General features: G+C 33.6%; 3 protein-coding genes across 4 annotated transcripts; 2 read left to right on the top strand and 1 right to left on the bottom strand.

The window, feature by feature from the left end:
* Positions 1-16,654: 16,654 nt before the first annotated feature.
* On the top strand, positions 16,655-17,857 carry LOC107918843 (structure-specific endonuclease subunit slx1). 2 transcript variants are annotated; one of them, XM_016848434.2, is made up of 3 exons: positions 16,655-16,899; positions 17,209-17,315; positions 17,470-17,857. In XM_016848434.2, exons 1-3 carry the CDS (start codon positions 16,757-16,759, stop codon positions 17,649-17,651), a joined length of 432 nt encoding a protein of 143 aa, XP_016703923.1. In that variant the 5' UTR covers positions 16,655-16,756; the 3' UTR covers positions 17,652-17,857. The 2 variants fall into 2 exon arrangements, with proteins under 2 accessions (XP_016703923.1, XP_016703918.1); XM_016848429.2 differs by having other exon boundaries at positions 16,655-16,974.
* A 6,575-nt stretch (positions 17,858-24,432) lies between these two features.
* LOC107916151 (acyl-CoA--sterol O-acyltransferase 1) lies at positions 24,433-25,655 on the top strand. Its single transcript, XM_016845309.2, has one exon. It carries the CDS (start codon positions 24,540-24,542, stop codon positions 25,599-25,601), a length of 1,062 nt encoding a protein of 353 aa, XP_016700798.1. The 5' UTR covers positions 24,433-24,539; the 3' UTR covers positions 25,602-25,655.
* A 1,857-nt stretch (positions 25,656-27,512) lies between these two features.
* Positions 27,513-36,356, bottom strand: LOC107916161 (protein transport protein SEC31 homolog B). The gene is made up of 21 exons (XM_016845316.2): positions 35,657-36,356; positions 34,554-34,608; positions 34,290-34,412; positions 33,889-33,985; positions 33,767-33,803; positions 33,549-33,654; positions 33,410-33,467; positions 32,865-32,962; positions 32,633-32,752; positions 32,280-32,322; positions 31,878-31,996; positions 31,649-31,776; positions 30,896-31,529; positions 30,622-30,807; positions 30,329-30,542; positions 29,907-29,989; positions 29,623-29,793; positions 29,063-29,191; positions 28,693-28,975; positions 27,999-28,237; positions 27,513-27,902 (listed from the first exon to the last, which is right to left on the bottom strand). The coding sequence occupies exons 1-21, from the start codon at positions 35,971-35,973 to the stop codon at positions 27,813-27,815; spliced, it is 3,330 nt and encodes a 1,109-aa protein (XP_016700805.2). The 5' UTR covers positions 35,974-36,356; the 3' UTR covers positions 27,513-27,812.
* Positions 36,357-68,895: the final 32,539 nt, after the last annotated feature.

Raw genomic sequence — 68,895 nt, 5'->3', positions numbered from 1 at the left:
CTACTTGGATTTTGATTCGCAGATTCGTGACACTCAAAACTATTTAATGAAAACAAGTTGAACTATAGAAGAGAAGGGGAAACAACTTTTGATTAGTGTAGGCAGTGTAAACGGAGGTGGAAATACAATAAAGATTTTAATAGCCTAGTAACTTAAATGAAAACTTTCGAATAGTTCATTGACCATTGTGTAACCTTTTGAAGTTGAGTAACCAAAATATAAACTTATTAATAATTTAGTAAGATTGGGTGTGGTTTACCCAGAGAATAATGATCTAATAGAGTGATGGAGTACATAACCTCCACGTCCCAACCTTTAAATAAGAGGATAATGCGCTTCAATCCAATCAAACCCACATCCTCTTGCACTGGTAACAATGTCGATGCCAACTAAGCTAAGACTCAATCGACTTGTTTTTTTTGGTGAAAAGGATAATCAATACAATAATTATATTAAACTACCAATATTTAATGGGTTTTCTGCAAACAACTTCATACCCTCATCCTTGTTAAAAGCTAATTTAGCGATGCGATCAGCTTTTATATTCTTTTCTCGAGGAGTATGCATCATTTCTTATTGTAGCATTGTCAACAATATCTGCTGAATATGTCTGATATGCGTTGAATTAGATGACCTTGAGAAAGCTACTTAAATGGCTTGAATAACCTCCACCCTATCCGTCCGAATCGACACTTTGTCCCAGTTCTTGATATTTAGTACCGTCAAACCATCTAGGATACCCCATAGTTCAGCATTTAATACAAAACAAAGTCCCAACCTCCTATTAAACCCAATGATCCATTTACCATGGTGATCCCTTAGAACTCCCTTACGCAGTAGCTTCCCATGAATCCACTTTGACTGCTCCATCAAAGTATAACCGAATCCAATTACCAGTAGAAGAGGATGATGCTTGTGAAGTTGTCCTCATCCTAGTATCTACCTTATATGTAGAATTACATTGCCAAGCCCAATTATACGAACACCTAATTGTTTCATTAAAACTCCACGACGATCATTGAAAGATGAAAAGCTTTCTATTCTTCCAAATGCACCAAATAATTAACCCAAAAAAACATAACCAGTTAATATCCCTAAAGGTGAAATTGTACTAATTTCCCAAATTATAAGAGAGCCATTCCTGCATATCTCTAGAAAAAATTAGTCCTGCTTGTCAACTGGAATAATTTGCGACCATAATCTTTTAACCGTTGAACAATCTCTAATGGCATAAAGAACATCCTCTAAGGTATGTCCACATAATAAACACCGCTCATCCTCCCCAATTCCACGCCTCACCCACTCTACCAGTGTGAGTAATCTTTGCTTAAGAACAAGCCAAATAAACATTCGTACCCTTTGTGGACCTGGATATTTCCACGCTAAGTTCTAACATTCTTGTTTTTTATTCCACAAACCTTCCCTAAGCATCGAATAAACACCCTTAATAGAGAATGACCTGGATCGAGACCTAGCCCAAGAAAGTATATCCTGACCGATAAAAGGATGTAGAGAAAGGATACTTACAATACATTTAATAACACCTTCAAAAAGCCAAACTTTGAGAAGATCCAAATTCAACCTACCTTCTTCAATAACCATGTCTTTGAGTTGACAACCCATATTAAGATTAACCTGAGTAGGGATTTGGTTAACTAGAATGCCGAGTTTTGGAATCCAGTTATCCTTCCAACAACGAACACTATTTCTATCATCCACAAACTAGACAATATTATCTTGTAGCAAGGGCCAAATTTTTTAAAGCGATCTCCAAAGGAAATAAAACTTTCTTCAAGATATGGCTTTGGGAATACCTTCTTTAAGCCTGTACTTACATGAGAACTTGGACCCACAAAGCACTAGTATTGTCCAAAATGTTAAACCCCAATTTTAACATAAAATAATTATTTTGTTATCTCATTGGACGAAAACTGAGACCATTATAGGCTTTTGGTTGACTAAAGATATCTTCTTACTCCCTCCTAATGATCCCCAAATAAACTATAGTACCAATCTTTCCATCTCCTCGTAAAGCTTTTAAAGAACAAGTAAGGATTACATAAAAAATTGGGTACCAAAATAAGAATTGATTGGGCAAGGGTAACTATACCGGCAAAGGACAAATTTCTCACATCCCATCTCTAAAGCTTGTTTTGAACATTATCAACAACAAACCTCAAGAAATTGTTAGTGACCCTTTCATGGAATAAAGGAATTCCCAGATACTTGCTTAGACATTGGACTTTACGGAGTCCAAGTATTTTACACAAATTACTTCCAGCCTCTTCACATCTCCTTTTAGAGAAGAAAACATTAGTTTTGTGGGCATTAATTTGATATCTAGAGTAGGTGCAGAAATTGTCTGGTAATGCCTTGATCAAACTAGCCTGTTTACTATCAACTTGACCAAAAATGACCAAGTTGTCAACAAAGAACAAATGTGAAAGCGCATGATCGGATCTCGACAAACGAATCGGGCGCCGTATACCAACACTAATGCTGGATCAAATGTAATGCCCAATTCATTCCATACACAATACAAAAATATAACGTGACAAATGTTAACCTTGTCTAACCCCTCTTGCAGGCCAAAATTTTAGAAATGGCACTCCATCCCATAAAATCAACATATTAGAAATTTTAATGGTTGGCATAATGACTTTACTAAGGAAAGTAAGAATACCTACAGCTTGGAGAGAAGCCTCGATGAAATCCCATCTTACCCAATCATAAGCTTTTTCCAAATCTATCTTAATAGTCATGCACCTTCTATTCTTCTGCTCGCTCCTCATGGAATGCACTACTTTTGGGCAATGATGATATTGTCAGTTATGTTCCTTATTGCAATAAACCTCACTCATTCTAGAGTGATAATTTTAGGGAAAACCACCTTAAAACAATTGGCTATGATCTTCATTACCAACTTGTAAAGAACAAAACACAAGCTTATTGGTTTGAACTGGATGATACTCTCTAGATTTGAAATCTTTGGTGACAAGACAATCAATGTATTATTCAACTCTTGATCAATTGCGTGTCCTGCAAATACTTTTTGCACCCATTCACATATAGCTCCACCAATAAATTCCTATTGATTCTTGAAGAATAATGCATGAAACCCATCGGAACCAGACACTTTTAAAGGAGCCATATCAACTAAAGCTTATTTAATATATTCTTTCGAAATATTCTTACCCAGAAACATAACATCACTGTGATCAAGAATCAGAAACTTACTAGGCGACAAATCAGACATTGGACTTGGATGTTCACCATAAAGCTTAAAAAAATTAATTGCCTCTGACTGTTGTTCCTCTGCATCATAAATCCATTCTCCCTTTTCATTCTTTAAGGTTGTAATCCGATTTTTCTTCCTTCTTTGGATTGTTCGAGAGTGATAAAACTTAGTATTACTGTCACTTAGATGCAACTAGTCACACCTAGCTTTTTGTTTCTATAGGAGCTCCTCGTGATAAAGGACAATTTCAAGCTTCTCATGAATTAGAGCTTCCTTTTGAACAAAATAATCTGACTCCGATCTTTCCAGTTCCTACTGAACTTAGACAATTTCTACATCAATTATTTTTTCGAAACCCAAGATGTCTATACACAGTTTTATTCCAGTGTTTGATATTTACCGTAAAACTAAGCAGAGACTCAACCTGTTATCATTAAAACACCAATTATCTTTGAAAAAATTTGAGAAGAAAGGATGGTCCACCCAACCAACCAATAATTTGAAAGAATGCCCTCTGGTTAAGTTAACCTCTGATCTAAGTGAAAAAAAGTGAAGGCCTGTGATCAAATTTTATCCGAGGAAGTTGAGTTACTAAGCAATAAGGGAAAGCCTTCACCATAATCATCATTTCCTATAGCCCTGTCAAGACGTTCCAAGATGCTTTTTATGCCATGTGAATGAAAGAGCCCTTAATCTTAAATCCTGCAACTCAGCCTCCTTTAGAAAGCTACCAAAAAACAGGCACCTCATCCATTCCAAACAACATCCTTTTTTGTCACTAGGATTAAGAATGGCATTGAAGTCGCTAATCGCAAGCCAATGAATATTGCTAAAAGGAATAATAAATTTTATACCCTCCCAGAGATACTTCATTTTCTACCTAATCGAGTTGCCATACACAAAAGCAACAATAACAGACTAAATAGAATTAACTTCTAGAACCCGAGCTAAAATAAACTGAGGGTGATTGCAATTAATTTCTACTTTCACTATCTTCTTCCAACCAATCCAGATGCCATATGAAAAACTAATCGCCTCAACGCAATAAGAATTTTAAAAATCCAATTTAGCTATAATAGTATCAGCCTTGCCACCACTAACCCTTGTCTTGAGAAGACTAATAATATCTGGCTTATGTTCCAAATTATATTCACATAGAATTTGTGAAATTTTAACACTAGCACAAACCTGGCAATTCTAAGAGAAAATTCGTAAATTCATAAACAAAACTAATAGAAAGTTACCAACCTTCACTACTTAGAACTCTTAGTTCCATCCATCGGCTTAACCTCTGAATTCATTACCCCCTTATTGGCATCCTTATTCAGTTGGGAACTTATTAGCCCAACAATAAAATTCATCAATTCAGATAATGAAGCTTTCGAAGTGCCGACAATTTTAAATCGCTCTCCTTATTCCTTTATGGCTCGATTAAGTTTCCTACCTCTTCTAGATGAGCCTCATTTATCACTCAATCCTCATCTTTTCCAAACATACTTGTCACCATTTCCCCTAACAGGAGCATAACTACCAGTTTAACATTCCACATTCACATTAGATTTTTCATTAAAAATAATCGCTAATTGCTTTCCAGGGTCTAACATGACATTATTCAACTCCATGACCGTTTCAACCATACCTTCGAAAGTAGGTTAAAGTGAGAAGTGGTTATTAAAGAGGGGATAGAAGAGAGCAATGGATCACAAGTTAATGTAGGCTTTAATGTGGGAGAAGCCTTCAAATTAACATCATCAAATGAGATGTTTTCACTCCCCCTAAATCCACTGTCCACCTGTAAACCAGACGACAAACTCCTCCTATGGCATTCGACATTGGGGCTGACAAAGTTGCTACCTTATTTTGTTTATTGCAAAATAGTGGAATTGTCGATGACAACCCAACACTTGGGTTTTCTGTAATTGGGCTTTCAATTGGTCTTTTGTCCATATTGTTAACTACAAACTCAGTAGCTCCCAGGTCCGTTAAAGCTTACCCACGTGCTTTAATAACAACTAGAGTTTGGGTCCTTTCTAATATCACGGGTCTTGCTTTAAAATTTTGATTTATTACCAGCCCAAAACTAGAACCCCCCATTTGACTCAAACCAAATCCCAAATCCCCTGCAATCTTTTTTTTATTATTTTCCCTTGATCACTACCACTTCCCTTGGACTTTCCATGCTCTCCACAATTTCCTTACTTTGTTGGCTTCCGAAATTAGTCAAAATGGAAAATTTGGAATATAACAGCCCGATTTTAGTTAAATCAAAATAGTGGTTTCAAAACCATAAATCCGAGGTTAGAAAATTATTTTAATATTATTTGTGGTATTTACAGCATGTGAATCTATGCGTGTGAAAGTTTCGTAAAGAAATTTTACTGTTTGAATGCTTAATTTGGTAAAAAAGGACTAAATCACGTAAAGCGTAAAAGTTATGTTCTATAAGCTAAAGGTGTCTAATAGCTATAGAACATTATAGTGAAGATCCTTAAGTGGTAAATAGGCCATTTATGAGTTAGTGGAGTGAAATGTGGTGTAATTACTAATGTTTTTAATGGTAAAATAGTAAATAAGTAAATTAATGATAAAATAAATAAAACCAAAGCTAACATTTTGTCCATCTTTTCTTCCTTGGCCAAATATTGAAGAAGAAAGACACCATTGATGAAAAATTAGGGTTCGGCACACACATAGCTTGATTAAGGTACGGTTTGAGCTTAGTTTTTGAAAATTTTTACGTTTCTAAGATCGTTGCTTCGTGTTCTAGCTAACCATGCCCTAATTTTTGAATTGGTTGATGAATTTTTTAGTTTCCATTGATGATATCTTGATGCTTTTGAATGTTTATGATGGAAAATGAATAATTGTTGATAGATTAATATGTTTTGTAAAGTGATTTTTGACAAAAATGTCAAATTGGGAAATATGCAAATTAAGTGGTTGAAATGTGAAATAAATGAAAGTTTGGGGCTGATAGAGGCACTATAGTAATTCTGCTAAGCTTGGGTTATATTGAATTGTGTGAATTTTGTGTATTTGTGAAATAGGGACTAAATTGAATAAATGTGAAACTTTAAGGGTTAAAGTGAAAAAATGTCCGAATAGGTTTTTTTGATGAAATTGAATGAATAGGTGATTAAATGAGTTAAATTTGAATTCATATAGATCAATAAAGAAAGAAATCAGATTTAGATCGGGAGAAATCAAAAGTTGACGAGTAGTTGATCCGATCCGTTCCTATCCGTACGAGGTAAGTTCATAAGTAAATAAATGTTTTTGAATTCAAATGCACATGTTTTATATATTTCCGAATTGATTTGTATATGGATATACATTTCTGAACTGATTTGTATATGGATATACATTGCTAAATTGATTTGTATATAGATACACATTGTCGAATTGATTTATATATGTATATATATATTGCCGAATTGATTTGCATATGTATATATATTACCGAATTGATTTGAGCATTGGATGGCTGGTTTCGTGCATGAATTGATTTAATTACGAAGTGGAAAGCTCCGAATGAACCTTAGGAAATGCATTGGATATTGATGTCATGATATTAGGACCTCCGAGGTGTGATTTCGTGTAAGATCATGTCTGGGAAATTGGCATCGAAGTGAGAAAATGTGTAAGACCATGTCTGAGACATTGGCATCGTATATGATTCGTATAAGACCTTGTCTGAGATAATGGCAACGATGTACGTTAACATGTAAGACCATATCCTGGATATGGCATTATACGGGCTTTATATGATTTCTATGTGTTCTTAACAATTCCGAATATGAATTTGAGCTAAATGGTTCAGGTATGTGTGAAGTTATATGTTCATGAAATATTAAGGTAAGTTTAGTACTTAATGTGATAATATGAATTTATATGAGTTAGTTAAATGTATATGTGTTTGAGATTTATTTGAATTCAACCTAGTTGAATTGAATTATAAATATCATTGAGATGATTTATTTGGTTATGACTTACTAAGCTTCCAAAACTTACTTTGTGCATCCTTCCATTGTTTTATAGATATATAAAGCTAGCTCGAGCTCGGGGATTGTCAGAGATTATCGTTAGGGATTATACATATGGCATGTATAGACTATGGCAAAATTTTGAATTGTATATAAAATTCCATGCGAAATGGCTTGTTAGAGATACTAATTATTATGTATATTCGGTCATGTTATAAGCTCTTTTGGGAATTAGGTTTCGAGGTATATATGTATGATAATTTTTGGTTATAAGATTCGGCTTGAGTAATGATTTAGTTGGTGGTTGTGTTTTGTTATAATGTAATATGATTCGATGTATGTTAGTTGGTTCAAAATTTGAATAGTAGAATGATTATGACTTGGTTAAATTTCAGAGTATGATTTGTATTGTGAAATTAGTTTGCACGGAAAAGATGTATGGTTTGTATAGGAGATATGATTAGTAGACATGAATTGTAATAAATGACTGTGTTAGACTGTGTTGTGTTAGGTAATGCCTCGTAACCCTAATCCGGTGACAGATACGGGTTAGGAGTGTTACATGGAACCTGGAGAATCAATCCCCAATATTGCAACTGTCATACTTTTAATGTCCCTTGAATTTTGCCTAGAAATTTTCTCCACTATCATCCACAACCCATATTCCAACCGGTTACCGTCGCTAGCCACCCCATTTGGGATAATCACTGTCTGTTTCTTTTTCTCTACCCGAGTCTTAGCCAACATAGGGCATATATCTTTGAGATGCTCATATTAACCACAAGTGAAGCAAATCATGGGCAATGACTCATACTCCACCCTTTGGAGTTTACCGTTAACAAATACTTGAAGGACAAAAGGCTTATCGAGATTCACATAAACAACCAATCGAGCAAAACGTCCCCTATTCCAGTTATCCGTATTGAAGTCAAAATTAACTACCTTACTGGTCAACCCACCAATTTCTTCAATGATCTTTCTCTTATAAAAAAACCTGGGAGTCCGGTAGCCTAAACCATGCCATTACCATGCTCGGGTAAGATTGTAAAGGATCAAAGTTTTTGGTCCAAGGCTAAACTATCAAATATTGGCCATAAATTAGCCAAGGGCCTTAAGATAGTACTTCTTGAAATTCTCGATGCATTGAAATTGAGCTTAGAAATACCCATTCTCAATATCCATAAGATGGAACGACTTCAGAGGCCTCTAGAAGCTACTAATCCGATTTTGTAAAGCTGCATAACCAATGCTTCTTCCTAATAATTTTAACACCACCGTTGCTTCCATCCCCTTGAAAAGAATTTGTTGGATTCTGTCTGAAAAGTCAATAGTTGGAATCCCATTGACGATTGATATGGTAACATCACCGTTCAAAAGAACTAAGTCTTCATCACCCCTCGTACCAGAATCCACTACTACTACCCGACAACCTATCCTTCCAAGAAAAAGGTGGGGTTGGATCCAAATCTACCAACATGTCCACGTCTCCATCTTTGATACCTTCTTAAAATGGACTTTCTTGGTAATACTATGAGCAGAACCCGTAGCACCACCACCACCATCCTCAATGTTCAAAAAGTTCACCATACAGTCGGGAGAAAACTAGCTTAGGAATTTACTTCGCCTTGTTATTTTTAAATATCAATTAAAATGCATGAATGTTTTTTAATTCTGAACTTGGAACTCGAGATTAAGTATCCATTGGCTTTTCAACTATACTTAAATTATCCAATTAGTTCTTAAGATTTTTTAGTCAAAATTATTATTTAGTTATTGATTTTCTTTTATTTTACTCAAAAAACGTAAAACATTCTATTAGAATATGATATGGTTTTATTGGTTGATATCATTTGCGAGTAATAAGAAACAAAATTGATAATTTATATTAAAAGAAACTTTAAAAAGCAATATGAAAATTGAGGCTAATTTACCAATTTATTAATAAAGCCTTCGTTAAATAACACAGCGAAAACGAAAAAAAATAATTGACAAGTATATAATATAAAATATATAGAAATATACGTATGTATGACAATAATTTATTATTAAGTTTACATATAACTAATTAATAAATTTAAATATATATATATATAAAGAAATATAGAATAATATTAGATTTTGTCACACCTATAATGTGGATGTTAAAACATTTTGTTTTAAAATTTATTCAATAATGAATATATAGGTGGAGTGGTAATGAACTTGTATTTTAATACTATTCAGTATTAAATGCATGTTTAATCTTTGTATTTGTAATTTTTAACTGATTTATTTAAAAATAATATAAAAGTATGAAAAAACAAAAGTGTAATGGTAGAAATATTAATTATAATTTAAAAGAAGCATAACTGAATTGGTGGTTCAGTTAAGAGTGACACCAACTCAATAAAATACTTAATATAGATATAATATTAAAAACGCAATCAAAATAGATGGTTTTTTTTTGAGAAAATATATAGGTTTTTTAATTAAATTAATTTTTTTTTAATTTTTAAAGCGAACTTGGTTCTCAAATTATAACTCACCCATCGTTTAGTTAACTACAAAATCTAAATATTGCCCTTACGGGCTTTTTCCTTGAAAAGAAAAAAAAATCTAAATATGATTTTTATATTTAAATTAAATTTTATAAATAATTTATATTAATTATTTTAAAATATTTAAAATTTATATTTCATATATCATAATATTAACAATGAATTATGATAAATTACTTTATTATATTTATACTATAATTTAAGTTGAATATCTGTCGATACCAAAATAATATTAACATAACATCATGGTGGTAGTAGTAGCATGTAAAAATAAGAATACTTTACTTTTTTTATTCAATTATAATTTATATCATAATTTAAGTTTATATATTTATATATGATAATACTAATAAAATTAAATATCATTAAAATATATATTTTTTGTTTTACAATATCATGTCTAAAATAAATATTTTATTTTCCCAAAAACATATTTTAATAATAAAATCAGTTTTGTTCAAAAATATTTCTTAAAATGAATCTTAACTCTATTAGCATCAAAATCACTCACATATGCCTTTGTTGGATGTAAAATAAAAAGAACAGTTTGTATTCTATGCAATCTCATTATGTCATAGTATCTATAATTTTACTACACAATCTAGAAGACGCCATTTTAATAATCGACCTTCCTATTGACAAGCATGTGTTATGGACCTGGACTTTAAACGAGAAAACTGTGTGATCTTAAGTGGAGAATTCGCTTTAAATTGCCTAAGTTAGCCTAAATCTTCGAAGTTGAGGACCCTAAAGAATTCAAGCTAGAAAGCTATTAAGCAAAACAAGTAAAAGAGAAAGAAAATTGTATAGTTACAGTTGCGTTTAGGTTTAAATGTTATCCTCAGTCATTTCAGAATTAAATTCTATAGTTATAGTTTAAATTTTAAACATTTCACATGAAATTCGAAAAGCGTTGAAATACTATAATCATATGATAATAATTACTTTAAATCTAATGGGGTGCATAAAACTTGACAGCGTTGACGCCACCACTAAACACAACACCTGCTCGAAGTATCCATTAAAAAACGTATTCTAAAAAATAACTTAAAATAATTATATTAATAAATAACATTAGAATTCACAAAAAATGAAAAAAAAAAACCTAATAAGATGCTGACAAGAAAGAACAAACGTGAAGTAAAAGGTTAAAAGCTTACAAATGACCAAAACTCCAACTGGGTTTTAATATATTTCTGATGAGAAAAAAAGATTTGGTAGCTGTGCATCTAACTCAATAAATGTCAACAATGGCAGATTCCTTGATTGCTCGCTCTTACAAAACGAGTAGCTACTTTTTCTAAAAAAAAGTTTCCATCAATAAAAGCTGTTTTTTGATAAATAAATATTAGGTATAATGATAAGATACATTACATTTAAACACTGAAGACGGTATTATTAAGAAAGATAATCACGAACCTCGAATAAGAATATAAAAGAAATTGTTGTTTAAATTTCAAATTTAAAATATTTAATTAACTGGATAAAATGAGTAGATATAGGGAAGATAGAAACTAAGAGAAAAAGATGGTCAACATTGACATCATTTTAATTCAGAAATGAAATTGTTTTGGAGGGTTCAAATAGAAATGGGATTAAGTAAAGAAGTAGCATAAGAGTCAATATCTTCGGTGATATTCATAATTGAAAAACTGATGGGTGTGCTTTGGCTTTGCCAGTGCCAGCACTAAGAGTCAATATCGTCGGACTCCACAACATTCATTATTTTTTAAGTAATGCAGCACATATCTTATGCTCTGAATTTGGCAAATGCCACAATTATATGGTGAACTCATTTGATTAGTCCCTAATTAAAATATTTGGTACCTAATACTTAATCTCATCTCTCTTGATGAGTAAATCCATTAAATTATTAAAAAAAGATTTATTATATGATTTTTTAAGTCGTAATTATAAATAGAAGATTCGATGAACAGTTTAGTTTTTGTTCGTTTGTTAAATCAAATAAATAAATATAAGCAAGATTTGGGATTTGTTTATTAAATGAATCGAACATGAACAAGGCATGTTGATTTTATTTATATTCATTTACAAATGCTTTTATGTTTATTTAAGGCTAGTTCAATAAATCATATAAAGTTAGCTTCTTGTTCGATTATTATTTAATTAATAATATTATTATTGATTGTGTGTTTATTTATTTATAGGGAAGGATTCATTTACATCGATAGTATTTTTTGTACAATTAATATTTTAATGATTTAAAAATATTAATCTTACAAAAATATACGAAAATAAAAATACATCGATGTAAATTTATGGACATGTTTACTAAATTTTTACAAACAAATTCATTTAAATGTTTATAAATAAGTTTCGTTTGATATAAATAAATGGGTACAACTACATATAATTTTATATAAATAAACAAAGAATAAATAGATATAAATATAAAAATAAGAAACGAATATGGACAGAAATACATTCATTCAGATTCACTCATTCACAACCCTACTAACTCTCTCACTTTCATAAAATTTTTAATTTTTTTCCCTTCAAATGGAAATCAATACAAGTGATGATTCACTGTGAAGCACTTTTGGTGGCATAATTTGACTAAAAAGGGGCCAAGGACTCATTCCTAGATGCGATTTAAGGCAGGCAAGGCAAGCAACTACAGCTAATCTCCCATTCTGTAAAGTAAGCCCCGCAATGGCAATTGGGCACATACCCACTGTTCCACTACTGGAGGTCCCATTTCCTTTATATATATATATAGCAACCAATTTGGGTTCTCGCTATCAAGGTCTAATTTTCCTTAAAAATAAGTGTGAGATATAGTGGAAAGATAGATTATACATTTAAGGGAGGTTCGTGTTTGAATTTTAGAAATGATATTATTGGGAGTGGTAATTGTGAAGTGAATATATTTGAGAGATCCTTCTATTATGGGGACATAATTAACTATTAAATGGATCAATTTAGTCCCTATATTATTTTTAAAAAAATCATATAAGGTCAAATTGAAATAGAATTAACATTTATTGTTTAAAAAATCATTTATTATTTAACAGAGTTAATATTTTTAAAGTTTTTATGATTTTACAAAAAATTTTTTTGTTTGGAATTGAACTGGCATTGAAAAAAATATTTTTTATACAATAAATGTTAACTCTTTCCAAATTAGACTCAATCAGTTCTTTTTAATAATATAGAGATTAAATTTAAATTGATTTGATTTAATAACAAATGGACTAATTTGATCTAAGATAGTAACCTCTTAAATACTTTAACCCTTTTATCAGGATACAACTGAAAGAGAAGTCATCTCACTCAAATTGTCTCACCACAATGCCATAAACTATGCTTCAAAAGACACCTTCCTATAGAAAAAAGAAAAATGGCTTGGCTTTCTTTGGTATAATTTTGAATTTCGTCATTCTATTTTATAAAAATTAAGAAATTAATTAATTCATCTATTTCAATTTATTAACACTTTACGAAAATTGTGAAGTCTATCTAATTATTGGTAGACATACATGAACTTGAACGACTGATTTCCATATCAATAATTTAACATAGAGATTTAATTGTGTTACCCCATTAGATTAATTTATTCTATTTTCGTAGGAATATCAAATTTTGACATAGTAAAATGGAGAGATTAATTTCTTAATTTTTTGTGAAAGGGTGAAATTTACAATTTAACCTTTTACTCCCCTTATTTTATTTTTTTATTTAATATCTATATGACCGAGTTCATAACCATTCCTCCCGTTTCAAAATTAGACTCATTCCTTTAATGACAAAACAAAATAATGTTCTAAATGGAAGATCTTTATGGTTGGTTTCTAAACGTATCATGCGTAGATAAAAGAACCGAAAAGAAACAAGAAGGAGAGAAACATAATGTACATAGAAATAGAGGTAATAGTTTCCCATAGTTAGGAAAGTGTCCCTCTCATACTCAAGACGGCCAACTGTGTGGATAAGGTCAAGAATGTATCATGCATGCGTGATTAACTAAATAAATAGTGTATATTATATAATAAAAATACATATAACCCTTAAACCTAGCCCTAATGACCCGTTCTCTTTTAATTCGGCCATAAGTTTCTTACTCATTCAAACCCATAATAGCCCGCTATGATCATGTGTCTCTTAAAAAATACATATATTAATATACTAGGAACTTAAACCTAGCCATAGTAGCCCTTTGAACACACACACACGTATACAAAATGAGTATTCAATCACAGTTTGTTTCAGATCATTTTAAATTCGGCCATAAATTTCTTACTCCTTCAAACCTACATAACTATTGTGTCATCAATACATATTTCAGTCTTTCTTTTGAGTTTTCATTGGTTTTACAATACTGTGAACTGCTTCCTGGGAGTTTTAAGTTGTTCACTGCAAACTAATTAATTAAATAGCAACTATATACTTCGTAGTAGTTAATTCATAAGCATGACAAGGTTACGGACTGCAATTAAACTATCACAAGAAAACAAAGAATTGAAAGAGACCATCTTCCTTAATTACACAGAAACAATATCTATTACCAAAGATTGGTCACCTTGATTAATTGCTATCGGACATCTTTGACGACAAATTCTAGTAAACTAATTTGACACTACCAAAGTCTCATAATGCCCGAAACTAGTTTTGGTGTTGCTTATCTTTCTATATATCGTGTTGGAGTCTAATCTTCTTTAATAACAGTTGTCGAGAGATTTGATCGCTGGCTTGCCTTTTGATAGTTTTCATGCATGCACCATAATGCAATTAGAAATATAATTGATCCATAAAGAAAAAAACTTACACCATAATTAATTACTTACCAACTACCATTAATGACTTATGTTTTCGAATTATTGACAGATTGGAGGTGATGTGATTAGGAGGTGGAAAAATATCTATAATTTTTTTTGATTGATTGATACGATCATATCATAGCATAACCTTTTCAGGTAAGGTTTCTTTTGCACTAGATTGCATAATGAATGAGATTTAAAATTGATGAATTATCAGCTTAGAAAAGCAATGAAATGATGAAATATAACAGTGAGCTCCATCCCTTTTAGCTTTAGTAGATTCAATGAATTCAATAAAATCATAATATTGCATTAATATAACCACAGTTGAAGTTGAAAGAAGTATACTGTTTCAAGTCATGCATAGGTTTTTTCTTTCGTTTTTGTTTGAGAGCCTTTGGAACTCATCAACCAGGACAAAACAAAAGCAGTCTCAGGGTTAGTGAAGGAAGACCAAAATAATAAATAAATACAAGGGAAGAGAAGCAAACAAACAGGTAACGCTAAGAAAGAATATAGTACAGCACTAACCTTTTTTTAAAGGAATTTACAATTATAGTATAATTACGAATCCCAGCTTTTTGCCTTAGCAGCAGTAGATATTCACTCTGAAAACCCATAATTTCGTTTGTAGTGACAATAATTTACTTTTATAAAAAATGTGTATTACGTAATCGATATTATTAGGACTTCATTGATATTATAAGAATTGTTTAATATTTCCGAAAAATCAATGAAGATATGCATATGAAGTTTCATGATTGATATATGATGGCTTTCTAATTCTATATGATTTGATTATGGCATGGGTAAAGATAGGTAGATTCTAATGATGGGATGAGATGATTATCAGAATGATTGATCTCTTAATATCATATCATGAAAACCATAAACCTTAACAAATACTTTTCCTTAATTAATTAGAATACATTATATATTAAACCAGTCCATCAAACTTAGGTGTCCCTGGAGAAAGATATTTAATGTTCTTTAATATTATTTCAACACCTCATAAATTGTCATTATAACTGTTGAAACCTAAGCATAAATGTGTTTCAGTACACTTAAATATTTGTCTTCCTGTATTGATAACAATGTCAAAATCAATTAAGCTAAGATTCAATCGACGGTTAAATTTCAATTTGAACCCCAAATTTACTAAAAGTTTGTTAAACTTTTAGTATTACATTCTAATATGAATCATAAGCCAGTGGCTCTTTCTATTGTGCAGGCAAGATTAGTTGGATTAGCTCACTTTTCTGTAGGTTATATACTTATGTGGCTTTTTTTGATTGCCTCTACATCGGGCAAATTTGGTTAATTCCTTATGTTATGTGTTGTATTTGCGATAATATCATCTCTTTCGATGGAGGAGGGGGTATGCCCACGTCTATTTCTACATCTAGGATTTGACTTGTATCATTGATAATTATAGGAATTGAACCATTATGGCAAAGAAAAGTTTGATTCATAGGGAGAAAAGGCAAAAATAGGGACAAAAATTTCATTTGATTCGTTAGTCCTCAAAAAAAGAAATAAGAAAAGTTTCGTCATTAAATGAGAAAGGAAAAATTCATGAAAAGTTACAATCCTCAACCCGAAATAGTGCACCAACACGTTTTCATCAACGTTACTTTTTGACTGGAAGACCGAGAGCTAACTATTGAGACTTTGGACTATTTGGACACATACTTTGTGAAATGGTTCACGCATGCTTGTTGCAGATCAAGTTGGTAAGGATTAAAATATTCCTTCTTTTTTCTATTTATTTCTATGATCAATGAACATAGATGGGCCCCTTTACCATTCCGTATAAATAGCCTATTCTATTTGTACATATATCGAAGAGGGGCGCATTCATCTTTGTTTGTCTATTAGTTTGGTTTTTTTTTTTCATTGCGGAATAGAGCAATTTGGTGGCTCGCAAGGCTCAAAACCTTGAGGTTATGGGTTCAAATCCTTCTTGAATTAGGCAGGCTATGGTTAATTCATAATAAACTGTATACGGCCCAAACAATTAAAAATGGGATCCATTTTATCCTTTTGGGCCTATGTTGAAACTAACTGAACCTGGAGTTTGATTGTAACTTCAATAATGGGTTTGCCAGAAAAATCACAGCCCTTAATTCAAAATGAATTCCAGAAGGGAAAAACTTTACCGTTGAATTAAAATCCCAAAATCCAACTACTCTTGGGATCGGATGATGAGTTGAGGTTGCGATGAGGCTGCTCACATCAACATTCCGATCTGTGAAACACCCAATTCCAATTCCAATCCCAGACCCTAAACCCAATATCGTAAAACCATCGTTGCCGTCAGAATCGAGTGCCGTTGCAAAATCAAAATCAGAACTAAAAGCCTGGTGCGTTTACCTAATTCTTTCCACCAATCCCCCCATTAAAACCTACGTTGGTGTCACCAACAATTTCTCTCGCCGGTACCATCCTCTTTCATATATCTTCTGTTTGAAACTGAAATCCTTATTTGTGTCATTTGTTTTGGGTTAGATTGCTTTTTTTTGAGCAGTAATTGATAAATTTGTAGAAATTGCTTTAAATGTCTGCTTTGTGAATTTGGCTTCTTCTTCTTTCTTTTCTTTTTTTCTCTTTACATAAGAAAATGATTCAAAATAACTAAAAATATTAAAAATATTGAGCTTTGATAATTGCAGTTTGAAGCAACATAATGGCGAACTTAGCGGTGGCACAAAAGCATCTCGTGCTGGAAGGCCATGGGTCTGCGTCTGTATAGTTCGGGGTTTCAATGACCAAAGTCAAGGTATTTTCACTTTCTTCTACATTCATGTATTTATTACCATGAAATTTGCTAACATGATTGATTTGTTCAATTAGATTAAATACAAAATTTCTGCTATGAATATGATCTTAACATAGCTAAGCACACCTGTTGACGTTTCCTTATTTTATTTTAGCTTGTGAGTTTGAATTCAAATGGAAAATGGTCTCAAGAAAACTGCCGCGCAAAAAGAAGAATAAGGAAGCTGATGATTGCTCCCTAACGTTATTACAACACAGGCAAACAGCTTTGAATAAGGTTAAAGGTATGTTGGATTGCAGTCACTTAGAAATTGAATGGCAAATGAGTACTTCCTAATTCATAATACCTCCAATTCTTGATAATTTTCATTGTCTTCAAGATGTTGTACGAAGAGGTGTTCATCAAAAGATAGAAAATCATTGAATATGTAATACTAATTGTTATAAATGCTACAACCATTTGTAATAAGTGGCCAAAGGGAAAGCCTTAAATCATTATTGATGATGATTTGAGTAGTCCCATTTCTTGTTTTTCTTACTTTACCTTGACTCTGTGTAGATAACGTAACATTATTTGATACAAAAAGCATGTTTTTGAAGCAATATAGTCCATTCTGGACCGGTTCCGGTTGCACCGGTCGGAGTAACAAATTGGAACAATTATTTCTCTTTTTTGTACTGGTTTAAATTTCGGTATGTACCGGTTGCACCAGCTTGTTCCAACCAATTTAGGTTGCACCGGCTAGGACATTGCACATTGGACGGTGCATAAACAATGTTTAAAAATAGATAAATTATTATTTAACCAACTTTAATATTTTTTATTAATCAATTTTAAAATTTAAACTTTAATCAAGGTAAATGAGCAACTTTAAAATTTTAAGTAGAAAATTAATGAATAATAAAAAGTAAAGAATTTATATAATAAACAAACTAAAAAAAAAACAACTTCTAAATGCTTCACAAACACAACATTTTATGTATGTTTTTGTTAAATTTTCATTTTATATATTTAGTATGAGATGATCTTAGTGCAGAGTTTTTTAAATAATGTTATGGAATGATTTGTTGTTTAATGTGTGAGATGTTTTTTTCCTTGTTTACTTTAGATTTGTTAAGTGATAAAATTTAGTTTGTGAAGTTTATTGATGAGTATTTTATATAATTAATTAATATTTTTATATTTGAAATTATTTAATCAAATTCATTTAATATATTTAATATTTTACATATTAAATATTTTTAAAAAATCGGTAAATTTGAAACAGTACATTGAAATAGACTGGTACTAATACATATTGGTTCCAATAGAAAAATGGTGCGCCCATCGGACTGGTACCGACTATCTTGATTTGAAGTAGTAAAACTTGTTAGTATCATTGTCTTTTTATTTCTTTTTTCTTGTTGGAGCCATGAATCTCGCATAAGTTGTGTATTGAAGTTGATGTTATGAAACAAATATTTGTATCATCTTAAACTTGTAAACTTGTAAGGTACTTTGTGTAGGTAAAATCGTGAGGTTCCTTTGTAAGTTGACATGGACTGTTAAATTTGGTATGGATGTGCCATTGAGAATAGTGGGTTCTGAGGAGAATGCATGATGATATGAACTACATTGGTTGTGTAGTAGAGTTAGTACAGACATACAAGTGTGTGACACTATTTACGACTTATGACCGTCTTTTATTAGACAAAACAAACAGCAATGCCTGGCGCTGGCTGTGGTGCAAAGTTGGATTGACTGTTCTCTAAGTCAATTAACTTAACATAGACAATTATGCTCTTAAATGAAAAGTGACTTAAAGCTTTTTTAGACACAAAATTGCCCCACAGTTTTTCACTCTGTCAAGCTTCAGTGTCGCAACTTCAAAGCTTTGGTGTCGCGACATCCTTGACAGTGGTACACTATGTCACGGCATCCACTGGTCGATGTTGCGACATCATTGGTGTTGGCCACAATTTCTTCACATCAATACCTTTAGGGATCTCACGACCTTGGAGGCTTAGTGTACCAACATCATACCCTCGATGCCGTGAGTCACTCGACAGTCGGTTCTAGGTTGATTTCTCGTTACAGTTTTACCTCCTAGAAGCAAAGGGACTCGATGTCGCGACTTTTATAGCATTAATGTCGCGATACCTACCTTTGCTACTCAAAGATTTTGTTAGGTTCTTTATTACACCATTTTTCCAATTTGAATCTCAAAAGGAGTAAAACTAAGCAAAAACGTTTATTAATAGTAAAAAGTAAAAATCAACAAAAATATAGAAATGACACCTAAATTGCTTGAGAATAAGTTATTAGAGTTTTTTGGAGAACCAAATTTGACATATCAAATTACGGTAGATCCTAAGGCAAACAAAATGTTCTTCCAAGAGTTTGGTAACAAGGTCGTTGCCTAATCTTCTGAGTGGATAGGCGGGGTTGAACAATTGAAGGCTGAGTAGAGCAAGGTAGGCTCTCAATAGGAGCTCATGACCAATGCTAGCAATATCTTAGAGACAGGAAAGGAGGAGTTGTCCACCCAAGTTGCGAGGTATGAGAAGCGGTTGGACAAACTAAGGAAGATTTATGTAAGGGATGTGAAAAATAAAAATAAGAAGATTGAGGACTTCAAACAACAAGTGGCTAAATTGTATGAAAAATTAAGTGACGAGGTGGATAAGGTGAACCCCCGGTCGTTGAGGGTGCGGGTTTTTTACCCAAATAGGATGAAAAAAAAAATACTGAAATAGGGTGTCAGAAAAAACTTTTACCAAAATAGGTTACTTTTTCATTGGAGCCTATTAGATAGGCGCCAATGAATAAAATAATAATAAAATTTTTTTGAATAAAATATAATTTTATATTTTTTAATAATTTTTTAAAAAAATACGGGTCAAAATACGGTCAATGGGTTGGGTCGGGTCGGGTGGCGCCTATCAGGTAGGCGCCAATGAAGGTGCCTCACAGAGAGGCGCCAATGAAGGTGCCTCATAGAGAGGCGCCAATGAATATTGTAATTTTGTATGAATATTGTAATTATTTTATAATTAAATTTGTATTTATAGTTTTGGATTAGTATTTTGTATGAATATTGTAATTTTTTGTATGAATATTGTAATTTTGTATAAATATTGTAATATTATAATTTTGTATGAATATTGTAATTTTGTATGAATATTGTAATGTCGGGATATATTGTAATATTGTAATTTTTTGTATGAATATTGTAATTATTTTATAATTAATTTGTTAGTAATTTAGGATTATGTTATAAATTTTTGTGTTTGTAATTATTTAAAATTTAATTTATTAGTAATTTAGGATTAAGCTATAAGTTGTTGTGTTTAGTTTAATATTTGGTGAGTTTACATATAAAGTTTATATGTAAAAGTTTAATTAAAAGTTTAATATTTGTGTTTAGTTTATATGTAATTAAAAATCATTTTATTAAAAGTTTAATTATAATAAAATTAAAAAATCATTTTATTAAAAGTTTAATTATAACTGACTTTTTTTAATCATATAGTTGTTGTTAACTAATTTAATTTTTATATAATGTAACTTTTATATAATTAAATTTTATTTGATTTTGTATTTATTTAAAAATATTTATTGATTTTTTGAAACAAATTAACTGAATTCATTTTTTTGATTACAAAATTACAAACACAAAAATTTATAACATAATCCTAAATTACTAACAAATTAATTATAAAATAATTACAATATTCATACAAAAAATTATAATATTACAATATATCCCGACATTACAATATTCATACAAATTACAATATTACAATATTCATACAAAATTATAATATTACAATATTCATAAAAAATTACAATATTCATACAAAAAATTATAATATTCATACAAAATACTAATCCAAAACTATAAATACAAATTTAATTATAAAATAATTACAATATTCATACAAAATTACAATATTCATTGGCGCCTCTCTATGAGGCACCTTCATTGGCACCTCTCTGTGAGGCACCTTCATTGGCGCCTACCTGATAGGCGCCACGCGACCCGACCCAATCCGTTGACCGTATTTTGACCCGTATTTTTTAAAAAAAATATTAAAAAAATATAAAATTATATTTTATTCAAAAAAATTATTATTATTTTATTCATTGGCGCCTATCTAATAGGCTCCAATGAAAAAGTAACCTATTTTGGTAAAAAAATTGTCTGACACCCTATTTCAGTTTTTTTTTTTTTCATCTTATTTGGGTAAAAAACCCTGAGGGTGCCCATCTCACTATACATGTGGCATATGGACCATTTGATTTGCGAGAAGGTGGAGTTTGGGATGTGCAACTGCTTGGAGTCGTACAAAAAAAGTACTTTATCATTTCAGTACCATCCACTCTCAAGTCCCTAATCCCGAGGCTTGTATGAAGTTTCTACAAGTTGATGGGGCCTAGGAGATGTAATGTGAGTCTGCTGCCAACCTTGATGCAAGCAAGACTAATGCGGCCCAATATTTCACCTTTTTTTGTGTTTATGCTTTTGCTATTTTTTGTAACTTTTCTTTTTAATGACAGATCCCAATTTTTCTTCTGACCATGGTATTTGCTATTTTAAGGTATTAAGTTTTGCATATTCAAAAAATTTCAAGATTTGTAGTTTTCTAGATTTAATAGTTATGATCCTTAAGAAATTAAAGAGTCGGTAAGAGGCCAATTGCCTAAAACATATGTAACATTGGTGATCAAACGCTTTGAAAAGCTTATGTCTACGGAAGGCCAAGTCTTCTGAGTCGAAGGCTTTAAGAAGCGTTGAGCCTATAAAATGTGAGGTCTTTTAAGAGTCTTTTAAGAATTCTTGAGCCCATAAAAGGTGAGGTAAATTGCACAATATTTACTCTTACCAAACTTTTGGAAGATATCAGTAATTATTTACAATATATTAGTTATACATTTCATCCACATATGCCTAAAAATGTTAAATAACGTTCGACCACTCACTGTGAACTCCTATTAGCGAAGAATGTTGCTAATTCCACTATGACATGGGTTTTATTTTATATGCACATATATATAGTTCCCATGGTGGAGACAATACTATATGGAGCAATCATTTAGCTTGCATACTATTGTTTCTATGCTCAAGACTCACATAAGGAGATCACATATACTAGGGCTTGCCAAACAACTAGCGAAAATACTCTGGTTGATATATATTAGAGCTAGGGAGCTCATGCTCATGCAAACATGTTTGTGCATTTAAGAGTTGTATTAAGTTAGGGGTATATGTACACATAGTTCGTAAATATATATACATAGAGCTCGCCAATATGTGAAGCTCACACAATATACATATACTCATCCCTCATTTAGTGTGACTACACAACACTTATGGTGCTGCCAAATAAAGAAAGAGGAAAAGAAACTATCCTACTTTAGATCTAGATTCATTGTGAATCGACACGAGTGATCACAACATTTGGGAGGGCTTTCATTGGGAAGTTCCAGTTCGACTGATTCTAGGGATTGTGAGTTAGTCCATACTTATTGCACCAACTATTGATATAAGGTTTGGGTTTAGAGATATAAGGTTTGGATTTAGAGATTTAAGGATGATTCATCTTTTGTTAGAGTTGTGTGACCCAAATTCTAAGAGATTGCTTACAAGTCAAGTTAAACAAAATATATCTTCTTATTAGAAGATTTAGTATTTATGAGTATAATATATTTAGCATTCATTAACATAATATATTTGACTTTTATTAGAATTAGGTTTTTTAACCTATAAATAGATATAGTTGAAACTCCTCTTGTAATTATTCGAATTCGACATAGTGAATTTTGAATTTTCTTCTCCTCTGCCCGTAGTTTTTTTCCCGAAAGGGTTTCCACGTAAAAATTTGTGTGTTCTTTATTTTTATTTTTTTTCTTTACAATATATTGTCATTACCGACGTTTTATTTTTACACCTTTCATGGGCAGAGAGCAAGGTTTTCATAACCGGAGTGGTCGTCAACCTAGTTAGACCATCGATTCTTAGTCCAATTGTTTAATCATTTCAACCAGTTTGTTTGGTTCAATTAAATAGCTTATTAAAAAATCATAATCGAACTGGTGGTCAAATAGTCAAACCACCAATTCTCAATTTAATTTCTTCGATTGTTTTGTTTGGTTCAATTAAATAAATTATTAAAAAAATCATAAAAAAGATAAAAATGGTTCAACTAATTTTTTAGCTCGATTCAATTGTTTCGCAAGTCAACCAATCCAAATCCCTTTTTCCGGATTGATACCCTGATTGATTCTCGATTTGGCTAGTTGATCCGATTTTGAAAATAATGACGGAGAGCTATAAGTGGTCGAGTATAGTGATAGAGAGGAGAAAAGAGAAAGTATTAGTCAAGATAGAGAAAAGAAGAGTATAGTAAGTGTCTTGATCAAGCAAACTATCTTTGTCAAGTATGATCCCTCGACATGAGCTCGCTTTACTGTGGACTTGCGAGGTAGACGTTCCATGATCTTGGTTGGTGAGATCTAGTCTTAATTTTTGGTCATAGCTTATAAGTGGTTTGACAAGATAGCAGGATCGCGAGCTTTAATTGACGAAAGTTGTTGGTGAGCTCCAGAGGTGGTTTGGCGAGGTCCAACGAGATGAAAGGATAATGAGATGATCTTGGCAAGTACCGTTGAAGGGATCGTGTAATATGAGTACAACAATATGAACAACATGGTATTATATAATAAAGATAGTATTGACACTTATGACTTTGTCTTTTCTAAGACAAAACAAACCCTACCTTTCATATTAGAGATGGTTGTGATGTTGAGTCGATATAATATATCTTTTTCACTCAATATTTCAGATATTAAAATAAATATTGAGCCAAATATATATGAAGTCGACAGATGTTGAGTCTTGTGGTGGTGTGCGTCATGGATATGGTTGTTCTTAATTTTTATCTAAAAAAAATATATATTCAAGTCAACCGGCTGCATCATGCATAAAAAATGATTCTTTATGTTTTCCATCCTAATCAATGTGGAGCATGAAAAATAAAATTCCTTTTTTTCCAAAGAGAAATTTCTACTTTACCTAACCCAGCCTCATGTGTATAACATGTTTTACGCCGAGACATCAGATCTAACCAATAAGAATAAATAATCGAACTCTGGTATACTTGAAACATCTAGCAATTCAACTTCACATATTTCACTCCATATTTCCCAATACAAGTGGATTAAAGCAATACATAGAGAAGAAATATGTTGGGAGAGGAGATGAACAGCTTCATCAAGGTTTGGTTAGCAGTTTTCACATCTCTATGTTATTGCCATGCCATTGGTAAGATGGTTCCAAAAGGTCCCAAAAGACTCATTTTCCTACTCCCCATTGTCTGCCTATTTCTCTACCTCCCTCTCAATCTATACTCGCCCCATTTAGGGGGTCTTACAGCCTTTTTCATTGCTTGGCTTGGTAACTTCAAGCTCTTATTATTTGCTTTCGACAAGGGTCCTTTAAACACACGTATTTCTCTCCCACTTTTTATGGCTCTGGCTTGCCTACCTATCAAGATTCAACAAGATCCAATTAAGGAAAACCCATCATCAAAATCACAAGGAAAATCCAAGGAGGGTACTGTCAACTATGTTATTAAGGGTTTGCTTTTGGCCATTATACTATGGTCCTATAACTTCATTGAATACATACATCCCAATATTATCAAGCTCCTCTACGCTTTGCACATATACTTCTTCCTTGAAATCTTCTTGGCTATAGGGGCAGCCATGGTTCGATCCTTTTATGGGGTGGAGCTGGAGCCACAGTTCAATGAACCCTTCCTTTCAACTTCACTCCAAGACTTTTGGGGCAAAAGGTGGAACCTCATGGTGGCTAGTATCATGCGCCCTACCGTATACGAACCTACGCTAAGATTTTCGTCAGCTGTGATTGGCAGAAAGTGGGCTCCGGTACCGTCGGTTTTGTCAACGTTTGTAGTATCGGGTGTGATGCACGAGCTAGTGTTTTACTATCTGAGGCGCGTGAGTCCCACATGGGAAGTGAGCTGGTTTTTTATTTTCCATGGAATTTGTTTAACACTTGAGATTGGTTTGAAGAAGGCATTAAGTGGGAAGTGTGGGTTGCCGTGGATAGTAACGGGGCCGTTGACAGTTGGGTTCGTGTTGGGCACGGGCGTTTGGCTGTTCATTCCACAGTTCACGCGGTCAAAGTTGGATGTTAGAGCGTTTGAAGAGTACGCTGAAATTGGGGCGTTGTTGAAAAGTTATTGTGAAAAAGTCTTAAACCATATCTTTTATCACTTGTAATATTTCTATTTCTATTATTATTTTATACAAGATTGTAATTGTATTTATACATTTTTTCGAAAAAATTCAAGTTTCTAATCTTTTATTTTTACGTATTCAATCATAAATAATAGTAAATTTTAACTTCAAGGTTGGGTGTTTGTTTGGTCTGACTTTCGTTAAGAATAATGTAAAGCTTGGATTTAGAATCATGTTCAAAATTATAAATATGTATATTTATAATCAAACTTTGAAAGGGCAATTGAAATAGTAAATTTGAGGTTTTGATGATGTTTATCTTTTATTGTATTAAAAATACCATCATAATAATATTTATTATTTTTTAAATAAATTCTTTTTAATCATTTGGTGTCTAATTAATAAAATTTTCTCAACAAACACACATAGATATCTTTATTTGTTCACAAGTAAAACAAATATAATACTTACAAATACACTTTGTTTTTAATTACTATCACTTTTTTATTAATAGTAGTTTTAGGAAATACAATTCTCTATAAGGTAAGTAATACGATTGATGAACCATTCCATAACATGAAATGCTTCCTAGCACGCAATCATTACTTAAAAACTGGAGTTGTTGAAAGGACAGGAAACTATGCAAAGGTTTTAGAGACTCCTAAGCTGTTTCATTATTGGAATGTTTAAAGTATATGGTTTGTTAAAGAATATATTCCTTAATCCTTCCCCTCCTATTTAAATGGAAAGTACACTTGTATTTCTATACATAATTGACAATATTCCTTGGAGAAAATCTGTGAGTGTAACTTTTGTAAACACCTTCACTAATCTCACAATCCCACCATCCACTACCTCCTATGAATAAAGAATTGAACAAAGAATTGAACGTTTCATTTAAGACTTCTAATCTCTTGGCAAACTTAAACACCGTTCTAAATTGGAATAAATTTCAAAATTATATATGAACATTGGTCTAATATGTAAATTTATACATGAATTTTGATTCTGTACAATTTTATATATGAATTTTTTTTATTTGACCTAGTTCTCACATTATTAACACAATTATTGATATAACATTATTTTATGTTTATATATTACATACACAATTATATTTATCCGATATAAAAATAAATTGATGTATTTATTCCTTTAAATGTGTATGATTAAATTAAAATTAAACTTTCATGTATATATTTAAACCACAATCAAAGTTTTGTGTATCAAATTGAACATTAAATCAAAATTATGTATAATTTTTAAATTTATCTTCTCTAAGCAACTTTTTATGAACAATCACAACAACTATTCTACCTTTCACTTTTTTCAGCCATCCATTGCTTCCATCATCACCCCATTTGTTTTCTTAAGTTTGCCATCATCCGTTCATGACACTCTGCTTTATTGGTTTGTAATGTTTTCACACCTAAACAAAAAGCCGTCTACACTCTACAGTACTAATTAACCATATTGAAAACAAAATTTTTTAAAAAATATATCCAAAATTTCGTAGTTAAGAAATCATATTTGCCACAAATGAGAAGAGAAACATTTTGCAAAGGAGGCGTCCAGCCGATAATACAATATTACAAGTAAAGAAATAGTGGTTAAGATTTAAGACTAACTATTCCAGAACTTTCTATGGTTGCCGGCATAATCCAAACGATTTACAAAGGGTTGGAATGTGAAATTTGCATTCCATACATAAATGATGCCTTAATTAGGAGGCTAAATTAACCCCACAGATGCTACCGAAAGGATTGAATCTCAGGTTGCCCATTGATGAAACAACTTTCAATTTGCATGTTAATTAATTAATGATTAGGTTCTACAAATAATGACATGGCCATGCAGAAACAGAACAATGTAACTAGCAGCAAATCATTCCCAATTGGTCCCCTAAAAGGAATTTCAGCCAACAAAAAAGAAGGAAAAAAGAGAAGTGATAGCTGAACTAAAAGAGTCAACTCTACTCGATGAAAAAAACAGTCAAACATAGTGTCCTGAAAACTATTTCCAGTAACTGCTTTGCTTTCAAAAGGAGTATTAATGTGTAAAGGCAAAAGTCAATATCTACCAAATCCAGGAGGGGCGTTTATGCAATGGGATCAAAAGAACCAATCTATATATTCTGCAGCAGCAATCAAGAGAAGCTATTCTTTGTCTACATCCAAGGGCTTTTATCATTGCCCCAAATGTACACAAGCAAAAATGAACACATCCTCGGACAGTTTTTGCCATCTTTATCACTTATCTTACATTCTGCCTTGTCTTAATCATCCGTTTCAGAGTTGCAAGCCAAAAGTTGCATTCGTCCCACTCATTGGTAGTCAGAAGAACCTGTTCCAGAAACAGAGGTAAATACATTGAAACCACTTTCAGTTGCCACTCCTAACAATCCTGAAAGCATAAACCAACGTTCTTTTCCCACAATACCTGGATATGTAGAGCTGTCCCAAAATCATTATTGTCCAACGCCTGGCAGAGCTGAATAAGCTTATCAGAAGCATTTTTTGAAATGTCTCCACTGTTGAGTTTGGCAAATAAGGCACCTATTTTCTTTGAATTGTCTTCTATTTCACGCTTCTTGGCTGGGTTCGCACGTGGTCCTCCCAGTGCTTGAGAGGTCTCATTGAAAAGTCTAGTTAAAGTTGTGATTACAGGTTTCTGGTGGGCTGGAAACCAAACAAGGTAAAGTTATTACCAACAGTAATATGCCTAAAACATTTATATTTCTCCACCTATTAGTTCACAGAACTGCATGAACAGAGATTATTTTGGAAACAAGCATACATTTGATTGATCTTTATTTAGGAAGTTCTGATGCCGTGTAGCATACCTTCAGCCTCATTTATGTGGATTATGCAAACTTGAAGGATAACTAACTAGCACAAAGAATAATAAAAGATTTTCACAATTATCCATTTAGAAACAATTTGTTTTGTTTTGTAAATGTTCTCATAAAGGGTGATGATGAAAAGATAAACCTTAATAAACTTTCAGACAGTAAACCCTCATTCTGGAATAATCTCAGAAGTTAGGCGGACAGAGCATGCAATGAGTGAAACTCCAAAATCCAATAAACAGGTATGACATTAACATTATTTGAAATCAAGAAACTAGTAATTACCAGGTACATTTGAAGTGTCAGCAGTCTGCACAGTTGGTGGGGGTGCAGCAGGTGCTGCAGCTAGTTGTATTGATGCTGACTGCGTAAGGCTAGTAGATTGCACAGGACTCATGCCAGGTCTTTGAACAACAGGTGTGTCGGTCACTGGCATAAATCCTCTAGGTGTTGGGGTAGGAGCTACAAATTGGGGCACTTTGGGGCCAGGAACTGATCCCATTTGCAATGGGACAGGTGCAGGAGAACCAGTTCCTTGGGGAACAGGATAAGTAGGGTTAGCAGCACCCTGAAAGGCATGCAAAAATCATTTAGTATACCGATCATAGAAGAATAACTATGGCATTGAACATGAATTAGATGTAGCTATACAGACAGGATATAATTGAGAACCCAAGGCAGCTGGCTGCTGATATTGATCTGCATTTCTTAGGCCAGGAGGGTTTGAAGGAACAAAGGGTCTAACAACAGGCTGAGTGGTGCCAGGTGAAGGAGCGAAATTTCCCTGGAAGGACAAAAATATTTAGTCCAGAAACAAACTGAAAAATGAAAATAAAATGCATATAAGAAACCAAAAGACAATAAAAATTAGAAAGAGTTGTAGAGTTTTTTCCGGGTTTAAGATAAAACAAGTGACAATCAATTTTATGGAGAGCAGCAATGGAGGGTTGTTTGCACATTGAAAAACTGCCAATGCCAAGTTACCTCAGATCAATTGCAAACTTAAAGATTCCCACTTAACAGCAAAGCCATGCTAGTTATAAGCTGGCCTATTGCTGTAATTAAGATTTCATTTGGACCAAATTGTCTCTATGCATTAAGATAGCATGACAGATTAACAGTAAAATAAGAAGAAAATATTATTACAAAATAGCCATCACTTAAGAGTCTACAAAGTAGACTGCTATGCACAAAAGGATACCCAATACAGCATACCTGGGAAACATGAGGAGACTGTGTTGGCACAAAAGTATTTGCAGGTGCTGGTGGTTGAGGTCGATATGAGGGAGGAGGTACATATCCTCCATATTGGGAGAAAGAACGCTGATAATTTTCATCGTAAGCACTACTAGGAACACTTGGCTGAATTTGTGATGTAGTAGACTCCTAACCAATAACAAAAGGTAACAAAAGGCACAAAAAAAGTCATTCACAACATCACAATAATCAAGGACTGTCCAGTAAAGACACTCCTAAGATAAAAGCTAAAGGAAAAGCACCGGATATATTTGTTGCATAGGTTCAAAGACTGATCCACTTGCTAGATGAGAGTTTTCGAAAGCCGTAGATGTAGTTTCTTTCTCTGCAATAGAAAAAAGACAGATTTATCCTCAACAAGCACATATTGCCAAGCAAAAAATATAGCTAACACTTCAGTAAAGCTAATTTCATTTTAATCCTCATAAATAGTGTGTGTGAGAAAAACAACTTTAAAATAAACCAAAAAAACTGAGACACCAGAGAAAGAAGTTCTCAGTGCATCACAGGTTTAGAACTCCTAATTACAAGAGCTCAAAAACAATTTCTACCAAATTCAATCAGTGTTATTGGCACAATTAATAATTAGCACTAAATCAAAAATCCATACGTAATAGCATTAGAACCACAGCAGCAAGCATAAGCCATCTCCTGAAACACATACCAGGTTCTGTTGAAAGTGCAATACGATCTTTTAAGATAACAAGTTCAGGTGACAGCTCATCAGACCCCAAAAGCTTCAAGTACTCCATGGCTGTAATTAGAAGCCCTTGACTAGCCAATATTTCAGCATATTTCTCAACAAGCTTGCAGAGAGATGCACTATATTGCTTCTGGCCAGTTGCCAAAGCAAGGACAATGGTCTTTTCCATCAAATCCTAGAAGACAAAAATCTATTGTGGGGTTTCAGCCGGACAACTTATTCTTGAAATGTGTTTCTATGAATTGCCAACTTACCTGGAGAAGATCAACATAAGATTTCCCGTCATGTTCGGTTGTCAGGCACCTTGACCAAATCTCTACTGTTTTATCAATATTTCCCGCACATATATAACAGAGAGTTGCTGCCAGAGTATTACCAGAAGCCATTAGTTTGGAAGCAAGCGTATCACAGAGTACTGTCCATTCCTCTCTTTGGGCAAACTGCTCATCAAATATGATATATAAGTCCCATAAATAATTTGTTACTACACCACTATAAATCTAAATTACTTCCAAAATATGCACTTACTGTACAGAGGAGTGCAAGTGTTTCTTTCCATAGTTTCAAAGGCCTTCTATTGACAAGACTCATGAGATCATTGTTCACCATTGCAGAGACAACCTTCAGGTGTGGTGAATGGCTCATCTTAAGATACTGATCACATGTGCTCTCCCATAAGGAAGTACCACCAACATGAGCAATAACTAATGCATCAGCCATCTTATTGGCTGCAATGCATTGTGCAACTGCTCCCTTATAGTCACCCACCACCAAAGCACGTAGAACAGCATCATCAAATGATGGATCAGCACTTTCCTCCAGCCCATCTGATTCTTGAGGTGTTAGATCCGTGCTAGGAACTGTGCTCTCAACATGAAAATTATTTTCAGAAGTTGCAACTGGTGTATCAGCCTTGGGACTTGGAAGATTGTTGAAGAAATCCTCCCCATTATCAGCAGCAAAGGGGGTAGCTTCTTTCTCATAGCTCACTTTTTCCTCAAGGGTAATATCAGTCACACTCTGAGAGAGGTCATTTTGTACAGTATCTTTTTCTTCTGCAGGTGGGCTAAAACCAAGATGCATGAGCAACTTTGTCCTAGCTGTCCCGTCATCTTCAAACATCACCTTTAAGAATCCCCACGTTTCTCTATCATGCTGAGATCTGCACAAAATTCCCATGAACCATAAAAGCCATTAATTGGAAGGAGTAAAGAAATTGTTTGACAAAAGACAAGAAAGAAATAATTAGAATTTCTTAGAATCTTAGTTCAGATGACATACTCAGACTCTTGAGATTTCTTTTCACATAGAACCCTTAGAGAAGACCTCTCCCCATTTTGGATCGCAGATTCAAATTCAGATGAACGACTGACCAGACTTTCTTCAGCAACTAAGTTGTGCACAAAAACCTGAAAATAGCATACAGGACCATAAGATCCCAAAAAGAAGGAAGAATGTTATTCATATTCTGGTAGGTAAAAACATAAACAAACCTCACTGATATATTTACCTCTGATGACAGAGAAGTACCTACACCATGAATCTGAGGGCGAAATGAGACAACTTTTCCTCCAAATCCAAAAGATACGCCAACAGGACGTTTATACCATTTTGGTGCTCTCAAAGACACTGCATAAAATGAAATTGAAGTTGGTCAGAAAGAGAAATGTAAAGCATATATAATCTCATAAACAATAGAGTAAAGAGTAAAAACTAATTAAGCAGGGGTAGCCCACATCTGCCTCTATTGGCAGTCATCAATCATGTTTCTCCTAGACCGCCAAAAGCTAAATAGTAGAAAGGTCAAATTATATGACAAAAGGGGAAAAAATGGGTGGTTCTGCAGAAGCAAATTGAAGTACACCGAACAAACTACAGCACTCAAAATGCATGGGTCTATTTGAAGCATTACCTGCACCAAAATCGCCCTCCCCAACACTGTATCGGCTGCAACCCTGCATAACAAAGGTAAAAAGTTAAATGCAAGAAGTGCTAATGTAGAGTACAAGAAAAGAATTCTGAGAGGCAAAAATTGTTGGCAAATCAGACAAATAAACTGGCAAGAATAGTAAGCTTTAAATACTTTCCAGATTAACTACCAAAGAAACATGTCCCATCTACATGCATTAAAAGCCATCCTAAACAAATCTGTTGCTAGCGATAGGCAGATTGCATTTGTTTAGTCACACAAGTCCAACTGCTAAGAAATTTTTGTTTAACAAAAACCTAATTATGATAGGAAAGGTAACTTGGACAAGGTCACACCTCAATATTGTAAATGCCAATCTTGCCATCAAAGGAAGACGCTGATATTACTCCAGGAATCTTTGTATACCAGTGCACATCAAAGTTCCAGTTGGTACCGGCAGGCAATTCACAGACAATCTAAGCCCCAAAACAGAAACAACCCAATTCAGAATGTAATCTTTTGATAATAAGGAAGATACAAATCCAGAAGAAGTGAGGAAGCATATTAGTAATTAAGTCATTCCCCGACCTCTCCAGTCACTGTATCCCAACAAATAGTTCGATTATCTTTGGCACATGTGAGCAAATAAGAGCTGTCAGAGGGACACCATGCCATTGCAATTACACCTGCAATAGCACATGCATTCAAATATTATTATGAACTTAAAATAACACAAATCTTATTTACCTTACAACAATAAAAGACCTACAAAATAATGCATCAAACTTCTACATGAATGGGGACATGAATAACTGCCATGAAAATTAACAGCAAATGACCTAAACCATAAAATGGTCAAAGTCCTAGCTCTATCTGGGATCACTGGCACAGTTCTGACTGAGGGCACCAAACCAATCTCAAAAAACTACTTCCACTCTTGACTTTAGGTAGCTAACTATATACATATCATATTCACATATTATACGGAGTAGTGCCAGCCTGCCAGGTTAAACTGAAAGAGCATATAATTCTCTTATTAAGTACAGAAACAAACACCCCCAAAGTAAAGGTAAAATATCAGCAAGTTAAAAAAAAAAAACCCCGAGTTGCATCAACTTCTCAAGCATTATTACCTTTTGTGTGCCCTACAAACTCCTTCACCGGTGACATTATGTTCCGCATATCCCAAAGCTGCTTGCAAAAATACCAGAAATTAACAATTTCCAAACAAATGGTAATCCACATTTTAAGCAACATGAACAGGATTATTACCCTTAATATGGGTGAACCATCTTCATCTGAGGCAACAACAAGTTGGGTGGCAACATCAGGATGCCACTGCAAAACAGAACACCGCCTTCTAACTGAATCAGCAAAACTGCCATTAGAAAACCAAAAAAGATTAGGTCAAACGATGTGCAGGGTCATGATGGAAATAACATGTGGAAACAACCAGAAGTTTTTCAATTGATAGAAAAGATGAACTTTACCTTATCACTGGCTTTTGCTTCTTCAAGTCCCAAACAACTGGAAAATTATAAACATACACATTAGCTACCCTGCTAAACTTAAATGACAAGACAGTAAGTCCAGAATCCATTAATTTCCTCACCAGTTGTCCCATTATGAGAAGTTGAGGCTACTATATGTTGGACCTTACTATTCCAGGACAGATATGAGATTTCACCTTGAGCAGCAGAACCACTACCCTGCATGAAGGCCACAAAAAAACTATGTCAGATACCTCTATAGTCCACAGGTTGTCAGTTTTTTTTTTTTTTAATTTGAAAAACGGGGGGGGGGGGGGGATTTGAAACGTGAAAAGAAACAAGCAATGTTTGCTGCAGTGGAAGATATGGCAATTAGTGGAACAACAAGGGTGTGAAATGTGTTAATCCTGATTCTATACATGGCTCAGAATCAAAAGACAATGGCCATGCAATACTTTGCCACAGTGAGCAGATAGATGAAGGAGGTTTACAATTCAACAAGTTAATAATGATTGCCACAGACCTTAAGAGGCGGAAAATGAGACGGTTGTGCAGGTGCTGACAAATCCCAGATGCAGATTTCACCGTCATCAGCCCCAGATGCTAGTAAGTTTGGAGCAATGGCATTGAACTCGAGACCACGAACCTAAAAGTATGAGGAAAAGAAAAGAAGAAATATACCATGACATCTTCAAATGCTAGATGACAAATATCATATATGTCAAAAAGCTAGAGGTTTTATTAAACAAATAGACACACACAAAAAAAAAGGAATAAGGAAACTCACAGGTCCTTTGTGTCTAGAAAGACGTCCAACAATAGCTTGTTCACTTGACATAGAGCTGCGGAAATTGTTATGTTTAAACCAAATTATCATGTTGTTTCAAACCAAATAAGACAGTGCTAATGTCAAAATAAAAATCCCAAAACAAAATGAGATTGCTAAAGGAAATACAGATCAATAAATACTAATAATTGGCAAAAAAAAAACATAGGAAAATGCAAAAGTAATCAATTCCAATCACCTAGAAAAACAAAGATCATGAATGAATAGATAAAAGAATTAAATATTCTATAACACAGGGTCTCAGATAAGAATCATTTTAATCATAAATTTTCTCCAAAAAAGATGATATTCTTTTCCTTCTAGTTCTTAGTCTCTAATAAAATACAACTAGATCCAGATTAACCAGCAACCCAATGCCAACAAGAAGAAGAGTTTCTGCTCAATAACCAAATTCTTTTATAAATGATCCAGTCAAACCAACACAAAACATTCAGTGCTCATGAAAAGTGAAGCAAAACTTGGATGTAGCCTACTAAAGACAATGCCAAGATCAGGCACAACAAATTACCAGACATTTTATCCAACTTATTCCACATGGCACAATAAAGCAAGCCATTAACAGTTTATGAGGGAATTAAGTTTCGAAAGTACATCAGTCAGAACTCACTTTCAACCAACCATTCATCAAATCCAGTTATAAGAAGTAATCTAGAACTCGCAAATCATGGGCACATTATTACAATATCAAATCATGAAAAAGCTAGCCTCGAAGTAAACAAGCCCAAAAACTTGAATAACCACTTGCTGTAAATAATAAAAAATACCAAATTAACACAAGACAAAAACAATTATTGGAAATCCATATAAATAAACGCGTGAATATAAATTTGATAAGAGCTCAGTACAATCCCAAGTAGATGGAAAGCAGTCAAAATTTTCCTATCCAAACAAACATCATACACTTAAAACCTGCAATATAGCCAATTGACTTATTCTAGTGCCCAATTCTTTCACTACATGTCTAATTAACCGAAATTTAAAGTAAACTAGATTAAATCGACCGATATGTACATTTTATAGAAAGATAATAATACAAAAAGTACCGTATCAGGTTTGAGGGGTTCCAAAGATCGATATTGCCATCAACGAGGCCACCAGCAATGAGCCCGAGTGAAAATTCATCGGAACCAGATCCGTTCTTGCCCCAAGCGAGGCGGTTAAATCGCTCAGAGCTGGGGCACTCGCCTACCAAAGGAAGCTCGCGATCACCACTCTGGAAATCAAACTTGAATATCTCGAGATTCGCGGATGAGCTAAAGGACATATCCACCGCCCCAGCCATTGTCCCCGCTGCCATGTAGGGAGCGTCCGGCGCCATTGCCACTTGCGCCGATCTGTTCACTCCTTTTATACACGCCATTAGATTAAAAGCAAATTTTACGGTACGTTAACCTCCCAAAATACCTATCAAATTATATATCGATGCCGCGAGAAATAAACAAAGACCGATAGCAATTATCGGCACATATGTGAATTGATACGGAAGAAGTTCAAAGAGAGATATGATTTGGATTAATATGGTGAGAATTTGAAGGATTAGGGTTTTGATCTAATTTCGGGAATTCAGAAAGAGGGAAAAAATACTATGTAGTGAGGTTTCCTCTTTTTTTTTTTTTTTTTTTGAGGGGGGGCGATTTTCTGAATTTTGTTTTCTCTTTTGACTGATTGCTGGAGGAGAGTGGTAAAGTGGTAATTTTATGAATGGTTTCTTTTTATTTTGGTTTTGTGCTGCCGCTGCTGTGGTCGTTCTTTTATGTTCTGTTCGAGTAACGAATGTCTATAACTCGGACAAAGGATGGAATTGTGAGAGCGCAGATCATTATAGGAATTAATTCCACCAAACGCCTATAAACTTTCTTCCACATTTTAAAATATTCCTGAATTTCATTCAAATTGAAATTTCAAAATATCAAAATTGTATCCAGCAGCTTGTTTTCCAATTCTATCCATCAATTTAAATGTTAAACATCAATTTGGATGTAACATTAAACATATTTAAGATACATAAATAAGGAGATAATGCGCTTCAACCACTTAAACTTACGCCCTCTTACTACATTGAGAATAATGTCGATAACAATCAAACTAAGATGAATATGTATATATATAATATAATCCACATATTTTAAATATTCTCCTTATCAAATTTGAGCTGACAATGATATTTGGTTCAAGGGATGTAAGATGAATGTCGGGTATGTTACTTACATTGCCCTATTTAATTCTTTTGGTTAAAATATAAGATTATGTAGATACATGTTTTACTAAATTATTCTTGTTATAAAATTTATTTATTTTAGCAAGTTTAATTCTTTTAATTTTTTTAGCCTCGACTTTCATAAAACTATGATAAAATTTGATTTTTTATTATAATTTATATATTAATAAGTAAATATATGATGTTGAAATAATTTTATAAATCATAGTTAATATACTAAAAAAATTTAGAGTGAATATAATAATTATAACTTTTAAGTATGACATCTATTGTTTTGCTATTGAGTCTTGTTTTTAATTGGATTTAAAATTTTTTTTAAAAGATGAAATTGATTAAAATAATAAAACTAAATGATAAATTGATCCAAATTAAAAAATAACACCTATAATCTAAGATAACTTAAGGAATGAGTGGTATTAATATTACACTCTATATTACTAGATGATTGAAATGTTGAAAATTGAAATAATATAATCTTATTTTAAAATGTAAAATTATAGGATATAATGTTACATTCGGTGAACCAAACGCATCCTTAATGCTAAAACTAATTATATTGATATTTTAAGGATTTGATTAGAAAATTTCAAAATTTAGAGATTAAATTTAAAATTTGAGTATGACTCAGAGATGTACGAAGCAGTTAAGACTAAATATTAAGGATAACACGAGTGATACCTGCAGTGAAGAAAGACATTGGTTTTCCAGCAAATCAAATCAGAACACGGCAAGTGAATCTACAATCTTTACCTTTGACTATTTCAACGCAAAAGACTAAAAAGACCCTAGGTTTAGTGAAATGAAATCCGAAAAGAAAGAGTTCTGTCTGGTTTTCGTAGACTATTTTTCTTCCTTATGCTTATACTGTTAGTGGGAGGAAATTTTGTTAAAGATGGAAATTAAATTGTGTATTTTAACGGTAATAAAAATATAATTTAATTAGTTTAATATATTTTTATAATTTTTAAAGAATTTTATCAAATTTTTATTATTTTTAAGAAGTAAAAGTGTAATTTTAATATTATTAATTTAAAATTTTATAAATAAAAAAAATCTAAATTTAAATTTTACCATTTTAGGGGCATGTCCCTAAGTCTCTAGTAAGCTTCGTCAATGTATATCCTCTCGTTGAAATGAATTTATTTATGTCGTAAATTTTAGTTTCTTTACCTTTTAATTATATAAAAATAGTTAAATTTCAATTGTGGTCTTTTTACTATGTTGAAATTTGAGATTTGATCTCTATACTTGATATTTTTATATAATTTGGTACTTCAACGTTTATAATATCATTAATTAATCTAAATATTTTATTCTAATTAAAATGTTGACGTAATTTAAAGAATCGTTAACATCGTTAAATTTTTTGTTAAATTCAAGTCCACTATAATTCTATTTTTCTGACATGATTATTGAGTGAGTACTTTTTAAAAATTTAGAATGTCACACCAAGAAATTTAAATAAAGAATTTTAATGGTGTTAACAATTGAACTTAAATTTTTAAATTCGAAAAATAGAGTGACTAAATTCTTAAAAATAAAAAATTAAGAATTAATATACAGATTGTACAAAAAACTTAGTACATATTGTAACTTTTAAATTTTAACTATTTAGTCCAAACTAATTAACTTAATGAAAAACATGGGTCAAAAATCGTACTAATTAATATGTAAAGTTTAATTCACTTATAAGTTACATTAAATTTCAATTAATGCAAAACTAATTATAAACAAAAACAAAATTAATTTGCATTTTAATTTTATTTATTGATGTATTGATTTATGATTTGTAAAAGTTAGATATTTTTTTTAAAATAAGATAATTAATCTGTTGTGGACTATAATAACGTTCTATCAAAGGGTCCTTGGGTGATCTTCAGACACTATTTGATCGTCCAACCTTGGTCGACTCAATTTTCGACCCTTGAGGCTTTTCCACAATGCGTTGTTGCTTAGGTCCATATTCTAGGGTTCTCTAGATCTTTATACAAAAGGAGTATAGTTCAAGAGAATGAAAGTTTGATTGGAAAGGTAGTAAAGATTGATCTTCAAACGGATAAAGGGTCGCAGGGACAATTTGCATGGTTTGCGGTGCAAGTGAATCTGTCAAAACCTCTGATATCAAAAATATGGATCACTAGTAGAATTCATAGGATAGAGTATGAATCTCTTTCATCAATTTGCTTCCAACATGGGAGGTTTGGACATTTGAGGGAAGGGTGCCCCCATGTTTCTTTGGAGAAGGAAATGAAAGGTCATGGTGATAATCAATAGGGAAATAATTCATCAAACCAGCAAGGTGACAGCTTGGGTGTTTAGGAAAGGGTGGAAAAAGAAGAGTTTGAAGAGTGGATGGTGGTTGATCGTCGACAACGACAAGAAACAACGGGATCGTGAGTTTTTGGGGGAAATAATCGAGCTAGATCTAGATTCAATGTGCTTTCCAAAATTGGAGAGGTGAAAGACAGATTTCAGGCACCATTTTTGGGATCTTTTCAATTTGGGAAGTAGAATAATGAATGTGCAACAGAGGCTGATTTTTTGGAGAATAATAATGGCGATAGAAATAGCAAAGATAAGGTAAAATCAAGTGACAATTCATGGATTGAGATAACTAGGAATAAAATTTAAAAGAAAAAGGGATAAAAGTATCTAATAAATCCAAGAAACAAAAATAGTTAATAAATGGGCCAATGGGTGTGAAGCTGGGTATCCGAAAGGATAGGTCCGGATCTGGTTCGAGAAGTAGAGATGTTGGGTCAAAAATTGGGTCAGGAAAGAGAATTAGGGGGGATTAAATGGGCATGTTTTACTTGAGTACAAACACCACATAGTGGTGAATTTGAAAGAAAACGGAAGCCCAAACATGGGAACTGCTAGGGTTGCTAATCTAAGTGAAAACTTGGGATTTACCAATTTGATTTCCCCAAATTCATTTCCAGCGTTATTGAAGAAAAAAAATCACAAAAGACATGCTGAAGATCATGGACAATGGTAAAGAATCATGCCATTTTGACATGGACTCATCGATTCCTTTAGAACAAACAGTCAATGGGTTCGTTAAAAGTCTAGAAACTGGCGAACATATTACGGGGAGTCGAATGAGAAGTTGTCTGCTAGCCAATTCAGGCCATTTAAAGTTAGAACAAACCTTGGGGTTTCATAGTAAGGCTGTTCAGGTCGAAGAGGTAGGTACAATAGGGATTGACGACTCGTCGGAATGATTATCTTGGTGTAGGTTTGGTTGAATTTATGATATTTATGTAAGCTTATATTATTGTGTAAAACTGCCATGGTACGGGACATCTAAATTTTCACAGATTTTTAAAGGAATATTTGCATGATTTTGATCTCGATGTGGTTGTTTTAATTGAAACCAGAGCTAGTGGTATTAAGGCAGAATGTGTTGTTAAGAATATTGGTTTGTCGAATTCTCATAAAGTCAAACCTAATGGTTTTCTGAGGGGAATTTGGATTTTTTGGAAAGATATTGTGAATGTAATTGTAGAAGTTAACCAGTTCCAATTCGTGCATTTGAAAGTGAAGTTTTCGGAGTTAAATGATTGGGTTTTGTTCATTGGGATTTATGAGAGTCCTTTGTGGGTTTTAAGGAAAGAGTTATGGGTAGAGCTTGGTAATATTTCTCAAAATGTAAGGCTTCCATGGATGCTAGCAGGTGGCTTCAATGCAATGCTTTATAAAGAGAAAAACAAGGTAGATCGAGGAAAATAGATGTAACTATCCTTTATTCCAACAACTTTGATTGGCCATAGTCTGAAGGATATTGGTTTTCAAGGTCCAAAGTTTACTTGGAACAAAGGTCCAGTGTTCGGACGTCTCGACCATGCACCGTGTACTAATGAGATAACTTAGTTCCAAACACGATGGTTCATCATCTTTATAGGATTAAATCTGATCGTCATCCTTTAGCTATTTGTTTTGGTCAGAAGAACTCTACAAAGCCCATCGCCTATTTCACTTCTTGAGTGATTGGCTTTCTCACAGTGGCTTTGGTCATTTAGTTAATAAGAATTGGGGAAATGACGATAAGTCGGAGGGGCCAGTTTGGAGTTTTGTTGAAGCTGTTAAGAAATGGAATTTGGAGGTCTTCGGTAACATTTTTAAGAGAAAACAGATTTTACTGTTATGGATTGGTGGTATTCAACGGTGGCTTGAGAGATATCGATCAAGAAAGCTTATTGAGCTAGAGAAAGACCTGCAGACTGAACTTGAAGGTGTCCTAGACAACGAGGAACTTTTTTGGAAACAGAAATCTCTTAGTGATTGGCTATTACTCGGAGATCGAAATATAAAGTATTTTTATTGTCAAGCTAATAGTTTGGAGTTTTGTTGAAGCTGTTAAGAAATGGAATTTGGAGGTCTTCGATAACATTTTTAAGAGAAAATAGATTTTACTGTTATGGATTGGTGGTATTCAACGGTGCCTTGAGAGATATCGATCAAGAAAGCTTATTGAGCTAGAGAAAGACTTGTAGGCTGAACTTGAAGGTGTCATAGACAACGAGGAACTTTTTTGGAAACAGAAATCTCGTAGTGATTGGCTATTACTCGGAGATCGAAATACAAAGTATTTTCATTGTCAAGCTAATAGAAAGAAAATGATTAATCAGATTAAATCCCTGAAGTTAGATGATAGGTTATAGTGTTATGAAGAAGATAGATTAAAATATGAAGTTGTTTCCTTCTATCGGAGATTGTATACTAATGATGCAACTAATGTAGGTCTCTTTCCTGTTAGGAATGTGTTCCCTATTGTTGAACCCAAGCTATTTAAAGCACTTGATCGAAGATTAACAACCCATGAAGTTCATAATGTTTTGTTTGATATGGCACCACTTAAGGCCCTGAGGATTGACGGACTGTATTCCCAATTTTATCAATCACAGTGGAACATGGTTAGTGTGAGTCACTGTTGTCAATGGTCAGGAGAGCATTTGAGAATGATAATTTGGAGGATTTCTTCAATCAAACTTTATTCGTGCTTATATTGAAGGTTGCTGCCCCTGAGTTAATTATGCAATTTAGGCCTATAAGTCTCTGTATCGTTCCATACAAAATACTCTCTAAGGTTATTGTGAATCGTCTCAAACTTGTTATGCCAATACTAGTTACAAAGAACCAAACTTGTTTTGTGGGAGGGCGACACATTATGGACAATGTTGTTATTGCACAAGAGGTTATCCATTTGATGAGAGTTCGAAAAGGGAAGAAATGTTGGATGGAGATTAAAATAGATTTAGAGAAAGTATATAATCGTTTAAGGTTAGAGTTTATTAAATATACTTTTGAAGATGCGAAGATACATAATAATATTGTTCGCATTATAATGCAGTTCGTCTCGACGTCAACAATGCAAATTTTATGGAACGAAAGGTTCACGGATGAGTTTAAACTAACGAGAGGTATAAGGCAAGGAGATCCCATCTCGCCATATCTTTTTGTCCTGGCAATGGAGAAACTTGGTCAAGCAATAAATTTGGCGGTTTCAAATGGAAAATGGAAACCTATAACTTTGGAAAGATGAGGATCGCCTCTGTCCCATCTATTTTTTGCTGACGGCTTGGTATCATTTGAGGAAGCAAATTTAGAGAATGTCGAATCTATGCAGTCAATTCTAGATCAATTCTATTTATACTCTAGCCACAAAGTTAATTCTAGTAAATCTAAAGTGTGTTTTTGGGCTAACACGAATATAGTAGTTAGAAGAATGAGTGGGAATGTCTTAGGCTTTCAACAGACAGAGGATTTGGGCAATTACTTAGGTGTTCTTCTATTTCATAGAAGAACCACAAAGAGCATGTTCCAATTTGTTATTGACAAAGTACAGAGGAAACTGAATGGTTTTGATGCCAAGTTGTTATCGATGGCAAGTAGAACAATGTTGGCGAAGTCGGTGTTGTTAGCTATACCCGGATACTTCATGCAGTTTGCAATGATTCCTATAAACACTTGTGAGAAAATTGAACAGATTGTAAAACAATTTGTTTGGGGTTCAACAAGTAGTGGGAACAAGAGAACCTTGGTTAAGTGGGATACTTGTTGTCAACCTACGATGACAGGGGCCTTAGTTTGCGGAGACTGGTACCTCATAATATCTCCTTCCTAATGAAGCTAGCATATAAACTAGTGACAAAGTTGGACTCATTATGTAGCACCCTTAACCCGTATTTGTCACTAAAACAAGGTTACGGAGCATTACCGAACAAACTGAACAGTAAACCATTCAATTCATACATCAATGCAATACATATTCTAATTTTATTCAAATACATTCATAACATCCCTTAATTGAGCTATCGAGGCCCTAAGAAAATAATAAAATCAATCGGTGACTAAATCGAAAACATTTGGAAAGTTTACAAAAAAGTTTAAAAATTTTGGACTACAAGGATCATACAGTCGTCTGGCCAAGCCGTGTGACTCACACAGTTGAGACACACGGCCGTGTACCAGCCTGTGTCTGTGCCCGTGTAACTCTATGTCTTGGGTCACACGGCCAAGCCACACGTCCGTGTGCCAGGCCGTGTAACTCCTAACTTGCATACCTTTAACCTACAAGGGACACACGGTTGAGACACACGCCCGTGTCTCAGGCCGTGTGGACCCTAAATGAACCTTAAAACATAAGTTTACCATTTCAAGTTTGCTTGGATCTTAAGAAACTCAAATACCTACAAAATACCTATTCAAAATGACATTAATCAAGCCAAAAACGCACCAAAATCAACCTATTAAGCACTGAACCAATGTACTCTCATTGATACCACAAGTATATGTAATTATATATCAAAATAAACATCAATTCAACTCATTAATCCATTCAAGCTAATACCTAGCCAATATACCTGTCAAAGATACCTCAATCAAAACAATTCCTTAACACATATCATTCATACTAGCATAAGAAACTATACCTCATTCTCATGTAATATATAAGTTGGCCATTTACACAAAAGGTCATCATAATATATACATAAACCAAGACATTAACGATAGCCACACAAGAGCCTATACATGCCATATAATCTGAATTAATTATTCCAAAAACTACCGAATTGAGCTAGATAGTGTGACTTGAGTGCCGATCTGATCGTCCAACCTTCCGAGTATCTACAATGACATTAAACAACATAAGTAAGCTTAATGAAGCTTAGTAAGTTTAACGCATTAAACGATAAATCTTACCGAAGTAAATACAAAGTTCAATCAATAATAATCAACCATGAGAATTTCTTGTCATCCACAATTTCGACCGATGAATTCATCTATGTTCAGATCAATATTCAATAAATAACAAATCTTTCAAATTCATTAAACAGATTATCTTATTGAGATTTTCCATTTGAAGAATGACTTATGGATAAGAGTACATCGTTAGATCAACTAAAACACACCAGATGCTCATAAGAGCTAGTTCAACCGAAACACACCAGATAGATGCTCATAAGAGCTAATCCAACCGAAATACACTAGACAGAAGCTTATAAGAGCTAGTCCAACCAAAACACACTTGACAGAGAGTATAATACGAGAGTTTGCAACATATGCTGAACCTCAATTTACTTGGGTAATATGAAAATATCTCCCTCCAATACCATTTCCACTCCAAACCCCTGTAACACACCAAATCACGATTGTACTCTCTCCCGCGTTCAATCCAAATCGAGCATCAAATTCAATATTATATCTCAAATTACCATTCATTATCAACAATTAAAAATAAATATGTAAGTTTTACCATGTTAATCTACTCAAAAATTCATATTGATGTTAAATTCTAAACCTTACGAACTTACATAGGCTGAATTGTAGTAGTTGTAGAAGTTTAGAGATTATTCCGCTACTTTTCCTTTTCCATGAGTATCTACAGGATCTTGATCTAAAATATAGAATTCCTCAATTATCAGCTTACGTTTCACATTCCAATCCATTTTTTGATTAATACCCTTTTATTTTTTAAATTTACGCAATTACCCTAAACTTTTATAATTTTTTCAATTTAGTCCCTTAACCCGAAATTCATTAAATTAATCATTTTTCTCAAGTCAATATTTTATCCAAATATAATAGGCCTTTTAAAAGCCCCTAATAAACATCAAATTTACTATTAAACCCTAAAATTTTGACATTTTCATAATTTAATCCTAAAATCAAAATCTAACAAAAATCACTTTACAAATTCATCAAATAACATAATAAAAGCTCCAAATACATTTTATTCATAAAAAAATTCAACATTAATCAATGGAAACTTCCAAAATTTTTAACAGAATAAAAAACGAAAGTACGGGCTAGTTGGACCTAGTTGTAACGATATCAAAACCATAAAAATTATAAGAAAACGGTTCAATTTCCTTACCATGCAAGGAAAAAAGATGAAAAAGCTTCCTAGGTCATCAATGGTGGGGTTTGGCCAAGAGAAAGAGAAAATGAGAAAAAATAAAGCTTTTGTTTTAACTTATTTCATTAATTTTGTATAATTTACAAAATTGCCATTAAACCTATTTTCTTTAAATTTTTCTTTAATTATTAATCCCATTATCGTCCACTATTACTAATGTGGTCTAATTCCTTATTGGTCCTTCCATTTTCAATAATTAAGCTATTAAATTACCAAAATACAATAAATACTAAGTTTTACACCTTTTACAAATTAGTCTTTTTTTTCTTTAATTAACTATCTAAACGTTAATATTTCCGAAACAAATTTTAATACGACTTCAGTGACTCCATAAACTTTCTAAAAATAATATTTACGAGTCAATACGATAGAAATTTCTGGTCCCAAAACCACTGTTTTGTCGCCATTGAAAATCGGGCTGTTATAACTCTTTCTCTTAGGAAATTTCGTCCTCGAAATTGTTACTTGAGAATAGATTCAGATATTGTAGTTTCATTGATTCCTCGATTTTATAGGTAGCTTTTTTTGAACCATGATGATGCCATAAGACTTTTATTAATGGGACTTGTTTGTTGCACAGTTCTTTGACTTTCCGAGCTAAAATTCTCACTGGTTCTTCCGAATATGTCAAGTCCAACTGTAACTCAATTTCACTATGAGGAATCACATTCGAAGGATCAGATCTGTATTGTCTCAACATCGAAACTTGGAACACATTATGGATTTTCTCGAGTTCAGAGGGCAAAGCTAATCTATAAGCTATAGGGTCGGTTCTTTCAACTATCTCGTATTGTCCTATAAATCTCAGAATCAACTTTCCTTTCATACCAAAACACAACACTTTCTTCCACAGAGAAACTTTTAGGAATACCCGATTGCCAATAGCAAATTCTATACCTTTTCTTTTTAGATCCGTATATGATTTCTAATGATCAGACTCAGCTTTCAAACTATCTTGAATAACTCAAACTTTGTCTTCAGTTTCTCGTATCAAATCAACTCCTACCATTTGGGATTTATTCAACTCAGAACAATACAACAGTGTTTTACACTTTCTCACATAAAGAGCTTCAAATGGTGCCATTTTTATACTGGATTGATAATTGTTATTATAAGCGAATTCAACTATCAGTAGGTACTTTTCCCAGTTACCTTCAAATTCGAGTATACAACATCTCAGCATATCTTCCAGAATCTGAATCACTCGTTTTGATTGCCTGTCTATCTGAGGATGAAACACTGTGCTGAAATTAAGCTTAGTGCCTAGAGCCTCGCAAAGTTTGCTCCAAAATCTCGATGTAAATGTCAGATCTCGATCTGAAATAATAGATGTTGGAACTCCGTGTAATCTCACAATCTCAGATAGATATAGTTTTGCTAATCTCTCAAGTGAGAAGTCTGTTTTGACTGAAATAAAATGTGTCGATTTAGTGAATCTGTCAATAATCACCTAGATCAAATATTTCTTTCTCGGAGTTGCAGGTAAACCAGGTACAAAATTCATCGTGACTCGTTCCCACTTCCACTCAGGGATCATAACAGGTTGTAGTAAACCCGACGGTACTTGATACTCTACTTTTACATGCTGATAAATCAAACATTTAGCTACAAATTCACAAATTTCCCGTTTCATACCCGGCCACTAGTACATTTATTTCAAGTCACAATACATCTTCGTGCTACCCGGATGAATAGAATACGTACTGCTGTGAGCTTCAGAAAGAAGATTATGTTTTAAATCTAGATTATTCGAAACACAAATTCTATCGCAATAACGCAAAGTACCATTATCATCAACACTGTACTCTAAACTCAAATTATTTTGAACCATCTATCGTTTCAACATAAACTTCGAATCTTCATCTTGCAATTCTCGAATTTATTGTAGAAACAGGGGTTTTGTTCTCAACTTTGCTAATACAGAACCATCTTCATTCAGAACTTAATGAACGTTTAATGCTTGAAGTGCAAACAATGACGAATTTCAACTGAGTGCATCCACAACTACATTAGCCTTTCCCGGATGATAATCAATAACCATATCATAATCTTTTAGTAGTTCTAACCATTGTCTCTTTCTCAAATTCAATTATTTTTTAGTCATTAAATACTTTAAACTTTTGTGATCTGTAAACACGTGACATTTCTAGTGTCTCCAAATCTTCAAAGTGAATACAATTGCGACCAGCTCGAGATCATGAGTAGGATAATTATTTTCATACGAATTTAACTGACGAGAATCATAAGCTACTACTTTCCCTACCTGCATAAGTACACAACCCAAACCATTGAGAGACGCATCACTATAAACAATATACGCTACTCTAGATTCAGGCTAAGTCAATATTAGAGCTTCCGTCAACATGTTCTTCAGCTGATCAAAACTTTGTTGACACTTATCGGACCAAACAAACTCAATATTTTTCTATAACAATATGGTCACCGGTGAAGCAATAATCGAATAGTTTTTAACAAAACGTCGATAGTAACCTGCTAAACCTAGAAAACTTCGCACTTCTAAAATATTCTTCAGATTTTTCCAATTCATCACAGCCAAAACTTTACTCTGATCAACTTGAATCCCATCTGATGATACTATGTGACCCAAAAATCCAACCTCGCGAAGCCAGACTTCACACTTACTAAAATTTGCGTACAACTATTTTTCTCTCAAAGTTTGTAATACGATTCTCAAATGTTAAACATGTTCGGATTCTGTCTTGGAATATATTAATATATCGTTAATAAACACAACAACAAATCTATCCAAATAAAGTTGGAAAACCCGATTCATTGGATCTATAAAAGTAGCAGGAGCATTAGTCAAACCAAATGGCATTACCAGAAACTCAAAATGGCCGTAACGAGTTCTAAAAGTAGTCTTTGACACATCACAGTCTTTAACCTTCAGTTGATAATACCTAGATCTGAGATCTATCTTCGAGAACACTATGACACATTTCAATTAATCAAACAAATCGTTGATACGTGGCAATGTGTACTTATTTTTTATCGTGACTTTGTTCAATTGCCTATAATCTATACACAATCTCAAAGAGCTATATTTATTTTTCACAAACAACATAGGTGCACCCCAGGGAGATACGCTCGGTCGAATAAACCATCGGTCTAATAAATTTTGTAATTGTGATTTTAATTATTTTAATCCAGTTGGTGCCATATGGTACAGTGATATTGATATCGGTGCAGTTCTAGAAACTAAATCAATCACAAACTCAACTTCACGATCAAGAGGCAATCCTGGCAACTCTTTAGGGAATACATCAGTGAACTCTTTAATAACTGGTAATTGATCTAGCTTCAATTTTGAATCTTTGGTATTGAGAATCTATGCTAGAAATTCTTCACTACATTTTCGTATCAATCTCTGAGCAGAAAAAGCTGAAATAATTCTAACAATATCTTTCGGACTCTCAGACTCAACTGAAATCATCTCTCCTGCTTGACATTTCAAATCAATCCATTTCTGTCTACAGTTTACTATAGCATCATGTAACGATAGCCAATCCATATCCAAAATAACATCAAATTCTCAAAAGGATAACGATATCAAATCAACAGAAAATTTACAGCCTCTAACTTTCAATGGAAAATTACGACAAACTAAGTTAACTATCACACTCTTACCTAGTGGATTAGTAACTTGAATATCATAATCAGTAGATTCAACATGTAATTTCTTTTCCGTTACTAATGCAGTGCAAATATAAAAATGAGTTGACCCAGGGTCAATCAAAGCTTACACAGTAACATCAAAGAGATAGAATATACCACATCTGAAGTAGCAACTTCCTCTCTAGCTTGATTAGCATAAGTACAAGTAGGTGCTCTAGCCTCTGATCGAACAACGGCGTCTTCTACCCCGATACGAGTAGTCCCAATAGCACTATTCTAACCTCAGACATCTACCTTTCTGAGATGTAGACATTTGCTTTTCTTTTTTATCTTCATCTTCTTTTGGCGGTTTAAGACAATTTCAAGGAAAATGATTAGTCAACCCACATCTAAAATAGGCTATTGACTTAGTTCAACACTCGCCAGGATGATATTTCCCACAACATATACAATTGGTCTTTGAAGCATTTTGTACACTTCCCACACTATCAATTGGTTTTGTAGGTACCCTACAATCATGCTGAATTGATTTGTTTTTATTCAGATGCTCAGACACTGAGGTAGCTTGGCAAAAATTTTCTTTAGTCTTCTTTGCCGGTGATGTAATAAATGACTTGGAAGAACCTCTCTTGTGAAATTATCGAATCCGTCTATCCCGTTTTATCTTACAGTTGTACACTTCTTCCATTTTCTGTGCACGATCAGATAAGACAACAAATTCTTGAATTTCATTACTTTCGATCATCATTCAGATTTCATCATTCAGATTTCATCATTCAGGCTAGCTTCAAATCGGATACACATCTCTTCTTAAGTAGGCACAATTTCTCAGGCATATTTACTAAGATACACAAATTTTTTCTCGTACTCATCTATTGATCTATTTCCCTGACATAACTCAAGAAATTCTCTCTCTCTCTTTTTTGTCCAAACACCTTTTCTCGACATATTTCTTTTTAAACTTAGTCCGAAAGAAATCCCAGGAAATTTTCTCCTTCTGTACCATAGCTACTATCGGAGACTACCAATTGTACGCTTTCTCTTTTAATAATGAAATGGCACATCTAAGAAAATCATCAGGAGTGCAAGCTATTTCCTCAAAAACTCGCAAGATATTCTGAAGCCAACACTCAGCTTTAACCGAATCATCATCTGATCTACCTCGAAATTTTTCGACACCACACTTTCTAAGTTTCTTAATCGGAATACGTCGACTAGGCTCAATCACAAGAGGAGGTGGAGGTACAACCGAAGGTATAACAAGAGGTATAACAGGGGGTGGAGGTCGTTGAGCCAGGTTATTCATTTGCATAAACTCGTTGAACCACTGGTTCATAAACCCAAAGAACATATTTTTAAGTTCATGTTCCTAAGCAGGATGAATTGGAACACTACTACTCATCGCATGATCAGAGGTCTATATGTTACTGTTAACCTCATCATTGTCAGCACAATCAGATCCGTCCGACATCTTACAATCTATAAGAAAAAAAAGGTTAGATCGGGTCAAACATGTCACACTATCACAGATTTATATGACATGTAATTCTAGACATTTCACACGTTACGTTCAGCACGAGAATCGAATAAATTGTAGCTCTAATACCATTAAATGTAACACCCCTAACTCTTATCTATCGCCAGAATAGGGTTACGAAGCATTACCGAACAAATAGAACAGTAAACAATTCAATTCATACATCAATGTAATACATATTCTAATTGCATTCAAATACATTCATAACGTCCCTTAATCGAGCCCTCGAGGCCCTAAGAAAATAATAGAATCAATCTGAGACTAAATCGGAAACATTTGGAAAGTTTAAGAAAAGGTTGAAAAATTTGGACTACAGGGGTCACACAGCTGAAACACACATCCATGACTCAGGCCATGTAACAATCGAAATAGGGATACACAGCCGTATCTCAGCCTGTGTTTGTGCCCATGTAACTCCCTGACTTAGGTCACACGGCCAAGCCACATGCCCGTGTGCCAGACCATGTAACTCCTAACTTGCATGCCTTTAACCTACAGGGGACACACGGTCGTGTGTCACACACGGTTGAGACACACGCTCGTGTCTCAGGTCGTGTGGACCCAAAATGAACCTTAAAACATAAGTTTACCACTTCAAGTTTGCTTGGACCTTAAGAAACTCAAAAACCAACCAAAATACCTATTCAAAATGACATTAATTGTAATGGCCTGAATTTTCAATGGTGTCGAAACGGTGATTCGAGATCACTAAATCCGACAAGTGAGTAGAAAATATTATTAATTTAGTGAGTATAAGTTAAATGTGAAGTTAGGAAAATTTTTGAAATAGTGAATAGTGTACTAGAATTAAATATTAAATTAATTAGAATCGGAAACGAGGTATCGAGACATTGGAGATTTTAAACCAAGCCATAAATATTTTTATAAATATTTATGGAGTGTTAAAAAGTTAGTATTAAAGTTTCATCAAGAAATTTTAAAGTTCCGATAGTTAATTGAACAAAAATGACTAAATTGTAACAAATACAAAATTATCGGAAATGATTAAATAGCTTAAATGATAAAAGAAACAATGCTTAAAAGGAAAATAGACCCAAGGTCTATATGGGATGGACGGAAAAGGCATGAAATCAGCAAGAAAATAGGGAGAATTAAGGGCAAAATTGGAATGTTGCAAAATTTACTTAATAAAGCTAGGATTAAAGTGGAATTATCTAGATTTCTCTTTATCTTTCTGCATTCTCATAAAAAAAACACCATAGAAGGGTTTCCTTAAGCTTTTTTTTCATATTTTTACTGCGAGTAAGTTCAATTCTTGATTATTTCTTGAAATTTTTGTCTTTTTTCATGCTTTTTTCATACTTTTACAACTAGGTCCACTTGTTGAATTCAGTAGTTTTTTATTCTATGAAAGAAATTGAAAGTTTCTATGAATATGTACTGGAAGTATATGATGATTTAGCATGTAATTAGAACTTTAAATTGTTTATATGCCAATTTTATTGAAAGAATTGAATAGAAAGTGAATGTTTGAGACCTAATAGTAAAAGAGTTTGAAGTTAGGATTTTATGTGGAAATCCTGAATTTCAATAGTTGTGAAATAACTTATAATGTCTAAGTAAAGTACTAATTGAGAAAAAAATTAGCTTCACTAAGGGGTTAATTGAGCAAGGACTGAATTATATGAACTGTGAAATATGGGGGAAAATGGAAATCAACATTTTGCACTAAAACAGTTTTGGACAACAGTAGTAGTCTAACTTTGAAAAATCACCAACAATTGTAGGAATTGGATTAGAGGATGATTAAAATATGAAATTAAATCTTATTGAGTCTAATTTCTCATAGAAGAAACGTTGTAAGTAATGGAATTGTAAATCATGAGATATAATAAATTTTGTGAGATAAGGTCTGAATGATTTTGGGTTCACCTATTCTAACTTTGGAAAATCATAAAAAATTGAAGAAAAATAATTAGGGGCTTAAATTTATATATCTAAAATCCTGAATGAGTTTATTTTCAAGAGAAACAATTTTCAAGAGAAACAAACGGGAACATCATCCAAATCTCGTACGAGGAGATAATTAATTTTTAGTTAAGAAGGGTCGGAACTGTCAAACAACAGAACAGAAGTGACTTTAAAGAATAAACTGTAGTTATTGGCTAAACCAAAAATTCTAAAAATTTTATGGTAAAAAGATATGTGAGTCTAGTTTTAGGGAAAATTATTGGATCCTAATTTGGAGTTTTGTAGCTCAAGATAAAAATAGTTTAGTGACTATGACATGGATGGACAACATTGAATATACATAAGTAAATGGTGAAATTATAGATAATGTTACCTATAAGCGGGTTATAAACATTAAGAATGTGAAATAGAGTGAAGGCGAAGTCAATACTGATAAGTGAATGATTTTACAATGATATATCGAGAACCCGAAGCTAGTCGAAGAAAAGAAAAAGTAGTTGATTAGTCCCTAAACTTTCACAAATTCTGCAAATCGACCCAGGTAAGTTCATATGGTTAAAATTTAATGATTAAATGTTAATTTCATGAATTATATAATGTATGACGAGATATATTTGTTGATGAATTGAGAATAAAATAACAATGCGAAAACCAAATAAATGATCAAATTGAGCAGAACATTGGATTTGAGTACTTCTGATTTAGTGACAAGTGATAAGTGGTAGCTTTAGCTACACTTATCTGATTAGTGACAAGTGACAAGTGATAAATGTGATCCGTGTAAGACCGTGGCAGGGCTATGGCTTCGGAAAGTGATAAGTGATCATATGCAAGACCATAGTTATACTATGACAAAGTGGAAGTGAAGTATTCAATTTTCCGTAACCGTTCCTAATTGGATTAAGGATGGTAAGTGACAAATGGGCCCAAAAGAATTATAGTAAGTGGATAAGTGGTAGTGAGTTTATACCAGAGGACTCACCAATGATTGTGGTTGACAGGTAAACTTAGTAATGGTGTATAATGTATAAGTGTATGAATGTTTGGTAAGATTTATGTTTTATTCCTATGAACTTACTAAGTTTCTATAAGCTTACTTAAGTGTATTCAATGTCTCTTATAGATTGACGTGAAAATATATGGAGGATCGGATCAACACTGAGGATCACACTATCCAGATTATCTCTGGTAGCTTTTGTAAATTTCCTTTTTGATTTATATGGCATGTATATGGTTTGATGATTATGTAAATGCCAAAACTTGTTTAAGGAATATGTATTAAAGTAAAGAGTGATGAAAATGCTAAATGGTATAATTATAATAGAAGTATGATATGGTATCAAATTGATTGAATTGGATTGGTTGGTTTGGAGTGGTCTCGGTCTAAAAATTGCAGGAAAGGTTGGATATCTATAAACGGATTATATTCAGTTTATACAAGTTTTTTGGGATTTTGCAAAAAATTCCCTATGGTTTCGATTTAATCCCGGTTTGGTCCCGAAGTATGTTTTGGGCTTTGCAAACCCCTCTAAAGGATGTCACGATATGTTTAGGTAAATGAATAGTAATTAACTCGTAATAACGGAAAAGTAATTTGGTAAGCTTCGGTAATGCCTCGTACCCTATTCCGGTGACGAATACGGGTAGGGGGTGTTACATTAATCAAGCCAAAAACACACCAAAATCAACCTATTAAGTACCTAACCAATGCACCCTCATTGGCACCACAAGTATATATAACTACACATCAAAATAAACATCAAATCAACTCATCAATCTATTCAAGCTAATACCTAGCCAATATACCTATCAAAGATACCTCAATCACAACAATTCCTTAACACATATCATTCATACTAGCAAAAAACTATACCTCATTCTCATGTAATATATAAGTTGGCCATTTACACAAAAGATCATCCATAATATTTACGTAAACCAAAACATTAACGATAGCCACACACAAGCCTATACATGCCATATAATCTGAATTAAATATTCCAAAAACTACCGAATTGAGTTGGATAGTGTGACTTGAGTGCCGATCCGATCGTCAAACCTTCCGAGTATCTATAATGACATTAAACAACACAAGTAAGCTTAATAAATATTAGTAAGTTTGACAGATTAAACAATAAATCTTACCAAAGTAAATGCAATAGTTCAAACAATAATAATCAATCATGAGAATTCCCTATCATCAATTTCAACTGATGAATTCATTTATGTTCAGATCAATATTCAATAAATAAAAAATCTTTCAAATTCATTAAATAGATTACCTTACCGAGATTTTTCATTCGAAGAATAACTTACGGATAAGAGTACATTGTTAAATCAACCAAAACACACCAGATGCTCATAAGAACTAGTCCAACCGAAACACACCAGACAGAGAGTATAACACGAGAGTTCGCAACATATGATGAACCTCGATTTACTCGGGTAATATGAAAATATCTCCCTCCAATACCATCTCCATTCCAAACCCCTGTAACACACCAAATCACGATTGTACTCTATCCCGCGTTCAATCCAAACCGATCATCAAATTCAATATTATATCTCAAATTACCATTCATTAACAACAATTAAAAAAATATATATAAGTTGTATCGTGTTAATCTATTCAACAATTAATATTGATTTTAAATTCTAAATGTATGAACTTACATAGACTGAATTGTAATAGTTGCAAAAGTTCAGGGACTATTTTGATATTTTTCCTTTTCCACGAGTATCTATAGGATCTTGATCTAAAATATAGAATTCCTCAATTATTAGCTTACATTTCACATTCCAATCTATTTTACAATTAATACCCTTTTATTTTTTTAATTTACACAATTATCCCAACCTTTAAAATTTTTACAATTTAGTCTTTTAAACCGAAATTTATAAAATTAACCAATTTTCTCAAGTAAATATTATATACAAATATACTAGGCCTTTAAACAGGCCCTAATAAACATTAAATTTTCTATTAAACCCTAAAATTTTAACCTTTTCACAATTTAGTCCTAAAATCAAAATGTAACAAAAACCACTTTACAAATTCATCAAATAACATAATGAAAGCTCCAAATACATGGTATTCATAAAAAAAATTCAATATTAATAAATGGAAACTTCCAAAATTTTAACAGAATAAAAAATAAAGGTACGGGCTAGCTGGACCTAGTTGCAACGTTATCAAAAACATAAAAATTACAAGAAAATGGTTCAATTTCCTTACCATGCAAGGAAAAAAGATGAAAAAGATCCCTGGATCATCAATGGTGAGGTTCGGCCAAGAAGAAGAGAAAATTAGAGAAAATAAAGCTCTTGTATGATCGAAATAACTAGTTGCTCATGTGTGTGACGTTCTTTATCGAAAGTTTGGGCTTAATTTTGAGAGAGATTGTTTTGGAGTTTAGGGAATGTCAGAGTGGTTAGTTTTATACAAGATGTTTGGATTCAAAAATTGAGGCCACTACACGAACACTTGCTTCCCAATACTAATTTCTCGACGCAACTTAAAGTGGCTAATTTTGTGGATACTAATGGGTATTGGAAGTGGTCAGAATTGTATAATTATTTCAGTAGGGTAACTTTGGATTTTATTGTTGCTTGTCACCCCCTAATGGTGCACTTGGTGATGACATATACCTATAGAAGTCGAATAATAATGGTAAGTTCTCTATCAAAATGGCCTATAATAGTATTGTCCAATCTGATTATTTGCAGGATGACAATGAATGGAAAAAGATTTGGGAAAATCCATTACCTTCTAGAATTAAACACTTTCTTTGGCTGGTGAGGCACATATGAATCCTTACGAATTGTGAAATGGTTAGGAGAAAGATGACTGATGAAGCATGATGTTTAATATGTGGGGAGGTCCAAGAGATTGTTTTACATGTTTTACATGACTGTCGATTTGCAACTGAAGCTTGGAAGAAGATAATTTTATTAGATTGTGTTCCCAGATTTTTTTGAAATGGATCTAAATGATTGAGTGAGTGCTAATTAGAGGTGCTCATGGGCCGGGCCGGGCCCAGAAAAAAATTTTGGCCCGAGTCCTAGGCCCGGGCCCGGCCCGGCCCAAAATATGGGCCTAGAATTTTGCCCAGGCCCGGCCTGGCCCGGCCCGTTTTTTTAAATAAATACCAAAAATTTATTTTAAAAATTAAAACAAAAATTAAAAAAATATTTTAAAAATATTTTAAAATTTAAAAAAATTAAAAAAATTATTTTAAAAAAATTTAAAAATTTAAAAAATTTTAAAAAGTATTTTAAAATTAAAAAAATTTAAAAATTTTAAAAAATAAAAATATTTATTATATTCGGGCCGGGCCGGGCCGGGCTCGGGCCAAAAAAGTGGTGCCCGAGGCCCGACCCGTTTTTTAATCGGGCCTCATTTTTTTGCCCAAGCCCATATTTCGGGCCTATATTTTTACCCAAACCCTCTCATATTTCGGGCGGGCCATCGAGCCGGGCATGAGCACCTCTAGTGCTAATCTAAAAGGAGAATTTCAAATTGGGATTGTTGGAGTTGAGGATCAAGTTATGTTTGCGGTTTTGTGTCGGATGTTATGGAAGAATAGGAATAATTATGTTTTCTAGCAAGAGATTAAAAGAGTGGAAGATACGATCAGAGTTGCGGAGTGCTCCGTTGCAAATGTTTGCGAGGCAAACTGTAAAAAAAAAAAAACTAGAGAAGCCAGTATTGAGATGATTAAATGGCACCCACCTAATCCCGAATGGATTAAAGTTAATTTGGATAGAGCAACTAATAGGCTTGGAGATTGGTCGATGGCTGGAGGTGTATTTCGTGATTCTTCTGGAATTAAAGGTTTGTTGGTAAAGGCTCGGGAATGAATTTAGAGTTGTAGGCGATTCTACATGGACTAGAAATAACTCAGATTAGAGGACACAATAAAGTGATTTTTGAAAATGATTGTATATCGGTAGTGGAAATGATTAATGAATTCTTGGGAAGTAAGCCATCGATGACTCTTATCAAGAGAGTAAAAGAAGTATCTCGACAATTTGAATCAGTTAAATTCTAGTTTGTGAAAAGAGAAGGAAACATAGTTGCTAATTGGCTAGCTAGAACATGTCCATCTATTGGTGTTAATTTACGTATTCTTGATGTTTCTACATTCTATGTTTGGAAATTACTTTTAGAAGATAAATTTGGTGTTCCATATGTAAGAACAAACTAATATAAGGCAATATGATGCCTTCTCTTATTTATAAAAAAAAAGATAATTACAGCAATGATAAAATATATTATTTTTGGGTAAATTACATCGGTGATCATGCAATTATTAGTAAATTTCTTTTTTGGTTACTTAATTATGAAAAATTATAAAATGGTCACACAACTATTCAAATTTTTACTTTTTTTGTCACTTGCAGTTAAATTACTAACGGAAAGATAACTATGTAGCCTTTTAAATTGGCAGAATAACAACTTTAACCCTCAACATTTATACATTGTGTCAATTTAGTTTTGATTCCAAAAAAAAAAAATAACCCTTAACATTTACATATTGTGGAATTTGGTATTTTTGTTGTAGTTTTACTTTTATTTATGACATTGAGGGTTAATTTTAAAAGAATGAGAAAATTTAAAAGTTATTATCTTGAATTTTCGGGTGTTCTCATTTTTGGTATATTTCTGATCAAATTTAGTTGATAATTTGTTTTTCTGAGTTTTTTTGGTGAAAGGGTCATAAAGAAAAGCAATATTGAAAAAGAAAAAAGACCAAATTACATAATGTGTAAACATTGAGGGTTATTTTTTAAAAAAATCAAACATAAATTGATGCAATGTATAAAGTGTTGAGGGTTAAAGTTACTACTCAACCAATTTTAAAAGTTGTCACATCATCTTTCCATTAGTCATTTAATAGTTGATGACCAAAAAAAGAAAAATTGAATAGTTAGATAATTATTTTGCGACTTCTCATAGTTGAATGACCAAAAAATAAACTTACCAATAAATGAGTAACTACAAGTGTAGTTTACTCGTTAGTTTTTTAAAAATTAGTTAAAACCAGCTTCTTAATTGTACTTTTTAAAATAAAGGATAATTTATTATTAATGCATGCGGTAAAATATTATTATTCGTTATAAATATTTGATGAAATTAAAATTTTATTCATAAATTTGTTATGCTGAACCTTAAAAAGCCGATCAACAATACCTGCCACAAGTCGTAAGGAATGAATATCACTTTACATGTACTTATTGGAATCTAGTGTTTTCAATGCAGTTGTTTTGTCATTATTACTTGTAATTTTTTAATAGATTGGTAATAAAATTACATTTTTAAATTATTATATTTTTTAATCTTGTCGTTAATGGTTTTTGCATGAAAAACAAAATGTATAAGTAAATACCGACTTATTGATTACTTAACGTTTAACTGATATCAAGTTGCATCATATGGTCAGATCATGATGCAAGAAAAAAACTTGTAACCACCCCAACTACACCTAGATAATAGACCTGAGCCGAAAAGGTCAAATTACCCACCGAAGTGATCCTGTATTTTTCAAATCTATTTTCAATTCCCAACTTCTTAACCTGTGTAAAACTCTTAAGACATTAACAATATCCTAAAATAATTACCAATAGGTAATATTAAGTATGGTCCATTCCGTCTATATAAATACCTATAAATAACATGTGTCCTAATTAATGTGATTAAAAGTAACTGTTCCCTACCACGAGTTTTTAATAATATAAAACGATAAATAATAATTCATTGGCGAGAACAAGCCGAGACCCTTCGCATGTTGAGTTCGTTGGGTTATCTGAAAAGATGGAAAGTAAGGGGGAATGAGCCATGGAAGTTCAGCGTGAGTTCTTTTACAATAAACCAATTCAATATTTGATTACAAACATTACAAATAACAAACAATGTTACATATCAATCAATTCAATACGGTAAATTGGGTTTGCTACTTAAGCAAGCGAACATCAACTTTCAATCATAATCAATCGGACGAATTCAATTATCAAATCATTATATCCTTCACCAAAACCATATGCACATGTAATAGTTCAAACATTTCAATACGTGTTTTTCATGAGCATGCTCAACATGTTATGAAGTGATCGTTTAGCAATTTGTTTAACAATCGATAATCTTACCCTCGACCGCTAGCACACAAAATTGGGAGTTCCCCAGAACCCCTCCTCCAAACACACCAATTAAGTCATCCTGGGTTGCCCGGCAACAATGACCCGCCACCTCAGATTGCTCGACAATGATGGCTTATCATATTGCAGTAAAACTATGAGATTAGACATATATGGTCAAGGCACTAAGTCGTAGTCAAGCTGTCGGTACTACGAAAACACAGTCGCTCCCAGTAAAAAGTTGTTGGAAGGATCGTGAGAGCATAATACAAAAGTGTTACAGCTAGGATCTGCTATAACTGTGGGTACATAGTAGGACTATCGTAGTTGGAATCTATTGAGACTGTGAGTAAACATCAAACATTCGTTTAACTATGGAGTCACAACTGCTCGTAGATAATAGTTGTCAGAAGGATTGTGCAGCATAGTGAGATTGCAGTTGGAATCTGTCGTTCTATGGGTACACAATCAATCATTCCTTTATGCAGTCAGTATGAGCTACCATTTTCCTCCTTTCATATTCTCTTATTAACATTGCATAGTTGATGGAAAAAAAATATATGGTCATAGGTCATTTGACCAGCACGAATGATTTTATTACTATGCATTTGTAGATGACAAAATTTTTGGACCAATTATAAAGTGTTACATATCAAACCAAAATTATTGTGGTTCAAAGGGAAAATTACAATGGTGAAAATGACGATATCATATATGTGTTGTAATTATTTTTCTCTAATTAATTTAAATTAATTAAGAGATAAATATTTAAAATTTATATTATCACTAATTAAAAAATAGAATAATTAAGTTTAATATCAGATGATTATCTTATACCTAATTAATTAAATTAATAAGAGATAAATAATAAATAAAAAATTTTAAATTATTGTAGAATAATCAAGTAGAGTAGTTAAATTCTACAAGAAGTCTATTTTATTCAAGGAATTGGCACTATAAACAAGGTTCACCTTAAGCCATTCTACAAATGGGTAAGTTCAAGAATCCCAAAAAATCTTTGCAAAATTCTCTAAAGAAGCCTAAGAACTTGAAGAAATCCTGAAGAATGTCGAATCAATTTTGAAGAAAAGTCGCCTTTCGATCCAATTCAACAATAGAGAAGAACCCAAAAGTCGTTTATGAAGAAAGCTACCTTTTGATCCGTTTCAACTGAAGAAAGGAGGTGATGGTCACTAAACTAACTATAAATACGACAAAGGCAAGCGCAACTATCAAACAATAGTATAACTATGGTCAGTAAAGATATCGTATCCGCGAGGATTAAAAGTATTAGTAATTGTTGTTTTCTTATTATTTAGTAGACAAATTGGAGTATGTGTTTTAATCTAAAATTACTAAACTAATTTAACTAAGAACGCAATAGAGAATAAATCAAGAAAATAATCAAATATTAACCGATGAGAGAGATAATACCCAGGAAAGAATCCACCTAGACTTCACCTATTATTATAAATCTAAATTAAACGATTTATTCACTTGGTGTGTTGATCCATAGAAATCCCTAAATTATGTAAATATCTCTTTCGAGAGTAAGAACAACTAACTCTAGGTTGATTAATTTAAATATCTTTCTAATTAAAACCCCTATCGTTGCATTAACTCGATCTATGGATTCCCCTATTAGATTTGAATCTAATCCTGTAGATTTATGTCATCCTATTTCTAGGATTGCATGTAACTCCACTCAATTATGCTAGATCTACTCTTAAATAGAGACTTTTGCTCCACTAAATTAAACACATTAAACATGAATTAATAACTTAGAAATATTAAAACAAGAAATTAGCAACCATAATTAGGAACAAGATTCAAGTATTTGTCATGTAAATCAGAAATCAAATAATAAGATTCATCATAGGTTCATCTTCCTAGGCATCTAGGGAATTAGTTCATAATTGTAAATAGAAACATCTCAAAGTCAGAAAAACCACAAGAAACAAAGAAACTCATCAAAACTTCAGAAGAAATTAAAAGGAGGTCTTCGATCTTGATAGAGATCCACTTCCAAGTTGATTCTGTTGGTGTTATTCAAGTGTTTTCTTTGATCTTCTCTGATAACTCCCTTATGTCTTCTTCTAAAAATTGTGTTTTTATAATGCTCAGAAATCCTAAAAATTGTGTTTTTCTATGTGTTTGGGAAGCAATGTGTGAAATCGACATGGGCGTGTGTCTAGCCCGTATGGAAAGGCCTAGGCCGTGTGGATCCTGGAAATAGCTTATTTTGTCTGATTTTGGCTCGTTTTTCACTTCTTTCGCTTTCAAATGCTCTCCTAAGTATAAAAACATGAATTTAAAGGATTAGGAGCATCAAATTCACTAATTTGTATAATTAATCATCTAAAACTGCATTAAGAATAGGATTAAAATATGTTACTTTTATATCTTATCAGATACCCCCACACTTGTGTTTGCTTGTCCTCAAGAAACATCCTCCACTCACACTAAAATTAATCTTTCTTAACTTATAATTCTCATCAATAATGTTTCGAAATAATTTGTAAATAATCATACATTAAAAATTCAACTAAAAGAACACTAAAGATCCAAACAATCCAAGTCAAAAATTTTTAAAGCATGACAACATAGGTATTTCCCCTTAACTAAGTAATTACCTTTAATTCAAAATTGACAAGAAATGACATCTTCACTAAAGATTCACTCAAATAACTCAAAGTGTTTACGGTTCAAGAATAAGCACCCAAAAGTCAAACAAGAAGTGTCCTTACCATAAGCTTGCTTGAAAATCAAACTCTACCACTATAAAATGATATGATACACTAATAAAAAAGGTCTTTTAAGAGGTTGTAATGGGGCTTAGGTTAAGGGTGTGGGGAAAGACCAGAAAATTTGGTTATAATCGAGATCACATTGATAAATTACCAAACTACGATAATAAAAAAATGCTTAATTAAAAACAAGTGCATAAACTAAGAACTATTCACGAACAATTAAACGAGCTTATTCCAAAATATGAATTTAACTGTTCAAGCTCAACCAACAAGACTAATTAATAATCAATTTTTTTGACCTTTTTTTCTCTCTTTTTTAAAAAAAGAAATAATTCAGTAAATCAAACAAAGAGCGTAGTTAAGCAATTAACCATATCAAATCTCGACAAAAAGGGAGTTAATAAAACGGGAAAAAGTTTCAACGAAAAAAATAGTTATGGGTTAACATTAACGGGTAAATCAAGAAATGGTGTGTTAGGCTCAACGGGGTTCACTAAGGGTTAATTAAAAATGTAAGCTTTTTATGACATAAGTGGGTTAAATCCTAAGTGCCTTTATTATCTCAGTAAATCAAATCAAATGTGTGGTCTCGACATGTACAATCGAAGCAAGTTCTAGAATAAAAAATAAAATTGACATACTCATAACCAATAATAATATGAGAAATAAAAATGTATGCTCTAAAGGCTCAAAATCTAAAAAAAATCATGGTTTTTGATGTCAAACTTGTAAATTTAAAACTTTAAGATAATACCTCAATTCAAGGGAACAACCTAAATCTTTTTTATTCTGAAAATAAACTTATCATGCTTGATTCTCTCATGTTTTAAAGTTTAAATCAACCAATGCAAAAATATCTACGAAATAATCCAAAACACATCAATAAAAATATCAAATCAATAAAAATTCATTCTAATGGAAGTATGAGAAAATTACTTAAACACAAGACATAATTCAGAGATTTTCTAGTAATTAAATAAATAACCACCCCACACTTGAGATGTACATTATCCTCAATATACAAACATATATAATCACAGTATAAACAGAATATCATAAGAGAGGGAGAAAACTGAAACTGCCCTAAATATTGGATGAAATCGCTAGAATGATGAAAAACAGAATTGCAGACAGATCTAAATGTAGTGCATGATCCCGAGCAAACTAATAAGAAAATAAACACAAATAGTGAAGAAGATTAAGAGGGTACAACTCAATTAGCAACAACCATAAAAATAAAAACATAGTTTAAAAGATAATAAATGAAAGAAGTCTAAGAAAATAAAAATAACACAACAAAAAACAAAAAGAAAAAGAAAAAGAAAATAAAATAAAATAAAATCATTGATCCTCATCATTAGAGGCATCAGTATCGTGAGTCGCCGGCACTGGAGAGGATATATGAAGGTGTTGACAGATCTACTGCAAAGTCGTGTCAATACTGTTGAACCTTTGAAGATAGTGTTGCTCGAAGTGAGTGAACCGTTCAGAGAGGTCCTTTAAGGTAGCAACAGAAGAAGCATGATGGTGACTCGAAGGTGGATGATGAGGTGAATCCTCGATAATCCCTGCGGGAACATCTGGCCTACTAGTATAAGTGAGAAGAACTGCTCCAGTATGTCGAGGAGACCAATGTGACGTGTTAGTTGAGTCACATAAGGGCCTAAATAGATAGGACCCTCCCTACTGCTCTTTATCTGATGGTGAAAGGCGAGGGTGATGAAGTAGGCTAAATAAAAAATACTCCCCCTGGCTATACTCCATAAAAAATAGGTGTCGGTTGTACCGATGACTTTGGTGCTCTCTCTCTTACCGGTCAATGTGTAAGCCAAGATGGCATGATTATACTATAAGGCCGGTGGAAGAGAAGTCGCTTTTGAGTAACTTGCATCATAAGACGTCGTACTCACCATAAGATCTACCTAGCAAAGAGATGGCGAGTAGTGGATGTACCAATATAATCGAAAAAAACTCTCGGTACTTATGAACTCGATAGTGTAGAGTCCCAATACCGCTCCGAAATTTGGGACATTCGTGTGTCGTACCGTACCACTCAGTCTGAAAGTGATGGTGTCCAATTCGTTATGGGTCGTCATCACCTACTGTAGGAGAAATGTCGAACAGAACTCCAAATTCAGCTCCAAGTATATGGGCTTGATGATGGAAAAGAACCGGTCCCACAGGGCTGTGGCAATGATGGCGCACATGCTATTAGCTAACTAGACCTACTCAAAAGCGGCCCAATCAGTACATCTGCCTAAGCCGAGTGGCCTTAGTCGAAGAAGCTGATATAAGTCTTCCTAGGGACCTTGTGGAAATCAGAGATAAGGATGGTGTGCATTGGTGGAAGCACCTGAAGAGGAGGTTGTGCTCGGAGTCTTTTACTTTTTCGAAGCGGGAACGACGACCTTAGATTTACTGTGTGTGTTTGTCATAGTGTGCCTGAAAATAAAATAATTCAATATTAGAAAAACAATAAATAAAGCATCATCAAATACGTAAACCGAGGGTCGAAAAATTAAAATCCAAGCAGTCAAAATAGAAATCTACTCCTAAAATAGTATGTACGAATACCTAATCATACAAAAACCATATACTTAAGCTATTATGAATTAAACTAGAAATAATAAAAATAATAAGGAAGAAATAATAAATAAAATAAACTAAATGAGAAATTAAAAGACAAATAATGAAATAATCAGAATAATAATAGTAACAAATAATAAATAGTAACCTAAACAGACTATACCAAATTAGAAATAAAAGTAATGATAAGAGTAATAATATTACAAATAATAAAACGAAGGGAGCAGTAAAAAACATAATCAAACGGAGGACCAACGGTGAGACAAGGCGGTGGCTAGAGTGAGGGCGACGCACGGTAGTCGGGGTGTAAGGGAGAGGGTGCGGTACAAAGAAGAAGAGAGGGTCGGAGGGGGGTGCCTATTTCATATGTGGTTTAGTAAGAGGGAAAGAGAGGGCTCGAGGTGGTGCGGCGTAGAAAATAAGAGGAGAAGACGATGTGAAGAAGGGTGATGGTTCCGACAATGGGAAAATGCAGAGGGAAGGAGGGTCGTGTGTGGCTCGAAGGGTGAGGGGGACGGTTGTAGGGTAGGTGAGGAAGGGGAGTTGCATCAGAGGGGGGCTTGTGTATTAAAGGGCAAAGGGGGTCGGAGGTAGGATGAAAAGGGAAATAGTTGGTGGCGTGGCTTGTTTGGTGTGGATGGGTGATGACTCGGGAATGGAGGAGAGGGGAAAGAGAGATAGCGATGGCGATGGGGTGCGATCGACGGGGGTGGTCAGGCTGGTAGAGGGGGTGGCGACAGCGGCTAGGGTTTGTGTGGGAGAGATTAGGAGGAAAAAGATAAAAGAAAAGAAGGGGCTAGGGAATAAATGGGTGACATGGTCGTGTAAGGGCCCGTGTCGGGCCACATGGCCATGTCACATGCCCGTGTGGGTCTTTCCCAGCCTGTGTTCGATTAAAAATAGTGATTTCCTTCACTTCTCGCACGCTCATGTTAAAGGCTGTCTGGGTCACACTGTAACACCCTAAACCCGACTTGAGAGTTATGGTCGAATCTGGCGGTGTCACATTAAGGTGTTTAGCATAAAACTTGTTGTTTTCGAAATCTTTAAAATCAATTAATCATTTTGTTATTAAATGGTGATTCCAAAACGTGTTGTTCATTTCTAAGTGTGCATAATTAAAAACTAATCACTTTTAAAACGTTATAAATTTTTCAAAATCTCATTTATTGTTAAAACGTGGTGTCTTTGAAAACGGTTACCTTTTGAAAACCCGTCTTATTCTACAACTATCACTTTATATCAAACTAAATAAATAAAAATCTCAACTTAAAGTTTATAACTTTAAAGATGTATTTTTACATAAAAAATACCAAAATTCAGTTACTTATAAATCAAAAGCTAAAAACGAAAGCTGATGCAGTTGTGTGGCCACCTTCGAGTCCCTCGTAGCACCAAATCAACTATGACTGAGGATTACGTGCACAGTTAAGAGGAGTGGATGAGTTTACGAAAAATCAGTGTGTAATCCCCTTATTAAAGAAATAATCAGTATACAGAAACAGAAGCAGTCTAGGCCAGAGCCCTTTAATAATAACAGTACAGTGTGTGGGCCATAGCCTAATACAGTAACGGTGGCAATTAGGCCTTAGCCCCCATCAGCCTCGGTTGTACCCGAGCCCATATCAAGTGGCACATATCACATATATCTGGGCCTAAGACCATCTCAATATGAGAATCAGTATATGCAATGCATAAATACCCAGACCAACCCTGCACTCCGTCTCTTGTCCAACCCTACACTCCTTAAGTAGCAACGGTTGCGGCACTAACCAATATTGCAGCAGAACTGCCAATTAACAGAATGGCTAAAAGCCATAAGCAGAAAGGCAGTAAGCCTTGAACAGAACGACTACAAGTCATAAGTACAGTAATGTGATTGGCACAAAGCCATCAGTAGTAGTGATATGATCGACACACAACCATCAGTAACAGTAACATGATCAGCACAAAGCCATTAGTAGCAGTGATATGATCGACACACAGCCATCAGTAACAGTGATATGATCGGCACACAACCATCGGTAACGGTAATTAATTGGCACAAAACCTTTAGTAACGGTACTATGATCGACACAAAGCCATCAGTAACAGTACTATGATTAGCACAAAGCCATCAGTAGTATCGCAGCAAAGCTCCCAGCAACAGTATCACAGCAAAGTTGCCAGTAATAATATATATGGCCAAGCCACGAGTAACAGTAATTGTGGCAGAGCCACCAGTATAGTACTTCCTCTATAACAGTATCCCAACCTCATGCAGTATGTCGTGTATGCAGAATGCCATGCTCAGAATCAGTCATTCAAATCACAAACAAATTAGTCATACCAAACACAGACAAATCAGTCATTTAACCACAGACAAAACAATCATTTGACCTTGAAAGGCAAAAATAGTCATTTACCCTACAGAGGTATTACGGTCATTATACCTTATAGAGGCTGGCATCATGATCATTTTACCCATCAGGGTATTACGATCATTTTACCTACAAGGGCATTACGATCATTTTACCCTATAGGGGCATTACAGTCATTTTACCCTATAGGGGCATTATGGTCATTTTACCCTACAGGGGCATTACGGTCATTTTACCCTACAGGGACATTACGGTCATTTTATCCTATAGAGGTATTATGGTTATTTTACCCTACAGGGGCATTACGATCATTTTACCCCACATGGGTATTTCAGTATTCTACCCTACGGGGGTATTTTAGTTATTTTACCCTATGGGGGTATTTCAGTCATTTCACCTATCGAGGGTATTTTGGTCATTTTACCCGTCGAAGATATTTCAGTTATTTTACCCTTCGAGGGTATTTCGGTCCAGATATCGACCTCTCAAAAGGTCCGCAGTCGCCTCGAGCGACTCAGGTAACCTAATTAGTCACAACAGTGTAAATGGGCCCAAGGCCCATTACTCGGCCCAAATGGGTCCACACACTCGTGTGGCCTGTTTAGCCCAGATTTCACCACGGCTATGGGATCTACATAACCTAGTCCAGTATTTGCCACAAATCATGGTTTTCATCCATGTGGAGCCCATGAGCCCATTGAGCTCACACGGCCCAACGTGGCCAATTACGGCCTAAGCCCATGAAAATGCTCATGGAGGCCTCCATAGTTTATCGCCTATGATTCGCAGGTTTGGCTTTCCACACGAGCGATCGCACGCTTGTGTGGTCTCAAACGCCGTATTTCAGCTTTTTTGCTTTTGCCGTTCTACAGTTACAGTAGGGAGTTTACACATCTAATGCGATTTGCAGATTCCCTTCGATCCGAACACTCTTATTTCACAAATCAATGATCATCGCACCCTAAGCAATGAATACCCTTGAAAGCCTCGTTGATCTCCACCTTTCAGAATAATGAACAAATGAGATGTGTGTGATTTATAGCTCTCCACAACAACCTCCCTAAATCCCAATATTCTCTCCTCAAATCTCTCCAAATATCCCTCATTGATACCCTCCAAGACCCATTCAAACTCTCACCCAACAAAGTTTGAAACCACCTCAAACTCCTGCCGCCTCATGCTAGCAAAATAGATATCCTTTTTGCTTGCAATGGGATTAAAACCCAAGCCCCCCTCAATAGCTAAACACGCCACTTGCCTCCTTGTCACAAGCCCTTTTGTTTTTATTTTGTCTTCAATTAACTAAAAGGTCTAAAGACCAAAGTCTAGGTTCCTTTAAAACAAAAACCAAAATAAATTACAAGAGCAAAGATTTGAACCCAGGCTCCCTTGCAACCTTAGTGACGCCAAAACCACTAGACCACATGCTTCCTTATGACATTTTTTAACACAATAATTTAAAAGGCCTACATCCAAGCATCCAGGGTTTTATCCATTTAAAACCAAAATTTTTGCTAAAGCCCAGGTTTGAACCCAGAACGTTTCTAACTCATCTCAGGGCCCTTAACCACTAAAGCAGACATACTTTTGTACACAGTTTCCAAATCGTTCCTTTGCTTAAGGCACAATACTTGTAGGCCCAAATTTCGGGGCGTTACACGCACGGCCACTCATATGCCAATGTGGCCCGACCGTGTCTCGCACAAG

This window comes from Gossypium hirsutum, chromosome D08 (assembly GCF_007990345.1).
Source record: "Gossypium hirsutum isolate 1008001.06 chromosome D08, Gossypium_hirsutum_v2.1, whole genome shotgun sequence".
NCBI lineage: Eukaryota > Viridiplantae > Streptophyta > Magnoliopsida > Malvales > Malvaceae > Gossypium > Gossypium hirsutum.
Note: the sequence above shows the minus strand (reverse complement) of the source record. Positions and strands in the feature narration are given on the sequence as shown.

What these genes read in the sequence shown, in the direction of transcription:
- LOC107918843 (XM_016848429.2), top strand. Translation starts at nt 16,757, where the DNA reads ATGAGGCTGCTCACATCAACATTCCGATCTGTGAAACACCCAATTCCA. An exon ending in ACCAACAATTTCTCTCGCCG is followed by an intron (nt 16,975 to 17,208) that starts GTACCATCCTCT and finishes TGATAATTGCAG; the next exon opens with TTTGAAGCAACATAATGGCG. An exon ending in TTTCAATGACCAAAGTCAAG is followed by an intron (nt 17,316 to 17,469) that starts GTATTTTCACTT and finishes ATTTTATTTTAG; the next exon opens with CTTGTGAGTTTGAATTCAAA.
- LOC107916151 (XM_016845309.2), top strand. Translation starts at nt 24,540, where the DNA reads ATGTTGGGAGAGGAGATGAACAGCTTCATCAAGGTTTGGTTAGCAGTT.
- LOC107916161 (XM_016845316.2), bottom strand. Translation starts at nt 35,973, where the DNA reads ATGGCGTGTATAAAAGGAGTGAACAGATCGGCGCAAGTGGCAATGGCG. An exon ending in ATGGTTCACCCATATTAAGG is followed by an intron (nt 33,468 to 33,548) that starts GTAATAATCCTG and finishes TTTTGCAAGCAG; the next exon opens with CTTTGGGATATGCGGAACAT. An exon ending in GGGATACAGTGACTGGAGAG is followed by an intron (nt 32,753 to 32,864) that starts GTCGGGGAATGA and finishes TTTGGGGCTTAG; the next exon opens with ATTGTCTGTGAATTGCCTGC.